The 72,089-nt window shown below is 32.7% G+C and overlaps 1 protein-coding gene across 1 annotated transcript; it reads left to right on the top strand.

Moving 5' to 3' along the window:
* Positions 1-21,368: 21,368 nt before the first annotated feature.
* On the top strand, positions 21,369-22,382 carry LOC120076723 (ethylene-responsive transcription factor CRF6-like). Its single transcript, XM_039030620.2, has one exon. The coding sequence runs from the start codon at positions 21,397-21,399 to the stop codon at positions 22,144-22,146; it is 750 nt and encodes a 249-aa protein (XP_038886548.1). The 5' UTR covers positions 21,369-21,396; the 3' UTR covers positions 22,147-22,382.
* The last annotated feature ends 49,707 nt before the right edge of the window (positions 22,383-72,089 follow it).

The following is a 72,089-nucleotide window of genomic DNA, read 5'->3' as shown; positions in this document are numbered from 1 at the left end:
ATCACTTTGCCTATAAATAGTGGCCTTCGGTGGATCTTAAAATGATATACCCATTGGTGAGAACTTCACACCAAATTCTACTAAAATTTCCCATTGTCCAATTTTATAATTTTAGTTTTTATTTATTTATTATTATTTTATAAAGATATTATTATATTATATTTTTCCATATCGGTATTCCTGTTGTGCTCCTCAATTTCATAACAGGAACTATAATATCCATAAACATGTAGTCTTCCTTATTTTATTCTTTTATATAATTATATAATTTAGGTTATTGATTAAATTCTATGTATATGTTATTTATTTATTTATCTTTAGATTTCAGGCTTCTAGAGATTTTATTTTAATCTCTTAACTTCTATCTATGTTTTATTGGAGCTCTTAAATTTTGAATATATTAAAACAACTATTTAATGATCAATCATTACTTTTTCGAGTGTGAACTTCATTTCATATTTTACCAATTTCAAACGAGTTTTATATTGGAGGTGTACATGGATTGAGTTGTGTCGTGTTAGGTGATTTTATTGGCACAACTGGAAAATTCAGGTTACTCAATTTCCCAACCCAATCAACCTTGTTTAAGAGTGTAACCCAATCAACCTTGTTTAAGAGTGTAACCCAATCCAACCGATCCCTTATATTTTAGGGTTGGTTCGGGTTGGATTCATCAGCGTCCATTTTTCATGTATACTTCATCTACAAGCTAGACACATATCAGAGGGCTCTACTAATTTCTTCAAAATCAACAACCAATTTGAGCATTTAAAAAAGTGTGTATGTGTTTCCATAACAAGTGTATATTTTTCATCAAACAATTAAAAAGAAATTACAGAGAAGAGAAAAGAAAGGAGTGAGTTGAGGGGAGAAGAAGAATACACAAAATACTAAAAAAAGAAAGAAAGAAAATAGAAAAAAAAAAAAAAAAGGACTTTAGGGAAGATTTATTAGCTAGAATATAAGATCTGTCGATTCTAGAGAGAGAAGAGAAAAGAAATAAGTGGGGTGAGGACTGAGAATTTGAGATGGAGATGGAGATTGTGAACCACGTGTTGGGGTTGATGCCCTAAATCTCGTGGGTTCTGTAGTTTATAATTATATTATACAAATAGTTTATTTATTTAATAAAATCTGATACATTTTATTTGATATCTAGTAGCATTAACCCACAAAACTAATAAACAAAAATCCAAGGTTATCTTCTGAAGCTTAAACATTGTGGAGACATACAAGTGGACCATATTTATGTGATAATATGAACGATCTATAGTAGATGGATAAGGCTGGATACCTTATTCTGGTGACACTACGAACACGACCCACTTTGTAGATGTTACAATTGTTGTAAAGTTCTACAAATGATATGATCCTGATTATTCATGTAGACATGTGAGTGGGGATGTTCTAAACAAAAGGGTTTATATAAGACTAGACCATGAAATTGTTGGGGTTCATGTTCTAAATCTCGTAGGGTCCTGTAGTTTGTAAATATATGTAAGAACAAACGCTTTGTGATTTATAATATGGGATATTTTATTCACTTCAATCTATGAAATATAAGATATTTTAGTTGCATTAACCACAAACCAATAAACTAAGATCCATGGTTATCGTTGTAACTCAAGCATGTATGTAGAAACATACAAGTGGATCGTGCTTTAAGTGATAACCTAAATGGTCTGTAGTATATGGATGAAGGAGGGAAACCTTATCTTGGTGACACTACGAGTTTGGCTCACTTTATAGGTGTTACAAATGTTATAAACTGCTACAAATGGTTTGATCCTAATCATTCGTGTATTAGACATGCGAGCGGGGATGCTCTATACAAAGGAGTTTGTATAAGACCGGACCACGAAATGTTTAGTCTTGTTATATAACGTCGTTCATGACAGAGACTTTCATTTCACTAAGATGACCATAGGTAACATGACCTTAATCCTGAGTGAGTTGTGAACTCCTTCCTATGAGGGTGGTCCTTTGATTTACATGGGTGCAAGTGGCTAAATCGCTTACTCAAACGTACCACTTTGAGGATTCGTCTAATTGGGGAGCTGGGAACTCAACTACACAAGACGAAATTCACTCCTTCCCCGAAGTAAAGTAGGGGTAAGTAGATAAATTATTCCATTAAGGGTTGATTCTAGGGCTTGAACAATGTGGCGTCACACCTTCTCAAGGCCCAAAAAGGGATTAGTCATAGTGGGACTATGATGTATTGTTCATTAGAGGAATCAATTGTACTTAAGGAGCTAGATGTAACTACAGGGGTAAAGCGATAAATTGGCCCAGTTATACATATGAGTGATTTGTGAAGGGTCATTGTACTATTGATTGGTTATATCCGATGGACACAGAAATATATTTGTAGTGCGAAGAGTGCAACTATCGGTCTTTAGTGGAGTGCTCGACAATTAAGGGGTGGTGGATATCATGATTAAAGAGTTTAGTCAGTTATTTACGTAGAGTTAGAACTTTAAGCTACAAATATATAAGGTCCCCTTGGTAGCTCAATGACTCCATGTTGAGAATAAGTTTTTAAGTTAGTTTGAAGTGTTCAAATTAATAAGAAGGAATTTTATTATATATGATATAATTAAATTAGTTCAATTATATATGATATAATTGATTTGATGTATTTGATACATTATTTGATTGGAGGAATTAATATAAAGATGATTTATATTAAAAAGCCATAAAGGAGAAAAAGAAATATGGTTTATATGTTGCATATGATGTAATATTAAAACTGTAGGTTATAAATATAATGTAATGAATTAGTTATTATATTTATTTATAATAAATTAATTATGAGATAATTAATTTTCGTTTTCTTCAATAACCACCTTAGTGGGTGGTTTTAGACAAGTTTATGGCAACCAGTTGGATAAAAGATGAAAATAATTTACATTTACATTAACTACATTCCACATAAAAAAGAAGCAAGTTATCAGATAGCTTGTCGAGAGAGTAAACAATTGTATTGAGTTCACTATACGATAGTGCAATTTTACTACATGATTGAGGAATGAGTCTATATGATAGACTGATATCTTTTACACGAATCCTCTGTTTATTCTTGATCTTTTACTCGATTGTTCTTTCTCTTCCTTTCCTCCATCCCTCTATCCAAATTCATACAGAGGTCACACCACCTGAATTCTCACACCGAGAATACCAAGGTAATCGAGTGGTGGTGTCCAGTTCTGATCGAGGATCGAGGATCGAGGATCAAGTTATACTCGATGGCGATCGAGGATCTTCCAGTTCGTGTTGTTTGCTGAGCTTGCTCGTTGCGTTCGTGTTGTTCAATGCTTCGAGTTTGATCGAGGGAATACGTGAAGAAAATGATTCTTCAAAGGCATTGTATTCGATCCTTTGTTTTTAATCAAGAAGCATGCTGTAATTTAGTCCTTAATGCATAACTATTTGGTTTGATTGTAAATGTTCTTGTTCTTTTACAATGGAGTTTGAACGATCTACTTCCATTCACTAGTTCTCTAGATTTAGAGTTTGTTCACTAACTTGTTGTTATTGGTCAATATCTGTGGACCTAAAAATAAGTGCAACTGTGGGTCTATAGGAGAGTGTACCCACAGTTAACGAATATTGATTAACTTGGTTAATGAGTTTAGCCAATTAATCTCATATCGTTGGAGCTTCTGATCTGTAAGTCCATTAGGTCTCGCTGGTAGCTCATAAAGGGTATTAAGGTAAATAAAGTAATTTGAAATGTTCAAATTTACTAAGGAAAAAAATATAATATATGGTGATGCATTATGATATAAAATTTATATTTTAATTAAACTTTATAATGTAAATTTATTTTGAATTCAATTCAAGAAAATTGATTTAATGGGAGAACTAAATATTTTAAGAAGTTCAAATATTAAATTTAGTATGAATAGAATTCATATTAAAACTATAGGTTAAAATTAATGCACATTAGGTGCATATTAAAACTATAGGTAATCTATTTATTTTCATCTTAATTGTAATTAATTTGGGTTGGTCCACAAAATTCTTCTGATAGGATTTATTATTAACCAACCCGATTTTTTGGGTTGGTCCATAAAATTCTTCCAACCTGACCCAACCTGGACCATGTACACCCCTACATTATACAAAGAGTAATTTACGTTGTTTCCATCTTGGTAGACCTATCTTTTGACTAAATCTTTCTTCTTCTTTATGAAATCGTTTAGTATCATAGTCTTATTTAATTGTTAGAATAGAATATAGATACTTTTATAATATAGATACATATGGACAAAGTATTCCCCAAAGTGCAAAAGAAAGAAATACCTAGATACATATATTGCCATCAAAATGAAGAAGTGTGTTCTTTCGGTTAATATTTTGCATATTTAATTCATTTTATCATGATCTTGTTCGATGGCTTACTTGATTATTTTTTATTATTTTTATTTTTATTTTTTTGGGTTGTTTCTTTGATTTTCTTCTATACATATAGGTACATTGCGATGAGATATCTCTATTGATATTAGGGACAGTTGCAAATATAGACATTAGACTCAAAGTATTAATAGATATAAAATGATGTAAAAAAAATTACAAATACGACCAAATTTAAATAGTCTATAAATTTAAATAGTCTATTACTGATAGACCATATTATTGGTAGGAATATATAAATGATAGACCATATCACTAGTAAGCGTTTATCAATGATAGAAGTCTATCGCTCATATACGTGGGAGTCTATCAACGATAGAAGTCTATCGCTGATAGACTTGACTATATTTGTAATTTTTTTTAAAATGATGTTATACACTTGTTTATTATTTCTAAAAATGCTACCAATTTCCATTACCCAAAATTTATATACTAAATTTAAAGAACTAAAATATTTGAACTATTAATAAAAGAACTCATCAAAACAAAGTCAAGTTCAAATAATACAATAAAATGCTTAACATTTTTTTTTACATAAATAAAATAATTAAATATAATAATTTATATTAGAAAAATAACAAAAAGAAATATGTATAGCTCAAGCAACTACTTTCATTTAACCATACACTCATACTCCATCCTAAATTGTTGCTAAAAATCATAAATTTAAAGAGACACTAAAAAAAAAGATTAGATTAAAGATCATATTTAATATGAAAAACTTGAAATATAATTACTGAATATTATTTTTTTTAACTCTACTTTTCTCTTATTTCTATACCCCTCTCCAATTTTATATTTGTGTCTCTTTCAATTCAATATTTTTTCTCTTTCTCATGCAAAGTTTTATCTCTCACGCTAACTTTTAATTACCTTTCCTCAAGTAAATTACTCTTCTCTAAAAAAATATTTAAAAATTTTAATTTTAAAAGGTTTTGTCAATGAACTAATTTTATCAATTAATTTATTTTAAATTACAACTATTAAATTGGTTGAGGAACTATTTTAAAATAGTTCTCTCCATGAATTTTGCTATTAATAAATATTGAATATAAAGGTAGTTGGAAACTAATTCTAAACTTTATAAATTTATATTTAATTATGACTAAAAATGGAATGTCAAGAGTTTGAAAGTTTTGTTATTTTTTAACCCTTTATAAGGGTATAAAAAGTTCGATATTTTGTTTATTACAGGAATAAAATAACTTGTATCTTCTCTTAATTTGTATTTATTCTTCTTTATAAATTCATTATTCTTAAAGTTTATAGATTATAGGGTGATAGTATACAATAGTCTACCACACTATGTTTTTTGTATTAATTAAAGGTAATGTTGCCTATGATTTATATAACATTTTGTTTTAATAAATATGTTTTAGTTTTAATTATCTTACATATTAGTGGGAGAAAGTTATTTATTATTATTATTATTATTTTGTTGAGAATGAGGAGAAAGTTAATTGATAAGTGACAAAAACTAAAGTTGTATGTATTTTTTTATGTTAACTTTTCTTGTTATTAATAACAATCTATCTTTAGTATAATGTTTTAAGAACTATACTAATTTAAAAATGAAGTATATATATATATATGATACAACTATTCAAATTAAATTTTAAAAAAGAACTATCACGAGCGGTGTATGTGCAGAAAATCTAGTAGCAATAAGAGCATATTTTGAAAGCTATAAAAGATGCAATAATAACTTTAAAGATATAGAAAATTCGTAAAAGCTATGAAAAGAATATATATTTTTTTAAATCATTTAAAGGCTTATTGTAGCTTTCATTAAATAAATAATCATAATTACAAATAAATGTTATAATAGATAAATGATAGCCTCATATTTTGCCTACAAAATACTTTTATAGCTTTTCTAAATACTATCTTACATTTTACAAAGATCAAATGGTTAGTTGCATAAATGGAATTCAAGCCCAAAATGATAGAATATGTAGTACAAAGATAAAATAATTGTATATATAGAACAAAAAATGGTAAAAGGCCAAAAACTCATGCCCAACCACCATTTTACACACTACTTCCCATTTTTTTCAAATTGAAAGCTATCACTAATAACTGCTATCAGTTATAGCTTTCAACTTGAGAAATGTATCAATTGCTATCATTGATAGCTGCTATCAGTGATGTTGCTATAAGTTAATATCATTGATAGTTACTATCAGTGGCTATCACTGATAACTACTATCAGTGATAGCTTTCAATTTGAGATGTGTGCTATCAGTTGCTATCATTAATAACTTTAAATTTAAGAAATGTACTATAGTTGCTATCACTGGTAACTTTCAATTTAGGAAATATGCTATAAGTTGTTATCACTAATAACTTTCAATTTAAGAAATATGTTATAAGTTACTATCAGTGATTGCTTTAAATTTAATAAATGTGCTATCAGTTGTTATCCAAAAACATCGATAAATTCCTCTACCAGCAACTCCACCTCTAGTCTATCACTAATAGTGGTTATCAGTGTAGTTGCAGCATCTATCACTTACATTTTTTTTATCAATGATACCCTCTATCAGTGATAGATTATGTCCTAAGTTTAACAAGAAATGATAAATGAGAAACACAAGTAAAAGAAATAGAAACCATAAATCAATAAAATAAACTCATTGAATAAACTCATTAAAATCCATAATTACCTCTTAAGATCGATAAATCTCCTTGTTGATCAATTAATATGAGTGGCTTGTATAGATATTTTGAGTGAAGAGGCTGAAGAGAATGTAGCAATCAATGGACTTGAAGAATGGTACAATGTAGCAATTAGAAAAAAGCTAAACTATAGGGGAAAAAAACAAAGAAGAAAGCTAAATCATAGGAAAAAAAACAAAGAAGAAAGAAGAAAGCTAAACCGTAGAGAAGAAGGAAGGAAGAAAAAAAATAAATGAATAGGAAAAAAAAGAAATTAATGAAAAGGGAGCCAAAAATGCAAGGGGAAAGAAAAGGAAAAAAAAAATTGAATAAGATGGAAACACTTGCAACAGAGAGCAGGATCAGAATTTTCAAAAAAAATTATAGGTTGACTAGTCAATATCTACCATATTTACAAATATTTTAAAGTTGTATTGTATTTTCAAATTGTTTCCAAAATTGTATTATCTGGTATAAATTTCCAAGATCAAATGTGCTATTTAAAGTTTGTCTTTATAGCACTTACAAAATGCTATAAAAAAGTTAAGTATTTCATAGCATGTAAATAATGCTATAAAAAGGTTGGACATTTTATAATGTTTTAAGAATGCTATAAAAAGTCTCGTGCTATTAATAGCGTGGGTTGTCACGACTTTGCATAAAATGCTATAATAAACCTTATAGCATTTTTTTAAGCTATCGTAGACCATTTTTTCTATAGTGTGAATTGACCAATTAATTTTTTAAGGTCCTTGAGCGGAAGTGTGGAGATCGATCCAAAATTTATTTTCACATAATCAGAATTACAGAGTACAAATGTTATGCATAATCATAAATTTATAGCATGCAATCAAAAAGAAAATAAGAGAATTAGGGTGAGAGAACTAACCCTTAAAGAACTATTTTTCACGTTTATCCTCTCTGTCAAAATCACGAACCTGAAGTCCCACAATGGACACCAACACTTGGTTTCCTCTATATTCTTTAGGATGAGAATCCAGAAGTGTGTGGGCTCTGGCTTTTTGGTGAGGGAAAGAATTAAGAGAGATTTGAGAGATTGGGATAGATCCACAATTATAGAACTTTCTTCATAAAACCTCAAGAAGGAAGAAAATAATGAATCATAATTCAACCAACCACTTCCCACTAACACATAGTATAGAGAAAAAAGATGATGGAGTTACAACTCCCTTCATAAAATTATTTTTCAAAAAATAAAATTAATTTTAATTTTATATATATATATATATATATATATATGATAACCACTTTATCATAAAATATATAACCTATAGTTTAATATTGTATGCAATACAATATAGCCTATAGTTTAATTCTCTCAACAATGATATTTAATATAAATTTCATTTATATTAAATTTAATTATATGAATTCAATTCACATAATTAATATTTGAATCATATTCAAATATTTATTTCCTCTCGAATAAACTTTATATTATAATCTATCAAATACATTATAGTAATTATATCATATATAATTAAATTTAAAAAAGTATATCACATATACTTAATTCTCTCAATTAATTTAAACAATTCAAAATTGATTCAAAATTGATTCTCATAAATCCCCGTTGTGCTATAAAGGGGACCTCATAGACCTGTAGCTTGAAGCTCCAACGATACTTGAATAATTAATTTACTCAACATCTCTTAACTGTCGGGCACTCCACTAAAGATCGATAGTTGTACTCTTCGCACTACAGATATATTTTTGTGTCCATTGGATATAATCAATCAACAGTGCAATGACCCTTCACAAATTGCTCGTGAGTACAGCTAGGACAAAAATATCATTTTACCCTGTAATTACATCTAACTCCTTAAGTACCATTGATCCCACTAATGAACAATAAATCATAGTTCAACTATGACTAAACCCTTCTCAGCCCAGGAGAGGGTGTGGTGCCACATTGTTAAAGCCCCTGAATCAGCCCTTAAGAGAGTAATTTATCTACTTTCCCCTACCTCGGGGAAGGACTGAATTCCATCTTGTGTAGCTATGTTCCCAACTCCCAATTAAACGAATCCCCAAAATGGTAGGCTTGTTGAGTCGGCAATCTAGCCACTCTCACCCATACAAATCAAAGAACCGCTTTCATAGGTAGGAGTTCACAACTCACTCAGGATTTAGGTCATGTCACCTATGGTCATCCTAGTGAAATGTAAGTCTCTATTATGAATGGTGTTATATAATGAGACTAGTTATTTTGTGATCTGGTCTTATACAAACTTCTTTGTATAGAATACCCCCGCTCACATGTCTCCACATGAATAATCAGGATCAGATCACTTGTAGCACTTTACAACAATTGTAACATCTACAAAGCAGGTCGTACTCATAGTGTCACCAAGATAAGGTATCCAGCCTTATCCATCTACTATAGACCATTTAGTTTATCACTTAAACATGATCCACCTGTGTGTCTCTACATACATGTTTAAGCTACAAGATAACCTTGGATATTAGTTTATTGGTTTGTGGATTAATGCAACTAAATGTCGAATAAAACATCATATATTTTATTAAATAAATAAGATGTTTGTACAATACATTACAAATTATAGGACCCTACGGGATTTAAGGCATCAACCCCAAAAAATTTAACATGCTAGTGGAGTCTTAATATTAAGAATGTTAAAATAAAAACTAATTTCACAAAGGAATATGGGACTTCGGCGTAGAGATGGGATTGCCTTGTAACCTTAGAGATAAGATACACCATATGACTTAGAAATTTCAAGAAATGATCTAAGATTTAGCTAACCATGGAAATATATGATTAGTTACTTAGATTTCTAAAGAAACTTGAGAATAAAACTAAATAGAAAAAGTTTTTTTTATCTATGTTGGGTCATTGTCGACGTGATATGGTCACATAGCTCAAGGTATAAAGCCTATTGATTGAAACTTGACTATAAATCTCTGTTTCCATCTATTGATTACTTACTATTCTGCACAATACCTATAATCACTTATATTTTCACCAAGTTACCACCAATTTGCATTATTAGCATTGTTTAAGGAAAAAAGTTAAATTGCCTCTAGTCTCTTGGAGTGTAATACTTGGAATAATTACAAGTTTATTACTTATTGGTAGTGTATGCTTGCACGAGACCACCCCCTTTTATATTTTTATCACACATACATATTTAGTCCATTAGTCGCCAACTCCGCATCTACATTGCCCTCTCGATCTACTCCATTTAATCCCGACGTTTAAGCTCTAGAAAAATCTCTGAACAACAACTTGCAAGCCTCTATGGAAAGCCTTAGGTATGAAGGAACTCTTATCAAATAGAACCTACGAGTGGAAGCAAGATCGTTCTAAATTCATTGTGATAGAATTACAAGCATTCACAAACATACAAACAAGTTATGCATTTCAGAACAAATTACGACATGCTTTCATAAATTAAATACAAAGGAACGAGAGACTTACCTTTGAAGAACTCTTCTTCTGTTTTTCTCTCACTCTCGTGAGGAACTGGGACCAGCAATCTCTCGCTGTCGCTGTAATCGTCTACCCAAATCTCTCGCTGTCGCTTAGCACACAAACAATCTTCTCCATGAACAAGCAGCTTCTCGAACACCACCACTTAGTGACCTTGGTATTCTCAGAGTGAGAATCCAAGAGGTGTGGGCTCTATTGGATTTGGTAGAGAGAAGAAGGAAACAATGATTGCACTCAACGACCAAGCAAGTGGGAGAGTATAGAGTCTATCGTATAGACTTGTGCTTGATCGTTTACTAAAGATACACGATCATTTAGGAAATCAGCTTGATCGTTACACGATCGTTTAGTAAATCTCGCTCAAGCGCGCGATCATTCAGTAAAACATTACACTATCGTTTAGTCAAAGGCATGTGTACACGATCGTTTAGACAAACATTTGAAGCTGTCGTGTAATCTCTTATGAGCTAAACGATAGGCAGTGTACTCAAATGATGCGATTCTACAATTCTCTTCAAAAAATGATAACATTTTTCATTTTATCCTTCAGTTACGAAGAACTGAATGAAACCTCTTATTTCATGCACGGTTAAGGAGAAACCACCAACAATTATCTCATAATTGTTTTAATTATAAATAAATGTTATAACCAACTTATCATATTATATTTATAACCTATAGTTTTAATATCACATCATATGCAACATTTAAACCATATTTCTTTTCTCCTTTACTTGATATAAATCATATTTGTATCATTTTCCTCCAATTAATGTATCTCATATATCATGTCAACTATATCATACATAATTGAACAAGTTTAATCATATCATATATAATCAAACTCCCTTTTATCAATTTGAATACTTTAAACTGACCCAAAAACTGATTCTCAACTTAAATCCATTGAGCTACCAAGGGGACCTTATGGACCTATAGCTTGAAGCTCTAACGGTACGTGAATTGCTGACTAAACTCTTTAGCCATGAGATCCACCATCCGTTAACTGTCGGACACTCCACTAAAGATCAACAGTTGTACTCTTCTCACTACAGATATATTTCTGTGTCCATCAGATATAACACCAATCAACAGTATGATAACCTTTCACATATGCTCATAAGTATAGTTGGGCCAATTTATCGTTTTGCTCCTGTGGTTACATCTAACTCCTTAAGTACCACTGATCCCTCTAATGGACAATATATTATAGTCATACTATGAGTGGACATCTCTCGAGCCATGAGAAGGTATGTGGCGCCACATCGTTCAAGCCCCAGAATCAGCCCTTAAGGGAGCAATCTATCTACTTACCCTTGCTTCAGGGAAGGAGTAAATTTAATCTTGCGTAGCTGAGTTCCTAGCTCCCCAATCAGACGAATCCCCAAAGTGCTAGGTTTGAGTCAACAATCTGGCCACTCGCACCCATGCAAATCAAAGGACCACCCTCAAAGGCAAGAATTCCCAACTCATTCAGAATTAAGATCATGTTACCTATGGTCATCCTAGTGAAGTGAAGTCTCTGTCATGAACAGTGTTATATAACGAGACTAAACACTTCGTGTTCCAGTCTTATACAAACTCTTTTGTATAGGACACCCTCGCTTGCATGTCCTCACATGAATGATTATGATCATACCATCTTTAGCACGTCACAACACTTGTAACTATCTATAAAGCGGGCCGCATTCGTAGTGTCACCTGGATAAGGTTTCCCTCCTATATCCATATACTACAGACCATTTTGGTTATCATTTAAGGCATGGTCCACCTATATGTCTCCACATACATGCTTAAGTTACATAAACAATTAGGGATCTTAGTTTATTGGTTTGTGGTAAATACAAATAAAACATCTCATGTTTCATAGACAACAGTGAAGAAAATATCTCATATTATTACATCACAAGCATTTGTTCAATACAAGTGTTTACAAACTACAGGACCCAATGAGAGTTTAAGGCATCATCCCCAACAAGGTGTTACTCCAATCGGTCTCTCTCATTAAATGATGAAATGACACATAAATAAGTGAAGATCTATCGAGGCACCACAACACTATAAGTGAATGTCACAACATTGTGCTTTTGGTCCTGCCCGCTATGAAGCCCTTAGCACTGTCGCGATGCTATAGGCGAATTTCTTCAAAATCGCCAAGACGCTGCATTCCAGCACTGCAACACTATCTTATTTTGTGTTCTTGGGTTAGAGTGTTGAGCATGGCACCATGGAGCATCGTAGCGTGATGTGCAAACTTTTTTCGGCCATTTTTTCATCCCTTATCATGCCCTATATCAAACTTTGACCTTCTTATGAGGTATTTTCATCACTTTCCACTTATATTAGCCTGTTCCAATCCAAAGTCTCGATTCCTACACATTAGACAAAATAAAACATTAGCGTACATGATGACATGCGGAAATGCATGTCATTTTAGGCCTTTTATTTAGAATTATGAGGGCTGTTAAGCAGAATATGCGGCAATTATGTTAGGAATTCATGAGAAAATGAGTTTACATTGATCAGCATGATGAATCTCGGCTAACCCACTATTATGTGTTATTATGCGCTCAATTGTCTATTTTTGTAGCTAACGCAGAAAGTGGACACAAACGCGGAAGCCAGACTACTGCATAGATGACCGCATGCGGAGAAACTCTCCATCGCAAAGGCGAACACATTCGATCAACGCATAGGTGTTGCGGTAATCAGCCGCATGCGTCCATCGCATAGGAGTTGCAATCGTCAAGCGATTGCAGTCATCATGTAGAAGTTGTGGTATTAAGCGAATGCGATCACTATATGATTGCAGCTACACGATAACACATAATAAAGGGATCAACGCAAGGTTGGTGGAATGAACGCATTAGTGCATATCTCGAGAAAATCAAAAGATGATGTTAACATTTTACCTACCACGTTGTTAGCAGTAGAGATTCAGAAAAGGACTAACGCACTGCGAATGTCAGAATCAGAGAAGTCCATTAATGCTTTCAGCGATCCAAGCTCTATATGAAGAAGCCATGAGCAGAATTTCAACTTATCTAGGGTTTTCCCCTGCGATCCAGACTCATGCGTGAGAAGAAAGCTTGAGAGTTCTTCATCTCCTTCCTCCATTCTGAGTGATGACCAGAGCCTTCGAACGGAGTTAGATCTCGAGAAAGTCAGCTCCACCACCCTTCCATGGCACCATCGACAACTTTGATGCACATCCGCTGGAAGCAAGACATTACTTCCAGCTGGTCATTTCATTTCCTCTTCTTTTCTTATATTGTATTGTAGTACATTTTGTGATTAAGGAATTAATACATTTTGTGTTCAATGCATTTCTGTGATTCTTTCGATTCCATCTCCATCTTCTTTACTTAGCATCTTTAACTTTCATTGCATCACTTAGTGAGATTGCTAGAGTATCGCATACTTAATCATGTGGATTAGGGATATAAAGCATGTAGAAAGCCACTGAGAGGTGTGCGTTGCGTGAGTTTGTGAGTAAACCTTATTTGCTTAGTGTAAAGTTGTAGCTACACCTGTCTATAGGGGGATGCAGCGCTTATCTATGAGTAAAGTCAGCAACACTAACTATCCGAGAGGGTAAGTGGTTAGTCGCATTGAGCAATGTAAGCTATTGTTCATTAGAGATAGGAATAATCTTATGTCAGCAAAGTTTATGCGGTTACCTTATCTTATGAGTGCTTAATTCATCATTTAGGCATACTTGAGAGAGTAGTCTAAAATCCAAATCTAAGACTCGAGAGAGCAGATTAGAACGCATAAGCAAGAATGGGGAACTTAGAGATAAGCTCCGTTTGCTATCACACCGCGTATGCACCCTACGGAGAGGATATTGCATGTGTCCAGGAAGTAGGATACGGTGGTATGCGGCCATCACGCTCATGCGGCGAGAGCACGTGAGCGGGTTATGGAGGTTTAGGCAGGCATAGGCTTCCCGACACTATCGTAGATACATCGCATACATCCTAGAGTTAGGCTCAAGTGTGTATAGCATGATCGCATGGCTTGCGCTGACTAAGGTTGCCCTTGCAGTCACTCTTAAGGGTTGCAATGAAGACTTCTCCACATTTTATCTATTTTTCCATCAATTTACTTCCTGTCAATAGTTGTCGTGTCTCTACCTCTCATTCATATTCCCATTGCGTTGTCTGTTAGTTAGGAGTAGGAGTAGTGTTAGCTTAGAAACCCCTCCATCATTCTTTTATTCAACCGCCGTATGCACATTACCGCATACGTCTAGCTATAAGTCCCTGAGTTCGACCTCGGATCACCCGAGAAACTTTCGTTCGCGTTATACTTGGCGTGAGCTCAAGAAAATTTGTGACAGGAACGCATGGTCATCGTATACATTTGTTAACACAAGTCATTCCAATGCATGACCACGGAGCATGATAATCAACGCATACATTAAGGACATGCATCGCATATTGCATCCACGGAATTTTAGTTGTTGAGTAATTGACATCTAATTTTCCATCATCAAGTTTTTGAAAAAAAAAAAGGAAAATTTTGAGAATAACAACTCCACTATCAACGCAATGGAGAAACCCATGTTGATAAGAGTTAAGTTGTGAAAGGCACTTACTCGTAGTTAGATGTCTGCATGACACACGTGGGAGTAAGCCAAAACGAAAGTAAGTCGCCAGGATCAACGCATAAATAAATGACCGCAACTCCGTTGCCTAGTAGGTATGAGTTTAGTATGAGGAAGAGTGTCTTGCTCGTAGTTGTATGTCCGCATGACACACGTGGGGGCAAGCCAAAACGAAGGCGAGACACTTGGATCAGCATAAGGTTAGAAAAAAATAACAATGTCAAAAATATGCAAGGATAAAAATCAGTTAACACCCCAGTGAAAAATTTTTTTTGAAATAAATCATGCCATGTCCTGGAATTTAGTAAAATCCTTTTGAAGGTTAAACTTGCGGTCCCCTAGATTCTAAAAATATTTTAAGAAGAGACTTGAATAAAAATTAAGGAAATTTTGGTGTATAGGATTTGAATGAAGTATCCTTGAGAAATCTAGGAAAAGAGATTGCGGTCAACTTTCTAAAAAAAATATTTAGCTTATACTTGAGGACAAGCATTGTTTAAATTTGGGGGTGTGATAACGGATAGAAATGCACGTTATTACAGTGCTAAGTTATTAAACAATGAAGGTTTCCGTTGATAAAATATGTTAGATTGCATCCAAAAAGCATTAAGTTCATAACATTGCAGTTGCATGTGTTCATCGCATAAAAACAGTTAACTTTTATATTTTTATGCAGAATATGTGTTGACGCAAGGCGGAAAGTGCGATCACAAGAAATCAACGGTCGAGCGTAGTGTTATTGCAAGGCTTTATGGTGATTTGTGCTCGCAAACATCTGCTTAAGAAGGATTGCCACATAGAGCCGGTGCAACTTGGTGGATGCATCTGGGTGAGAAGCATAATTAATCACAATGGGAAAGAAAGCTGATGAAGGTCGAGTCCGAATTAAGTTGCAAGCTGCTAACGGTCTACTGTAGCAAGTACATTCAGATTTTCGGTGACAAATATTCGGCGCATCAGTCAGAGAATTAAAGCCATCCTATCCGTGCAATCATAAGAGAGAAGCCGCCTTTCACCCCGAAGCTCTATAAATATCGAAGGCAACCTTTAGCAAAGGAGTTCGGATAGTGGATAGTTTGGACAGATAGAGAATTTTTCCTTAGATAGAATAGCCTTGTTCATAGTTTTCCTTTTTATTTAGAAGGTGGAGCGAGAGAAGGGAAGAGACGCCGGAAGATCGCTCAGGGCAACTTGAGAGAGAACCCAGAGGCGTGAAAGTAGTGAGAGGGCCGACTCTAGCGAGAGCGAGACTATCTTTTGAACAGAGTAGAAAAGACAGTGTAAAAGCCTTGGGAAGCAAGAGATTGCTACCAGACTCTTTATTCTCATCTTGCATTGTTATTTTGTATTTAAAATCTATATCTATACAATGAAATTTCTTTATCTACATTTGTTTACTCTCTTAAAAGCACGCATGGGTAGCTAAATTTATCGAATGGGTTGAGAAGAACTAAGCTAACTTGACCTAGGATTTTCATTGCATGCGATTATCTTGTTTTATGCTGTGCCCAACACCCCTTTAGAGCTACTCGAGAGAGAGTCTAAAGAAAGAACCTAAGACTTGAGAGAGCTAGGTTAAAATCTAGACTCGAGAGAGCAAAATTAGATCTGCATAAGCAAGAGATAGGGACTTAGAGATAAGCTCTGTTAGCCAACATGCATCGCATACACTCTAGAGATAGGTATGATATTATGTGGTCGCCTTATTTGTTTGTGTGTCATTTCTCATTGTATGGATAAGAATAGAGGCTTATGTGTAGGTCCTATAGACTTATCGCATATATCGCATGCATTCTAGTACTAGAAGTCGTAGCATCTGCGTCGAGAGATGATTTGCTATGTATGTGTATTGCATGATCGCATAACATGAACACATCCTAGGAAGTGTTAGTTGAACCTCTTCTCAACCCCTTCACTGCATACTCATCGCATCTTCCGTATTATCAACTCTTTTCGTAACTCTGCCGCATTCGTTTATTTTATTACCGCATACAACAACCCAAAACAACTATTTGATTTCTTGGTTACCGCAAAGTCTTCTTAAAAATTACCACTGCATACTGTTTTCCCTAGTCCCTGAGTCTGATCCTGGACTTACTAGGAAACTCAGTGGAATTTATACTTGGATTCCACTGAGAAAACTTGTTACTCAACGTATTTCCATCACCTCATTTCATTCCATTATTTCATCTCATAAAATAACGCATCAGTACACAATTAGGCAATAAAACTAACAAAATTTTAAGTTGAATAAACCACTTTTTGGATGATTTTTAACTATTTATTTTAATATGACTTAATTACAAGAAGATATATCAAACTCAACAACGCTTATTACTATTGAATGGTAAGACTAAGAACTTTATTATCTAATTTTTTCCAATTATATTATATTAATTTTATCCTTCATGCAAAATAAATTTGTTCCAAAAGTGCAACAATATTCAGTGCATGCACCACATTTTGCCACACTTAGGTTTTATATCTGATCAATGTGTTGTAAATATAACAGATACTATTCAACAGATAAAAAGATTTAATATTGCTTACATTGATAGGAGATGTGTTCATCGTAGATGCCAATGTGTTCATCGTAGATGCCAACAACAATATGCTGAAGATATTCTGGAGAAACACGTTGACAAAATAACTCATAGTTAATTGATTTGATTCCAGTTTCTTCTAGATACTCAGGAGTTCAAACAGACATCAAATCGAGTTCTTATCATCAATAAGAGTATGATGTACACGACGAATTTTCATTTGTTGTAATCCTACAAGATTTGGATGATGTACTTCATCATCAACAACAATTTGAAGTACATATAACACACACCGTGGGTAGTATGAGAAGACGACCATCAACACATGAATTTTTGTCGAATTGTAATCATAATTTAGACTTTGTATGTACTTTTATTTTAATACTAGTTAATCATTTTTCATATGATGTGTTTTCAATTTTAATACCATAGAAAAAGCTATGTGTTGTATTGTTCTAACAACAACATTAAAAAAAAAAAAAAAAAAAAAAAAAAAAAAAAGTAAACCTAGGAAATGATTATTAAGAAAATAAAAAGAGAGAGGGATAAAATTCGTGGACATGGTTCACAATTCTTGTACATTTGTTTTGAAAGACTTGGATTAATGTGGAACTCTCATGAAATCTCAGAGGAATCCATTTGGATGATGAAGTAAAATGACAAACTCGTGTAACATGTACACAAATTTCTTCAAATACAAAACCATCCTAGACTTCTCGTTAGTTTTTATTTCAACCTTAAATCAAAATTTTCCTTTCTTAACTTCATAATTAAAATTATTTTTTTTTCACAATAACTACATTTTACCCTTATTTGTCATCTAGTTACTTTGAAGAAAAAACAAAATCAATATTACATAATATTCACAAGTATGCTTGATAGGTTGTGTTTCATAAAACAATATTTAGTAATTACATTAAAAAAAATTAGGAAAAAAACTTATCTTTGCATTAATTTTTTTTCCATAAAAGTATAAAATTACAAACATTTATAAAAGAATGTTACCCCATAAAATATTGGTAAATAATATAATAGAGATGTAATGTGGAGTTGGAATCGGAATTGGGAGAAAGTAGATGTTGGGACCCCTACTTGGACATCTCTAGTTGGGTCAATCAAAGAATTGACTATTGGTGAATTTATTAAAGCCATTATTTAAAATATATTTGATTTTAATTTTTTTAAGATTATTTTCAAATATAGAAAAGTGAATCAAAATATTTATGAATAGAACAATATTTCACTTACTATCGTAGAACAGTAATAAACTATGATAAACTACTATCTGTATCTATATTATGATAGATCTGAATAGTAGTCTATCCTGATTTTATTAATATTTATAAATATTTTATGCAAGTCGATTATGAATTTGTCATTTTGTTGTTAAATAGTACAAATAGATGCATTGAATTTATCAAAAGAAACATGCAAGTAATGGCTCATAATGGGAGAGGAAAAAATGTGTGACTAAATTTAATGAGCCATGTCTTTTTCAACCTGCCACTAATTCTCCCTCTCTTATTCTTTTTTTTTTTCCTCTTAAAGTTGCTAAAAAATCTTTGCTTTTTCTAACTCTCTAATAATAAGTTTAAAAGTAAATTCATGTTATTAACAACTTTACCTAATAGGATTAATTAGTTAAATACACTTAGGATGAAATATTTTAATTAAAGTAATTTTTTGCTTGTCTATTCCTATTGACTTTTTTTTTTTTTTTTAATTTCTCCAATCTTATTTTATCTAACGGGTATATTTATTGTATTTTATTTATTACTCTGCTATGTTGTGTCATAGCATTAGTTAGTTTAAGCATTTTAATTTAAGGTATTATTGTAGATGCTATACTCAAGAATTTTATTTGGATTATAATTAAAATTGATAAATGTAATTCAATCATTTCAAATTTCAACTGATACTTAGATGTAAAACAATAAAAGTTTGTTGATTAAGTTTATATTGTTTAAATTATACACTAAAACAACACCTTTAAACATTACCTTGGATCTTTTATTAATGTTTCGAAACTATCTTCGAGTAGAAAACTGTTAGAATTCTGAATGAAATTGTGACTTGGAACAAGTGTGACAATAGCTTGTAACAGTGTGGTGTGTTGGTGTTGGGTGCCAATTTCTAAGTCCAAGTTCTAATTTTTGTCTAATATTTAAACGAATTTTTAATTTAAGTAGTATAGTTTTGAAATTCTTATGAAATGTCAAGAATAATATTTCAAAATTTAAAATAATAGAGATGTTTTTTAAATAAAAAAAATCCAAAAGTACTTTTTTTTTAATTTAATTTTGTTTAATAACTATATATAATTTTAAAATATTTTTTTAATTATTCTAATATAATCTAGAATGAGAATCCATCATCTTACATAAAAAGAGACATACATATCAATTACAATTTAATTATTTTTTTTTCACATTGGAACTCATAATTAAAATAATAATTAAAAAAAAAAACTGTGGAGTTTTCTTACACGTGACTTGCATAAGCACATAAATAACAAAAAAAATATATTTGAAAATGATTTCAATAACTTGAGGACCAAGCTTGCGCATTTACAAGTGAATTTTAACTCTTTTTATTTATTTATTTAAAAAATCTAAATTTAAGGTAACAATTTAATACAAAATTTCCGTTATTTTTTTTTGTTGTTGGTATTTCTAAGGACGTGAAATTAAATGAAAGAGATAGTGGGAGAGGGTCCAATTAATTGGAGGCCAAGGTCAACGAAACGATCGTAGTCAAAAAGTAAATGCCACGTGGCACCATCTGTGCGCTCCTTCTAACATAATATGTCGTTTTCGAATTCCGACCGTCATTCCCTCTAAAATTCAAATAACTCCAAGTTTTCCTTTTTTGTTTTTTTCTCCTCCCATAAAAATAATTTTTCTTTTTTGTTTTCTTTTAAACACTTTCCTTATTGTTATTTCCATTTTAAATTGTCTTCTTTACTTTCTAAAAATATATATATATTTTTAGAATCAATCTTTTAATTTTAAGAGGTCATGCTTATTACTGTTAAGCTAATAATCTCACCCTCGCATAACAATTTTTTTTTTTTAATAATAATCTTTTCTATAATTTTTGAAAATAAGTTACTTTTAGAACTACTTTTTAAAAAATTAATTTCGAAAATTCAAAAATAAAATCGTTATCCATTATTTTTTTGTTTTAATTTTTTAAAATTAAGTTTATAAACCTATTTGTTAAACAATAGATCGAGTGAAAAATAATAATGATAATTTTTTGTAAGAAAATATAATATATGAATATGTTTTCAAAATTTATAGTAAAAATATTAATCGATTAAAAAAATTAAAATAAATAAAGCTAAAGAGCTCAAAATTGAAAAACAATAATATTTTAACCAAATTGAAATATTGAAGGTAGTAAATTCCAATTTTCAAAATAAAAATTAAACTTATTTAACATTTAACATTTATTTTTTTCTGAATGGCAGAGTAGAGTATTTAACGAGGAGGGAATGTGGAGATAATTGGTTTGAAGCAAAAAAGTAATAGCGATTTCATTTTCCTTTTTTAAAATTATCCAAAACTGTACGGAGAGATAATAATAATAATAATAATACCAATAAATCTTAGTTTCCGTTTCTTTTTTTTCCCTTCAAATTTTGCTTTAAAAAATCCTTAAATTCAGTCCTCACTCCACAAATCGCAACAATGTCTTCAACTCAATCTCGTTTCAAGTTCCGTGAACGCCGCTCCGTCACCGGAATGTCTCTTCCGGCCGATTCCACCGCTCCTAGGATCGTCCGCATCTTAGTCACTGACTCCGACGCCACCGATACATCCAGCAGCGACGACGACGACAACGACGCCCAACTCGTGCGCCTCGTCTCTCGCCACATAAACGAGATCCACCTCCACAATTCTACGCACTCGAAGCTGAAGGAAGTTAAACCGATCAAGAAATTCCGCGGCGTACGGCGGCGGCCGTGGGGGAAATTCGCGGCGGAGATTCGTGATCCGAATAAACGCACTAGAATCTGGCTTGGAACCTATGATTCGCCTGAGGAAGCCGCAATCGTCTACGATCAAGCAGCGATTCGATTCCGAGGTCCTGATGCTTTAACTAACATCCTCAAGCCGCCGCAACGGAATCCGCCGCCGGAGGAGATTTATGATTCTTCAATGCAAATCACCGATGACCTCTCCGCCGTATCCGGTGGAGGAATGTGGTTTTCTCCAACTTCGATTCTCAGAGACGACGATTGGAATGCGGCAGCGGCGGAAATGTTAGGAGATGAGATGGAGTTGATGGATTACTATTACCGGCCTCCGAGGATATTTCTGGAGGAAACGAGCTTCCCGGAAATGGCGATGTTTTGCGGCGGTTTTTGCGACGGCGCGGTGGATTTGGACGGAAATTTTGGGTCATGTAAATGGGATGTGGGGACCTATTTTGAATAAAAGGAGAATTCACTTTCTACATTGCATTGACCATTAGGGAGACCGAGTCGACCAACTCGGTGGTGGGTCAAATCGTAATTTTAATTTAATTTCATTGACATGAATATTTTAATGTTTTTAACATTTTAACATTGTGAAAAAAAAAACATTTTGAGGAAGATATATGTAAATTTACTACATCTTATTTAATGTTAAACTAAGAAATAATATATAAATGAAGCACTTGTAAATTCTTTTTAATATGTTGTATTTAAAGTTCGTTTTTTTTTTCTCTAAAAATTTGTGCCTAGATTTTCTATTAATAATAAATATTTATATAATCATTACTCGTTAATACATTTGTTTCTAAAATAAATTCAATTGTAACAAAATAATTACCAAATTGAGCTTTAAATATTTATATCAAAGCATCATTTTGTTTTTTATTTTCTAAAAAGGAGTGATAATATAAATTTGTAATTATATTCTTCAAACAGTAATTATAAAAAAACTGCAACCTTTCATTGTAATTATTGAAGGTATTGTTATCGTATTACAAAATGGGAAATTGATAATTAATTTTAAATTCAATGATAAGAAGATTAGGGAAAATGGAGTTAAGTTATAAAGAATATGCTATTTTCTTTAAGACCATAATTAATTTAAAATATAAAAACAGAGAAAATTAATAAAAATATAAAAATATTCATTATCCATTTTATGATTAAGAGTGTGAATAAAAAAAAAAAGAAATTTGATCAAGTAGATGAAAAAATTATGTAGAAAATAAAAATAAAAAATGATCAAATATATAAACAAAAACATCATAAGATATTGATACCTTTCCTTCATATGATTATTTGAAACGTGTGTGTCCATCATTAATATTGATATTTTAGATTAAACAATTCTTCAAAATACAATCACGACTAATTTCAGTAATTCCTATAATTTAAAGTGTTAAACCAATATTAAATCTAAAATCTTCATGAAGATTGAGAACTAAAAGATGAAGACTAAATTTGTGGTAGAAAATGCATAGAAATTTTTTCAAAACTTTCATATCTTATTTTAAATTTTGATTAAATGTAGAATTATAAAATTTTGGAATTAATTTCAATAAATAAATATGTAACTTAACCTCTTCATATTCCTAACATTTCACATTCTTTTCAATTCAAGTTATTTAAAATGTAAAAAAAGAATCTAAAAATATGAAAAGTATCTGTTATCATTTATTGGATCTTTGTTAACGTGCATTTTTTTAGTAAATTAATTATTATATTGGTTTTTTTCCTCTAATTCTTATTCTAATTATAAGTATTTTATAAAGGAATGGGCTGTATTAATTATTCATTAAGAGAATAAAAAGATCTGAAGGGTAAAGAAAATGGTATTATTGTAATTAACGCAAAATATAAGGGGTCTCAAAGAAAATGATATAATCATAATTTTCTAAACATGAGAAGGATAATATGGTTGGAAAAAAAAAAGAATATAAATATATATATATATATATTTGTAATTTCATTTTTGAAATTCATTGTTAGTGTGTATATCACATTTTCATGTAATGTGATTTGTAGTCGTCGTTTATATGTATCTTTTTGAAATTTAAAATGGTAAAATAGACTAAAAATATTTTTTTAACGATCATTACTTTTTAATATAGTATAAACTAAACCTATTAATTTTTATATTATAATTTATAATCATATAATAAAGAAATATTCTTTAACTTCATTAAATAAATGATAAATTTTTAAATTTTATTATTGATTATTAAATATTAAAATTTTGTGAAACAATATGCTATGCAAGTACTCAATAAAAACATAAATTTGCAATAGATTACTAAGTTTTCGTTTCTTTAACCAAACAAAAAAAAAAAAAAAAAAAAAAAAAGCAATACATTGATAATAAAAGGAAAAAAAAAAAATTGTAGCTATACATTCGTATTTTCTCAAATAAATTTGCTCACATAATAATTGGTAGGCAAAAACTCTTATTCAACCTCATCAAAGTTGAGTTGTAAGTGTACATCACAAATCTAGAAATCGAGATATTTAGATAGGACGTCATGAATCATCATTTACAACTTAAATGTACGCTCATCTTTAAAAAGCCTTAAAGATTAAAATGTCTTTAAGGACAATGCAGTGAGAAAACAAAAATAAAAAAAAGATAAAGTTCTTTGTGTTGATGAAAAATGATAATCAAGAAGAATCATTTTTATAGTAGAAGAAGGTGAAAATTACAAAACTTTCTAAATTCTAAATCTTTTAAATTTGATTTTTAATTTAATTAATGGAATAAATTTCTTAGAGGAGTGTTTTGTTATTGATATTAATTTGGCAAATGAGTTAATAATAATAATAAGAATTTAAAAACTAACTCCCGCATATATATATATATATATATATATTGGCTTTTATAGTACGTTTGTGCACCAAGAAAAATTAGGGGCGTTCATGGTTCGGTTCGATTCGGTTTGGAGTTCAAATCGAATCGAACTGCAAATTTAAAAAAATATATTTTTCTAAAATCGAGCCGAGCCTAACGACGTATAAGTGTTTGGGTTCGGTTCGGTTTCACGATTTTTCTGTTTTTTGTTTTTTTTTTAATTTTTATATTTTTTTATATTTTCTAAATTATAAACAGTCCGATTCGATTTAGTTTCACGTTTTTTTTTAATTTTATTTTTTATTTTTTCAATAGTCTCTAGTGAAATATGATGTTTAAAAGTACATTATAAAATTTTTTCAAGGTATATTGTAACAATTTTTATAGTTTTGAGTCGTTTGAAAACACAAATTTAGATTTCCGATCAAATTCTAAAGCAAAATAAGGGCTTGTTTGGATTGATTAAAAAAATGTTATTACAAAGAGTAGCTTTTATTTAAACTCTATTTTCTGTTTTATTTTTAAAATTAAGCTTATTTCATTCATATTTCTTAGAATAATTTACATATTTTTTAAGTATGATGGTTAAATTCTTAACCAAATTTCGAAAACAAAAACAACTTTTCGAAAATGCTATTTTTTTTTTTTTTTCAAAATTTGGCTTAGTTTTCTAAACCATTGGTGAAAGTAGATAACAAAGGAAGAAATTTAGAGGTGGGATAGTGTTCTAGGTTTAATTTAAAAAAAAAAAAAAAAAAAAAAACAAAACGGTTACCAATCAGGACCTAAACAATTTTTTTTTTCAAAATTAAACAGTTAAAAAGTTAAAATAAAAATAACCAAAATCTATTAAAAACTACCCCTTTAAAAATTGAAAGTTAAGGTTCCGTTTAGATTGGCTTAAGAAAAAAGTGTTTTTCAAAGGACTCATTTTTATTTAAACACTTTTGACAAAAATTGTCGAAAATACATTTCAAAAGATATCTTGAGTGATTTTCAAAAACTCCAATATTTTTCAAAATGACTTATTTTTTAACTTAAATACTTAAAAATACATTGCAAACACATCCTAAACCATGCTAGATTATCAGCCACAGGCTCCAAGTAAGATTTCTAAAGTGAGAAATGATCGTAGAATATAAATAATTGTTCAGAAGCCTCTTTTCAAGGTTCAAACAGAAATTTAAATAGATGTCTGATTGGATTCTTCGAATTCTTTAGAAAGAGTTGTTTGATTTCACACGGTCGAATAATTCTATAAAACAAATTTGAAACTACATCCAAAACATCAATGATTAAAAAAAAGTGACTTAGTAAGCTCCATAATTGGTAAAAATAAAAAAGGTAAAAAGATTCAAAGACATTGAAAGAACAAGAAATCAGTAGTTTTAAAAAGTTTTAGGTTACACAATTATTAATTTAATTAAATTGAAAAATTGAAGCATAATTTTGAGTTGGGGAAAAATGGAGTGCTCATTTTGCGGCTGTATATGATTTTCCTTGTCCATGTTCGCACGCCTAAAACTTCCCTAACGATACTCAAATTTGTCGTTTTCCTTTTTCCATATTTTCTTTTCTTTTATTATTATTGTTATCATCATTGGTCAAGAGATGCTCGATACAACCTCCAAAGCCCATAGATAGGTCCAAGTCTTACAGGTAGACCTTTTGGTTCCTATTAGATAATCTTATTAAATTTATCTTTACTCATGAGCTTAAATTTTTGGGTCAGTTGGTGATTTAAGATGGTATCAAAGCAGATTAGTTCAGAATGTCATATGTTCAAACTCCTGCAACGTTGTTTCCTCCGCAATTAATATTGATTTTCACTTGTTTGGGTCTTCTTCATATTTCAAGTCCACAAGTGAAGAAAAGTGTTAGACTTTATAATTAAATTTGTCTTCACCGACTAGCTTAAATTTTTTGTCAATCGGTGATTTAAGATGGTATCAAAATAGGTGATCCAAGGAGATCCTTTGTTCAAGCCTTGTAATGTTATTTCCTCCACATTTAATATTCATTTCTACTTGTTTGACTTTTTTTCATATTTCAAGCCCACAAGTGAGAGAGAGTGTTAAGTTATATATAATTAAATCTATATTCACCTATCAGCTTAAGCTTTTGGGCTAATTGATGATTTAAGAATTAAGAACCATCTATTCAAGCCAAAGAATATATATGAATAAGAAAATAACTAGGTCAAGTTCGATCGTAAGATATGCAGCTTCGAGAATCTATAACCACTTTGAAATCATCAATATTATAATTACAGGCAATGTAAAAAAAAGACATCATAAATAATCTTATTCGACAATCTCCAAGGACAGAAGTAATGTCCAAAGGAGAGACTTAACCTTACTATTTGTACTTAGCTGGATAATACAGTATTAATTTAGTCATTCGAGTGTCACTATAAGAAAATTGCTCTTTCCTGACAATATTTCTCTCAACATATTTCAGATTTTTTTTCAACGAATTTTTGCATTGGAAAAAGTCTCTTTTCTTGTAGTGGTGGTATGTTCAGCAACACACTCATAGGAGTAACTCTCATATAGGATAGCTAAGAGAATGAGACCAAATTAAAAAGTGATCGAGTTTTTTTGCATCAATATTATTATTACTATTATAATATAAATATTATTGTTATTACTTCACATTTCAGATTTCAATTATTTCTATATCCAATTCTGTACACATTGTGTATGTCCCACATCATGATACAAAAGATTTTGCGAAGCATTATGGATAAGATATTTGTGTAAAAAATATCCTAAAAGTTTCAAAATTATCCTTAATTTAAAAAAAAAGAGTTATAAAATACTATTATCATTAGTTTTGGAATGAAACCGTTAATATTTTGTGTCAAAAATATCCCTAAACTTTCAAAAATCTCAAAATACTATTATCAGGTTTATTACTTTTCTTTTTCCCTTATAGAGGAAATAAAGTAATGAGATGGTATACTATATGTATCTGTATACTCGAGCTGCTTCTAACAACCTATGCATTTTGTTATCATTTCGAATTAGACGGAGGCTTGTGGGATTGAGTGAGAGGGTGGGGATGGCTATATTTCTGGGAGCAAACTCTAGGCGAATATGGAATGCATGGATACAAGTTATGCCTTGGAATGAAAGACAATTCCGAATTAGCTTTGTCTACGAACAAAATTTTGTATATTAGGTTGTTGAAGTAAACGGAGCGAAGACCAGAGCCCAAAGCAAAGTGGTGCGCTTAAGACCGGAGTTTCTCTAACGCTTAATAGGATTCGCACCATAAAAAAAATACTAAATAAGCCGTACAGAGCCTGAGCCTATTCTCATCAGCCTAAGAAGAATCGACCCATCGAGTTTCCCTTACTTGATCGAACAACCCAAACTTCAGTTATTTCAACTACATCAAATGATCTTTCAAATTGGTCAAGACTCTCCAGTTTATGGCAGCCTCCCGATCCGAGAGGGACGCGACGCGAGATGATGATGGGTCAACCGCGACTAGCGCAGCTGGTGGAACTGCTGCCACTTCCTTTTTTCGTTGCTTCAAAGGCGTCTTATTATTCCCTTCCTTCATTTATGCAAATAAAGCAGCCGAAGAATGGGAATGCTACACACATGTCGAAACTTCAAATCGATTAAGGAGATAGGTGGGCTGAAGCAGATTAAGGAGAGAGCGATATTCAAAGCGAGATAGTAGGAGAGAGAGAGATGTTGAATGAGATCTTAAGAGAGAGCGAGATTCAAAGCGAGAATTTAGGAGAGAACAAGATTCAAAGCGAGAATGTTGGAGAGAGCGAGATTTAGTTTATATTGACTAATCTGACTAACATTGAACTTAGTAAAATGAAATGGTTGAATAATTGAAAAATGAGATTATTTAGGAATACACGTTGAATGCTAAGATTACGCATTGAGTTTCTGGTAGTAGATCCATAATAAAAAAAGTGTTTGTGATTGTTCAAGAAGAAATGAATGCTAGTAATCATTAATGGAAAAATAACAATAATAACAGAGAGAGCGAGATATTGAGCGAGAGCGAGAGTGAGAGAGTGAGATCTTAGGAGAGAGCGAGATTGAGAGAGCGAGATCTTAGGAGAGAGTGAGAGTCTTCACTTTATTTGAACTTTCCATAGAAATATATATAAAAAAAGAGAAAAAAGAGCTAATAATCATACTATAATTGAATAATCATTAGACAATAAATTGAATATATTAGATTATTATACTATAATTGAATAATCATTAGACAATAAATTGAATATATTAGATTATTATACTATAATTGAATAATCATTAGACAACAAATTGAATATATTAGATTATCATACTATAATTGAATAATCATTAGACAATAAATTGAATAAATTGAATATATTAGATTATTATACTATAAATTGAATATATTAGATTATTATAATGTAAAACTTTATTGATTACCAAAAAAAAAAAAAAAAATGAATATATAGTAGATTATTATAAAAAAATTGAATATACAATAAATTATAATAAAAAAAATTGAATATACAATAAAATGAATATATAATAAAAAAAATTATTTATTATTCAATCCCTAACTATCTAGAGCCCGTCTTAGTAACGAAGGACACTTCCTTCGATTATGTCCTAACTGGTTACAAAATCCACATCATTGTCGAGTGGCTGGTTTTGTCCAATCCATCTCGTTGTGATAATGTGAACTTTTCGGTCTACGAGGTCTTCTCAACAACGATGGATCAGGATGTAAGACGGGCATATTAGAGTGCGTGATCCAGTAATCTTCATGTTACAGGTTGAAATTGAGGAGAGTAACATTCAACATACATTGACAATTTGTAGTAGTCCTCAATAAAATCTTCGTAGTTTATGTTAAAATGTGAGCAAACGACCATAAAATGCGAGCATGGAATGTCGAATGCTTGCCACTTGTTACATGAACAGTACTGCTCAGTATGATGGCTTGTTCGAGATCACTAAGTATGAAACACCTGAGAGAAATTGTAACACACGAAGAGGTATGTTTAATTTTAGATCAACATGCTGGTATAATTATAGCAGTGAACAACCCAGCAAATGGTTGGACGGGACCAAAATGTCACTATCGTTTCTGCTTACGACATATTGTCAGCAACTTTAATAAAAAATATAAATTTAATTCATTGAAAAATTATGTTTATCGTGTCGGGTGTCAATTTCAAATTCGAAAGTTCAACAAAGAAATTGAAGATATCAAAGAAATAAATCGGAGCTGTCTGAGTTTTTTTGACAACATTAGTTTAGAGCAATGGACTCAAGCACATGATGGAGGATTCAGATCTGGGTGGATGATGACAAATTTATCAGAGTGCATAAATGAAGTCCTCAAAGGAGCTCGAATGTTGCCTATAAATGCTCTTGCTCAGATAACATTCTTCAAATACGTGAACTATTTCGAGAAAAGAAGAGAAGAAATAAGGGATGCATTGGAGCGTGAGTTTTTCGAGAAAAGAAGATAACATTCTTCAAATGCGTGAGTTTTTTACATTATTCTTTACCCTCACACTTTTCTCTACTATTCAATTATAGTCAATTTTAATTTTTTTTTTTTTCAGATCATGGCTTTAAACCCAGGACCTGTTGATCTTGATGTTTTATACGACCAGTCCATTCATCGATCATATGTTGTATGGCGAGATCGTACTACTGGAGAAATATCTTACAGACGTCGAGAGGCAGTTCTCCAGTGCACTATCCCGCTCCACCCTCGAATACTACCGCTACTGCGTATATCTGGATTCTATGAGGTTGCCAGATTAGGATTTATTCAGTTAGACTGACATCTAATCACAGCCTTGGTCGAAAGATGGAGGCCCGAGACGCATACATTCCATATGTCTGTTGGAGAGTGCACTATCACTCTACAAGACATAGAAGTGTTATTGGGGTTACCTGTTGACGGTGAGCCGGTCACCAGAGTGATGTACGATGACTGATTAGAAGTTTGTCAACTGTACCTCGGTGCGATCCCACTTGCCGATAAGATTAAAGGATCGAGGTTAAGTTTAATATGGTTAGGAACACAATTTCGTGAGCTCACAGATGATGTGGACGAGAAAATTGTCATAAGATATGTGTGAGCATATATACTACAAATGATGGATGGAAGTCTGTTTTCAGATAAATCAAGTCATTTTGTTCACTTGATGTTCCTGCCACTGTTAGCTAACCTCCATGATGCGGGGCGGTATTCGTGGGGTGGAGCATGCTTGACATGATTGTATAGACAACTATGCAAAGCAACAAGACCTGAGGTTCGAGAGATAGCTGAGCCTCTCATATTTTTGCAACTATGGGCTTGGGAGCAATTTCCAACAATGGTTCTCGACTATGTTGTTTTAATTCAATTTAATTTTTATATCACTGATCTAGTTAATTTAAATTCTAAATTATCAATTTAAAAATTTAGGTGGAGAGACAAATTTTGTGTGACTAGGACAGCTACACATGTAATCAACCAATATAGATACATGTTTGATCTGCTTCAACATGAACAGGTACATTACACTAAACCTAATTGATTATTTTATTCACATTTTTATTGTATTTGTCTTTAATATTCTCTAATATAATATTTTGTGTTTCTTGTTATTTGGGAGTCATATAAAATTATTATGCATACTTTGCCTAATTTTACGAATGGTCAAAACATATGGCGGACGACGAGTCCTCTCATATGTTTTCACATTGGTGAGTGGCATCTTCCTGACAGGGTGATGAGACAATTCGGTTTTTAGCAGGATGTCCCATCACTTTGTAATACTGAACCTGTACTACAAGATATTGACTTAAGGACTGGAGATTGGTCCGAAAAAGTTGCACATTTGATAGTGCGATGGCACTATCGTACAAGGTTTATTGTAGTGGTGGTTTCTTTTAAACAGTTTGACACAGATGTCACTCTAGAATATATTTATTGATATAATAATATCACAAGGCGCTACGTCACTCATCCGGGAGTAGCTGTGGGTCATCTGGTAAATGAATGAATATTATCTAATTATTTTTAATTTAAATTTATTTTAAATATTGTCTAATTGTTTTATAATTCACAGAGATCGAACAAAAGTAGACTCCGTGAGGTTTCGAATGATCCGAACCAGGTTTTTGCTATATGTAGTGACAGCCAAAGCTATATGGAGGAAATTCATTATATGTACGATATACCTATTGTTCATCCATAAACTCCTAGACGTAGAGGACCTGTTCGGGAAGAGGATGAGTTTGATGAGGTTGCACATAATGTGGAAGAGTTGCCCCCTATGATGCAGACAATGATGCAGACAATGAGTCAAACTGATTACGTTAGTCCGATGATGATGATGCCAGCATTTGGTTCAGGATATTATGACTCAGAGGCTCGTCCTTCGTCTTCATACGTGCATGGACATGGACGGGGTCGTGGAGAGCATAATAAATATTTATATTATGAAGCGCCTGCAGAGGTACCAGAGCAACATCAAGAAGAACCCGAGCAACCTCAAGTTCGAAGTCGACAACGACAACCAGCTCGAAATCGACGATGTCCGCCTTGTGGGATACATTGATTTTTGTAATTATTTTTATATAAATGAGATATTTAATTTACATTTTTTTATGAGTTATTATTTTTTTAATTTATTCTTTTTAGAGTTTAAATAAAATAATAAAATATTTTTAGAAATTGTTTTTATAAAATGGAAAATAAAAAAAAGAAAGGAAGAAAGAAAGAAGAAGGTGGAATGTGTAATAATTAAAAAAGGAAAAAAAGGAAAATTTGTACGGTATTCTCGCTCTCGCTCTCGCTCACGCTCAAAATCTCGTTCTCACTCTTGCTCAAAATCTCGCTCTCACTCAAACTCTCGCTCTCGCTCTCAAAATCTCGCTCTCTCTCATAATATCGCTCTCGAATTTGATTGGGAAGTTCAGTGACAAAAAGAAGGAGATTCATTAGCTCGTTATTTAGTCAGACTTGCTGAGATGACAGAATCCGTAAAAATTATTCAACAAGCTTTGGAAGGAATTCCAGGGGGACCTTATGAAAATTTAGAAATACGATCTTTTGATAGAGGAAGATATCCGGAATGATAATTAAACAGACTCAATAATAATGTTAGGAAGGGCAAGGTCGATGGTTCAAAGTTCGACATACAAATGAAAGGAAGGTCGAGGGTTCAAAATTCAACCTTTAAAAAAAAACAATATTTTTACAAATAGTTTGAAAACAACAATATTTTCCTAAATAGTTTCTAAAAGGACAATATCCTTTTAATTTTCCCCCTCAACCTCCTATAAAAAATTAACGGAATCCTAACAGCAGAAACTAAAATAACAATTTGTTTAAAGTTGAGGGACGAAAATAAATGTTTTTGAAAATATAGGCACCAAAATAGAATAAGATTCAATGTTCAGTGACCCAAATAGGACATAAACCAATTTTATTAATATCTTCTTACTTATCTACCCTCTTTTTTCTCCACACTCTTCTTCAATATCGTCTCAATCCCGTTTGTTAACTGTTTGACATTTGTTTATCTCAAATAAATAAAAATGTTCACTATAGTTAAAATATATAGATTATAACAAGAAAAAGAATAATAATAGCTATATATATATATATATATATATATATATATTCTATATTTGACTATTTATCATTTGGTTATATTAGGAATTTCGTAAGATGTTGTAATATTGTATGTTTTAACTTAAAGTCATGTGTTCGTAAGTTTTCTTTGTTTTGTTTTGTTTTGTTTTTTTTAAGAAAATTAATGTAAAAATTGGATAAATAGGAGAAAATTAAAATGAACATATTAAAAAAACTGAGGACATTTACATAAATTTTTTAAAGTTGATTCTTTTTGGACTCAATAAGAGTTCAAATAAATTGATCACTTTATTACCATTTGGAGCATTTGAAACCAAAATTTTTAATTGTAGAGTTGTTTTTGTAATATGGTATTATCAGTTTTTTTCATATACTAATAATAAAGGTTTTTTTTATAACTTTTTTTTCACTTTATAGGTATTTTTTATACTTTTGAAACTTCAAGTGTAATTTTGAAATAACATAAATAATGATTTCCATCCAAAACTAATCGTAAGGGTACTTTTTAACTTTTTTTTTTTTTTTTTTTTGTTGAAAGTTTAAGAGTTTGAAACTTTTGAAAGTTCAGAGGTTATTTTTATACAAAATGCAAAGTTCAATTGTGCATTATTTTAAAAGAATTTGGCCTAAATAATATAAAAGAATATATACACTTGTTATTAAATAATTCACTCTATTTAAGTAAAGTACATAACTATAATGATGATTGTGTTTTGGTTTAATTTTTCAAGTATTCAATTTCGGAAAAAAAAAAAGGCCATCTTGAAAAAAGTTGGAGTGCTTGATAACTATTCAAAATACTTTTGAAAAAAAAAAATATATGTTTATGAAATAAGTTGGTGAAACATTTGAAATCAATTCTTAGAAAAATAATTTTTGAGTGTTTAATGGATAATATCTTCCTAATTTGTATAATACATAAAAGTACCAAGATACCTTCAATAGTCCTATTCATCACTTCCACCAATATGGTTGCCGACAGCTACCGCTGCCCTTCGCCGACAACCTATTCTAGTAGCCACCCACCAACTCTAATGACCACCTTATTGGGATTTATGCCTAAATTTCGTAGTCTGTAAATTTGTAAACAAATTATTGAATAAATAAAGTATTCTGTATTTGAAATAAATAAAGTGTTATTTGTTATTTGCATAATCAAAATCCAATAAACTAGATCAAAAGTTATTTAATGTAACTTGAACAGTATATGATTGACATACAAGTGGATCGTATTCGATTAATAACCTAAAGGGTCTATAGTGAAGGAATCGAATTCCTCGCAGAAGCGTGTGAATGTCGTGCATTTGACAATCAATTTGAAAAATACAAAATACAGAGAAGAAAAATAATAGAGATAAACATCAATACAAACATGCTTCTTAGAGATAGAGAAGAACAAGAGGAACTTATCCTTGAAGACTCTTCTTCATGGTGATTCCTCTCCAAGTTACAAACAACCACAGACTAGATCTCCCTCCAAACTTAACGTACAACAAAACCTTTCCCACAAACATAGTAGATCACCTTGTAAAGATACCATCAAAAGGACTTCTTTGTTAATCTCTGGCAAGAAACAAAAGATTGTGGAATCTTTCCGATCTTTGATTTTGGGAGAGGGAAGGGAATTACAGAGAATTCTTGAGAGAGAGATGGAGTGTCATGTGATTTTTTTATTTTCTATAACTCTTACAGAACTAACATATACTCTGCAGATTTCCTCTGTGAGATAGATGAAGAAGGGGAGTTATAACTCCCTTCTTCCAACGCATAATAACTCCCTTATTATTATTATTATTATTAATTTAACATATATATTAAATATCATTTAATACATATAAAATAAATTAATAATATTAATTAATTAATATCATATATTTAATTTAATTTGAATCATATTCAAATGATATCTTCTCATACATAACCTATAGTTTTAATATGAATCTAATTGATATTAATTTTAATCTATAGTATTTATATGAATCACATTTATATAATTAATATTTGAATCTTATTCACATATATTACTCTCATATATTATATAGTATTAGTTATAAATATTTATAATTAACTATATATTTATAATGTATCAATATACATTATATCAATTTGAATATTATTCAAACATTTATCTCTCTTATACATAGTATTAATTATGAATCATATTCATAATTAAGTATGTATTATAATGTAACAAAATGCATTATACTTTATATTAATCACATCGATATAAATTTTTTCTTAAATAATTTGAACACTTCAAATTATTCCAAAACCTTTTATTCCTTGTTTTATCCTTAATGAGCTGCCAATGGGACATAATGGACCTATAGATTAGAAGCTCCAACGATACAAGATTAATTAATTAAACACTTTAATTAATTAACAAATATTCATTTAACTGTCAGTCACTCCACTAAAGATGAACAAATACACTCTTCATACTATAAATATATTTTTGTATCCATAGATATAACCAATCAACAGGAAGTCGACCCTTCGCGAATCACTCATAATTATAGTTGAGTCAAATTATCGTTTTACCCCTATAGTTACATATAACTTATTAAATACCACAAATCTCTTTAATGAACAATTAGTTATAGTCTAACTATAATGTCACACCCTCTCACATATTACCCTTTAGACCTGAAAGAGAGTGTGATGATAACAGTTACCAACCCTTTATGTGGCACTTACTGCCTAGCTGACCTGTTTAGGAAACCTGAACATCATAAATAACAATCAAGAACTAATAGAACTTCGAACATTAAGACAATCTTAGGGTACCATTCATAGCAACTTATAATATGTACATATAGAAGTAAGGTTTAGTGGGTCCCACACACTTAGAACTAGTCCCTAGTATGCAACACATATGTATAAATATTTATAAAGTAACCACCTAAGTTTCCTTCAACTAATCTTTAAGTGGCAGAGCAGCAACACAGTTAACCTCTAGGGAGATGATCGCTACCTGGAAAAGAAAACATTTGAAAACGAGTGAGCTACTAGCCCAATGAGTGACTAAATTTAAACTTAGCATAAATCTCATGCTTAAACTGGAAACTGGTAACGGAAAATTTAAACTAAATACTGGCCAAGAAAACATGTGTGCATAACATAAGAACATAACATTTTTGAAAACATAATTGATCTGATCCTCAGTTAAGAGAGAAAACCCTTTTGTTCAACTCTCAACCATATCCTAAGCTAAGGTGCGGACCCTTTTGCCATCACCTTACAACTAATGTTCATGTTTGGGAGAGACCCTTTTGCTCAGCCCTTTATATTGATCTTCATTTGAGGGAGATACCCTTTTGCTCAGCCCTCCATCCTAAAACCTTTACACTTATCATACGTGCACGTATAGCTAACCTGGATCCTGACGTTAAGGATCATAACTAAAACTAAGCTTAGATACCTTCTCGTAGTACTTCAGTATTGAGCTGTTCATACATTATAAGAAAATACTTTCATAGAAAGATTCATTGAAAACATTGTGTCATAGAACATAGCATTCATGAGAACTATGTTTCTAATGCATGCCCATATACATTAAAAGCTTCATTAACTAAAATCATACCTTATATATTTATAAACTAGCATGCGTTAAGCTCATTATAACTTCTAAATAAATATTTCCATCACAAGCTTACTGAGTTCATGGTATCATAGAACATAACAACTATCACATGCTTCATATAACTAAGTACATCACTACTTTAAACATATTTTAGAAACTCTCCTTAAACACTAGCATGCATTAGCATCCTTCCTAGACTTGGTTTGCTTGGAAAACTTGCTTCAGAGTAAGCTTGCACAAGAATAAAATTTTAACTAAAACATTGAAAACATTTATAAAACGTTTATAGTCACTCATAGCCTTGGTCAATCCTCCTAGGGTCGATAAGCTTCTCCTATTTGTGTCAACCCTATGAACATAACAACATACTTTAACTACTAACTATGGTCTCCCTTTTTTAGACTAACTTCCAAAATTAAGCTCATATTCTTCTTGGCTCACTATTCTTACCTTCCAACACATACCTCACTAGGTGTTGAACACTTAGAAAACTTCTTAGAAGTTAAGCTTGGCTAGGCGGCAGTCTCACACATCATTACCGCATACCATGCACTAAACGCATAGCCTAGGCATTCCTTCAGCCACATATCAATACACAGAAGCCCCTATGTGTCCAAGTCTTCAGCACACGCCCGCACACCTCATTGCATGGCCCAACGCATAGTTTAACCCTTGCGCCAATCACATAACCTAAGCGTCCAACTTGCTGCATATCAACACAAACTTTTTCCTTGGTGTCTAAGTTACCTATGGTCACCTACACAACTCCACATCCAACCTCACATAGGCTGGCGTTCATCTTAGCTCGTGCTCACATGCTAACCATCGAGCTACCTGCTTATTCATCCTAAGCAGCTATCTACTTGTTCATTATTTCCAGATGCAACTTATAATTTAAATAACTTAATTTCCATATTTTTCCTCAAGAAATTTACTTCTAAAAACTTGTTCATGATCTTTCTAATAAGCTTACGTTAAAATTTGAGCTCAAGATTCTTCGTGGTTTGGACAGAAACTTCAAATCTTTAACACTGGCCCAGACTTACCCAAAACTCAACCTTTCTGCAAATTCTTCAATCTCTAGCTCAATTCCTTTGGGATTTCCTTCCGGAAGCCGTATCTCATCAACTAGACTTACTCAGCTTTCAAGTGGCTTTGAAATCACTCCATTTGCACGAGTAGAATGCCCAAAAAATCCTTCTGAATTTAGACCTTGCTATTTATACTAAAATCTGCATGCTCAACTTAAGTCTTAGGCTACCACCTCCACCTTAAAAGGAATTTAATTAATCTAATCTCAACAGCTGGCCATCTTAACCAATGATTAAGCTGGAAGCTTCCCTTTAAATCCTCAACGTATAGCCTTTGTCATCAGCATCCTTCAACACATAGCTTACCTTTGAGCCAACACATATCTCCTATGGATGCACACTTCTAGACCAATGCATGCCTTATCTATCGTCTTGCTTCATGACCGACACCTTAGCTTCCCCTTGCTCACACTGCTCTCTTAGCCAACACCTCATCATGCCTATTGCCCAAGGGATTACCTTACTGCATTCGCCACCTCACTTACTAACCTCTTAAGGCTTTGTCATTGCATGACCATCACCAACGCATGGCAAGCTCTTGGCCATCGCACATAAACTAGCCAAGACTTACAACATCATGTCAACGCTTAGACAACACCTTCATGCCAACGCTCGGTCACACCAACGTCCATACCTTGCTTTGCCAAGCGCAACATCCCATCACTTGTTGTCATGCTTAGCCGCGCATCACTTGCCAGCTCATGCACGCCCATCCTTGGCGCAACCTCACTTGACAGCGTCTCACCTCACATGTCCTACTCCCATGCTCATCATCGCACACTTGACGCCCCCAACGCCTAAGGCTCTCATGCTCCCGCACGCACACCCTTGTGCATCTAACCTCCCATAGGGCTTTGACCAATGCATTGCCTATGCTAGCGCATGGCAATCACTTCAGCCAATCACTTAACTTCATGGTCTTACACCCATCTTGGCCTTAACTAACCTCTACAAATCTTGGCTACTATACACCCGACACTCCATAGTCCAACGCATCATGGCCTTAACACATAACTCTCCATTTAGGCAAATTTTCACTTATAAGGCCAAACACTTAGTCTAAAAGTCACCATCTTCCTACATGCCTATTATGCACTCTACTAGCTTCCATGGAGCATGGCTTCTGTCCACAAGGCCTTATGCACCTACGCATTAACTCTCCTAACGCAAGGCCTATTTTGGCTTCCATACTTAGTCAACTTTTTCCTTGCTTAGGTCTCAATACCTTGAACATTTTCCCTTATTTTCCCTTAACATGCTTTTCCTACTAACATATTATCAACTTTTTTACTTAATCTTGATCAACATGTTGATTACTTACTAATTATCACACTTAAGTAGGGAAACTGAGGTTCGGAGTTTACATATAAACTAGACCCCTTTTTGGCCAGTGAGAGGGTGAAGACCCTCATTGCTCATGTTGGGTTTTATATCCTAAAAACTCGTAGTTTGTAAAATAATAAACATTTTCTATAATCAATATACTTATTATTGATCTCATAAATTGTATGAAAGTCTAAATCCAATAAACTAAGACCCATGACTATTGTATGAGTACTTGAACTTTATGTGGAGGCATAAGAGTGAATCGGGTTCGAGTAAATAGTCAAAATGATCTATGGTACATGAATGAGGTTGAGTACCTTAATCTTGTAACACCATTGGATGCGGCCTACTCTGTAGTTGTTACAAAGAGTTGTAAAATGCTACATACGATGTGATCCTAATTTGTACATGTTATGACATGAGGAGTGGGGGCGTCCTATGCAATGAGTTTACATAAGATCATGACTAAGAAATAAGTCACTCTTACTTTATTACGTTGTTTACTGTTTAGGACTGACTACTTCACATAGATGACCTAGGTAACTCGATCTTAATCTTGAGCTAACTATGAACACCTGTTTATTCGGGATTTCCCTTAGATTTGCATATTGAGGGTTGGCTCAACAGCGCTGGCTCAATAAGACTCCCATTTCAGGGGTAAGATTGGATAGATAGTTGGGGACATAGGGTGAAAGACAAAATTCACACCTACCCGACTTAGGGATAGGAGAAAGGTTGTTCTCTCAAGTACTGAATCCAAGTCTTGAACAAGGGGCCCCACCCTCTCACTGGGCTGAGAGAGTCTAGTTTAGTGATTGGATCACAAACCAGTTGTTCATTAGAGGATTAGTAGGGACTTGAGGAATAAGACGTAATCTCGAGAGTAAAACAGATATTTGACTCAGTCGTTATTACGAACAACCTGTGAAGGGCCGACTTGCTGATTATGGTTAAATCATGTGGACATAATATATCTACAGTAAGAGGAGTGCAACTATGAGCTTTAATGGAGTGACCCATTAGTTAACGAATGGAGATTAATTGGCTAAACCCATTAGTTAACGAATGGAGATTAATTTGGTCTAATGAGTTTAGCCAATTAATCTCGGATCGTTGGAGCCCATGATCTGTAGGTCCGTGAGGTCCCCCTACTAGCTCGTAACGGACTAGCTCTAGAATAGCGTGATAAGTTAATTTGAAACGTTCAAATTAGAATTAAGGAATTTAGTAATTATATGAGATATAATTATGAATTAAACGAAATAGGAAAATTTATATATTTAAATATGATTTAAATATATAAAGATGGATATGTGTTAAAATTAATTTAATATTTGATATTAAATTAATTAAGTTTTATTTAATAATTAATTTATGAAATTAATTAAATTTTTATTTTTAAAATCAAAAAAGATTTTATAAAATCAAATTTTGATTTTTAGATAAAATTGGAAAATTGGAAAACCAAAAACACACAAAATGGAAAAAAAGAGTTTTTCCATTATCCATCACCTAAGTAGCTCACACATGAAGCATTATCATTACCCTGTCTTCTCCAAGCATGAGCTACAACTCATGCAACTCTTCTCTTTGCATGTTGATCTGCAATATAATGAGGAGATTAGAGTGAAAATCGGGCATGCAATTCATAGAGAATTTTAGAGAAAATTTGGTTTGAAGAAAGGTTCTTCAACAAGGTTGCTGCAGTGAGCATTTCTCCTTCTACCCTTGATTGAAGCTTGTTTTAAGTCCTATAACTCAATCTAGAGCACCAAGAGAATAGTAGGGAAGATCTTGAGGTGGTCTACAACAAGATTTGGAGAAGATAACAGTTGGTGAAGGAGCTTTGAAGAAGTTCTACAAGAGGTATGTCTTGAAACTCATTTTTTTCTGCAAAAGCATGCTTTATATTTTGTCAAAAATAGTGAATTTCTAGATGATCCTTGTGCTTACGCTACTATTGATACAATCCCACAATTGGTATCAGAGCATCAAATAAGCATTCAATTTGGTTTAATTTTGCTTTGGTGGATGTTTTATATGAGAAATATGAAACTGATGCACTAATATGGTTTTCTGAGTTTTGGTTGTTTAATTATCTTTAATTTCTCATTCAAATTTATAATTGGCTCTTGCTTGATGAGCTTTAATTTATTCCCAAGAGTCTATAGTTTATTTGAAGTCATTAGAGTTGAAATTAAGCTGTAAATCAGAAACAAGGAAAGAGGCCGAGTTGCAGTTCCAGAAAATTAGCCTCTGTTCTTATCGTCACTGAGGTTCCAGTTGCTAAACGATCGTCTAGCTTCAGACGCTACACGATGTGAAGAAAAGCTAGACGATCATATAGGAAAGGGCACTAATCGTTGTGATGTGTTGAATGCTAGACGATCGTGTACTTGCGGGAGCTAAACGATGCGTTCAATTTGCTATACGATAGCATTAAGCAATCGTTTAGCTTTGGCGTGGGAACTAAATGATAAGTTGAATTTACTGTACAATGGTACTATGCAATCGTTTAGCAACGATGCGCTTTAAGCAATGCGATGAAGTGCTATGCGATAACGCTGAGCGATCATTTGGATGTGGAGCTAAGTGATCGTTTAGCTAGTTCGATTAAGCTTCGAATGGTTCTTGGCTAGTCCGGTTCAGACTTGGCTGGTCCAGTTCAGACGGTTCAGGTCTGGTTCAAGCTACTTGAATTCGTTTTGAAGCGGTTCGAGCGATCCGGGAGCAGTTCAGAAGCTGTTTTGTAATAATTAGGTTTTGTTTGCTTGTTTTTGCCAAAACTAAAAACCTTATCAGTCTGTGTTTAATTATTTATGCATTCGATGTATGTTATCATTAAATAAATCTTGTATATGCATGTAGTATACCATTTAGATTTAAAATCCCACCATAGGAAGCATGTTACATGCATTGAAAGTATGTTATAATTGTTATAATATATAGTATGCATTTTAGGGTTCTTGTATTTAATATAAATGTATATTAAATTTGAATGCCTCATGTATGTTGTGGATGAATAGCATGTCTAAAGTTTTATAAGTTGTTATAAAATTGGGCTAGACATTTAAAATCCATAAACAACAACTACATGCTCACGTAGGTTGACCACCTATTTTAATTGTTAAAACTTATAAAACTTAGGTTACAAACTCAACCGGTATATAATCCTGTCTAAGGCTAAGGGTACTTAAGTTGGCAGGTTACAGAACACCTCCTACATGAGAATTATGGCCGAATTATTGAGCGTTGGTAACTGGTTTTATGAGCATACATGAGTGATGTGAGGTAATAAAATGGTTTATCACCTAGACATCATAGGTTAAAATCCAATTATAAGAGTTATACTTGGATAAACCACAGAGAATTAGGTTTGTTTTATTAGCCGAAAAGAACCTAAGTATAGATCTACCCGAAATAGAACACTTCAGTAGTAGTTTAATAACTTATATATGATAGAGTTATTAAAAAACTTCAGTGGGAGATTAATAACATATATGATACATTATTTTTAGCTCTCACATCTCTAAGAGTTCACAATCTAGATTTAAGTGGTACTTCATGTCACCCTGGAAGTGACCTCCCTACGGAAAGTATTTTTAGCTTAAATCTAGATTTCGGTGAATAAGAGGAAGTTGTTCAAACATAAGTCTATTATACGATAAACAGATTTCAACTACCATGTCTCCACATAGTTTACACCGTGAGATTCATATGACGCTTCGTGTCACCCTGGAAGTGGCCTCCCTACGGAGAGTGTTTTGTATGAGTCAATATCAAGGTAAACAGAGGAAGTAGTTCATAGTAAGTGGGTGAAGGATATGTGTCAATATATCCTACAGTCTCCTCAATTAGTCTGAACCGTGAGATTTCTATGTTGCGCCTCCTAGTTAACTTTAAGCGGCCCTTTGCTAGTCGTTTAACGACGACTATCCCGGTTGTAACATAGGAATTTGAACGACCCAAGCTTCAGTAAAATGAATAGGATTTTATAGTTCCGTCTTGGATATTGTCTTCTAGTTTAGAGGCAAGTTTATACCGTTCTATAAGATCTGAAAATGGCGGGTCACACTTACAAGAATTACTAAGTTGTTAGTAAATATCTTGACCGAAAACGATAACTAAACGACTATAAGAATAAGAGTTATTCTGGGGATAGTGTTTGGTCAAGATTGTTTGTTTTAGTGAAGGAGTATCTGACTACCCCAAGGTAGCATAAATTCTAACTCACTAAAATATCGTTGCAAATAAATAATGGTTATGGGTACATTATTACTTTTTGCTAAACCTTGATTTTGGACTTAGTTACAATTTGCTAATTAGAATTTGTTTGAATTTTATCAGCATGTCGAATTCTAGAATATGAATTGCCGATATTATTAACAGTAAAATCAAACCAACAAACAAATTACTAGCGGTTGATTACACCAACAGAGTTTTAACAAAGGATTGTTCTCTATTCCCAACTCATCTAAAATTATGAATTATGTAGATGAGAATGTTGAATTCGAACAACAAGATAAATATGATTTACTTGTTATCGAAGCATGTTTAGTGGAAAACGATAAAATCTAGATAGTTGATTCAAGTCCTGCTAATCATGTATGTAGTATCTCATAGGAAACAAGTTCCTGGAGACAGTTGACAAAAGGTGAAACAATCTTTAAGGTAGAGACTGGGGAGATTGTTTCAGGCAAAACAGTGGGAGGTATGAAGTTATTTATAGGAGATAAATACATTTATTTGAAAAATGTATATTATATTCCTTTTATGAAAAAGGATCTAATATCTGTCTCTTGTTTGCTAGAAAAAAATTATAAAGTTTATTTCGAAAATGGTGAAGTGTTCATCAAAATGGAAAATAAACAAATTTGCTCTGCAAAATTAGAAAATAACTTGTACATGTTAAAACCAACTAAGGTCAAAGTTGTGTTAAACATAGAGATGTTTAAAACTGCTGGGACTCATAAGAAGAGGAAGATTTCTCCAAATGCCTATCTTTGGCATTTGAGACTAGGTCACATAAATCTCAATAGGATTGAGAGATTGGTTAAGAACGGTCATCTAAATAAGTTGGAAGACAGTTCATTACCACCATGTGAGTCTTGTCTTGAGGGTAAAATGACAAAAAGATATTTTTCTAGAAAAGGTCTTAGAGCCAAAGAACCCCTAGAGCTGATTCACTCAGACCTTTGTGGGCCTCTAAATGTTAGAGCAAGAGGAGGATATGAATTTCATTTGTTTTATAGATGATTATTCCCAGTATGGGCATGTTTACCTAATGCGCCAAAAGTCTAAAACATTTGAAAAGTTCAAAGTGTATAAGGCTAAGGTTGAAAACCAATTAGGTAAAAAGATTAAAACACTTTGATCAGATCGAGGTGTGAGTATATGAACATAGAATTTCAGAACTATTTGATAGAACATGGAATTCAGTCTTAACTCACAGCCCCTGGCACACCTTAGCAGAATGTTGTGGCAGAAAGAAGAAATAGAATCTTGTTGGACATGGTTCGTTCCATGATGAGTTATGCTCAGTTACCAAATTCTTTTTGGGGACACGCAGTTGGGACTGTGGTGTATATTTTGAACATAGTTCCCTCGAAAAGCGTTTATGAAATGCCTTACAAGCTCTAGATGGGACGTAAAGGAAATTTACGTCACTTCAGGATTTGGGGTTATCCAGCACATGTGTTGGTGCAAAATCCTAAAAAGCTGGAACACCATTCAAAAGTATGTCTATTTGTAGGTTACCTAGAAGAAACAAAAGGTGGTTTCTTTTATGATCCTCAGGAAGATAAAGTGTTTGTATCAACAAATGCAACCTTCCCAGAGGAAGATTATATAAAGAACCATCAATCTTGCAGTAAGCTAGTAATAGAAGAAATGTCCAGAGAAACGACAAATGCTTCAATAAGAGTTGTTCATAGAGTAGGTTTGTCAACAAGAGTTGTTGATGAAACTGATACTTCACATCTTTCTTAAGAGTTGAGAATGCCTCGTTGTAGTGGGAGGGTTGTGCAACAGCCTGACCAATACATAGGTTTAATTGAAACTCAAGTCATCATACCAGATGATGGTTTAGAGGATCCATTGTCTTTTAATCAAGCAATGAACAATGTGGACAAAGTCCAATGGATTAAAGCCATGGACCTTGAAATGAAAGTATTTCAATTCTATCTGGGATCTTGTAGATTAATCGAAAGGGGTAAAACCCATCGGTTGAAAATGGATCTATAAGAGAAAATGAGACCAAGCTGGTAAGGTATAGACCTACAAAGCTAAACTAGTGACAAAAGGGTTTACCAAAGAGTGAGGTTAGATTTTGAAGAAATCTTCTCTCCAGTTGCCATGATAAAGTCTATTAGAATACTCTTATCCATAGCCACATTTTATGATTATGAAATATGGAAAATGGATGTCAAGACAGCTTTTCTGAATGGCTATCTTGAAGAGAGTATCTGTATGCCTCAACCAGAAGGATTTATATAGTAGGGTCAAGAGCAAAAGGTTTGCAAGCTTAATCGATCCATTTATGGATTAAAACAAGCTTCTAGATCCTGGAATATGAGATTTGGCGCTGTGATCAAATCTTATGGCTTTGAACAAAATATTGACGAACCCTATGTCTGCAAGAAAATCGTCAACAAAACTGTCGCTTTTCTGGTGTTGTATGTGGATGATACTCTACTCATTGGGAAAGAGGTAGAATATCTAGCTGACATTAAGAGATGGTTGGCTTCACAATTCCAAATGAAAGATTTGGAAGAAGCACAGTATGTTCTTGGAATCAAAATAGTTCAGAATCGCAAGAATAAAACATTAGCTTTATCTCAAGCATCTTATATAGAAAAGGTATTGTCTAGGTATAAAATGCAAAATTCCAAGAAAGCATCTTTACCTTTCAGGCATGGAATTCACCTGTCTAAGGAACAAAGTCCTAAGACACCTCAAGAAGTTGAGAAGATGAATCGAATTCCATATGCATCTGCAGTTGGGAGTTTGATGTATGCAATGTTGTGTACTCGTCCCGATATATGCTATGCCGTAGGAATTGTCAGCAGATTTCAATCCAATCCTGGTAATGACCATCGGATTGCTGTTAAAAATATTCTCAAGTATCTTCGAAGAACGAGAGATTATATGCTCGTGTATGCTCCTAAGGATCTGATCCTTACTGGATACACTGATTCTAACTTTAAACCAATATTGATTCGAGGAAATCAACTTTGGGGTTAGTATTCACTCTGAACGAAGGAGCAGTTGTGTAGAGGAGCATCAAGCAGAGTTGTATTGCGGACTCCACAATGGAAGCTGAGTATGTAGCTGCAAGCGAAGCAGCAAAAGAAGCATTATGGCTCAGAAAGTTCTTGACAGATCTGGAAGTAGTTCCTAATATGCACCTACTAGTCACTCTCTATTGTGACAACAGTGGAGCAGTTGCAAATTCAAAAGAACCACGAAGCCATAAAAGGGAAAAACATATCGAACGAAAGTACCATCTCATTAGGGAGATTGTATACAGAGGAGATGTCATTGTCACTCAGATTGCTTCCCAAGACAACTTAGTTGATCCATTTACGAAGGCCCTCTTGGCTAAAGTGTTTAAGGGTCACCTAGTAGGACTATGTCTACGAGTTTTGTATCACTAGGGCAAGTGGGAGAATTTATGGGTATTGTAATGCCCTAGTTTATTGTATTTGCACTTTTTATTCCTTATTCTCTCCATGTAAACTCAACATTTTATATATTTGTATATATTGATCCACTGAGGTGTTAGTCCAAGTGGGAGTATTGTTGGGTTTTATGTCCTAAAAACTCGTAGTTTGTAAAATCATTTTCTATAATCAATATACTTGTTATTGATCTCATAAATTGTATGAAAGTCTAAATCCAATAAACTAAGACCCATGACTATTGTATGAGTACTTGAACTTTATGTGGAGATATAAGAGCGGATAGGGTTCAAGTAAATAGCCAAAATGATCTATGGTACATGAATGAGGTTGGGTACCTTATTCTTGTAACACCATTGGATGCAGCCTACTCTGTAGTTGTTACAAAGAGTTGAAAGTGCTACATACGATGTGATCCTAATTGATACATGTTATGACATGAGCAGTAGGGGCGTCCTATGCAATGAGTTTGCATAAGATCAGGACCAAGAAATAAGTCACTCTTACTTTATTACGTTGTTTACTGTTTTAGACCGACTATTTCACCTAGATGACCTAGGTAACTCAATCTTAATCCTGAGCTAACTATGAACTCCTGTTTATTCGGGATTGCCCTTAGATTTGCATAGTTGAGGGTTAGCTCAACAACGCCGGCTCAATAAGACTCCCATTTTAGGGGTAAGATTGGATAGATAGTTCGGGACATAGGGTGCAAGACAAAGTTCACACCTACCCGATTTAGGGATAGGAGAAAGTTTGTTCTCTCAAGAATTGAATCCAGGTCTTGAACAAATGAATCCAGGTTTCATTAGAGGATTAGTAGGGACTTGAGGAATAAGACATAATCTCGGGGGCAAAATAAATATTTGACCCAGCCATTATTACGAACAACCTGTGAAGGGTCGACTTGCTGATTATGGTTAAATTATGTGGACATAATATATCTATAGTGAGGTGAGTGCAGCTATGGGCTTTAGTGGAGTGACCTATTAGTTAACGAATGGAGATTAATTTGGTTGAATGAGTTTAGCCAATTAATCTTGGATCGTTGGAGCCCATGATTTACAGGTCTGCGAGGTCCCCCTATTAGCTCGTAACGGACAAACTCTAGAATAACGTGGTAAGTTAATTTGAAACGTTCAAATTAGAATTAAGGAATTTAGTAATTATATGAGATATAATTATATGTTTAATTTTAGAATTAAACGGAATAGGAGAATTTATATATTTAAATATGATTTAAATATATAAAGATGAATATGTGTTAAAATTAATTTAATATTTGATATTAAATTAATTAAGTTTTATTTAATAATTAATTTATGAAATTAATTAAATTTTCATTTTTAAAATCAAAATAGATTTTATAAAATCAAAATTTGATTTTTAGAAAATATTGAAAAATTGGAAAACCAAAAACATACAAAATGGAAAAAAGATTTTTTCCATTATGCATCACTTAAGTAGCTCACACATGAAGCATTATCATTGCCTTGTCTTCTCCAAGTATGAGCTGCAACTCATGCAACTCTTCTCTTTGCATGCTGATCTGCAATATAATGAGGAGATTGGAGTGAAAATCGTGCATGCAATTCATAGAGAATTTTAGAGAAAATTCGGTTTGAAGAAAGGTTTTTCAACAAGGTTGCTGCAGTGAGCATTTCTTCTTCTACCCTTGATTCAAGCTTGTTTTGAGTCCAAAACTCAATCTAGAGCACCAAGAGAATAGTGGGGAAGATCTTGAGGTTGTCTACAACAAGATTTAGAGAAGATAGCAGCTGGTGAAGGAGCTTTGAAGAAGTTCTACAAGAGGTATGTCTTGAAACTCATTTTTTTTCTGCAAAAGCATGCTCTATATTTTGCCAAAATCAGTGAATTTGAATGCTTAGATGATCCTTGTGCTTCCGCTGCTGTCGATACAATCCTACAGCTCAAGACTTGAAATTAGCCTTTAAGGGAGCAATTCATCTACTTACCCTAAAACCGGGAAGGAGTGAATTCCATCTTACATAGCTATGTTCCCAACTCCCTCCTCCACAAATCTTCAAAATGGTAGGCATATTGAGTCGAAGAATCTGGCCACTCTCACCCTTATAGATCAAAGAATTTCCCTCCTAGACAGCAGTTCACAACTCATAAAGGATTAAGGTCGAGTCATCTATTATCATTCTATTAAAATGTTAATCTCTTTAAGTAACTGTGTTATAAAGAGAGGTTGATCATTTCAATGTCTGGTCTTATACAAACTCTTTGTATAGGATACCCCACTCACATGTCTCCACATGAACGATTAGGATCAAATCATTTGTAACACTACAACTCTTGTAACAATCACAAAGTGGGTCGTATTTTCAGTGTCACCAAGATAAGGCACCCAACCTTATCCATATACTGCATACCATTTAGGTTATAACTTAAACATGATTTACCTATATATCAACCACATACATGTTTAAGTCATATAAAATAATCCTGGATCTTAGTTTATTAGATTGAGTTAATGCGCATATAAAATCTCTTATTTTATTAATAACAAATTGTTCATACAAGTTTACAAGCTATGAGAATCATTGAGATTTGGGACACCAATCCCAACAATCTTCCATTTATCCTAAAGATAGAGGGGTGTACAATACAAATAAAGTACACAATACAATAAACTAGGATATATACTATACCTAGTAACATCTTTTACTTGTCCTAGATAATGTGACATATATCCTATAGACCTAGGCTTTCTAGATGACCCTCGAATACTTTAGCCATGAGAGCTTTTGTGAACGATCAACAACATTGTGCTCCGAAGCTATCTTCGTGACTATCACAACACCTCTTTACACAATCTCCTAGATCAAATGATATTTCCTTTAAATGTGTTTGCCTCTTTTATGAATTTTAGGATCCTTTGAATTTGTCACAGCACCACTCTTATCACAATGAGATATGATGGGTAAAGACATATGTGAAATAACTTCCAAATCAATAAGGAACTTTCTCAGCCAAACAACTTTCTTAGCAACTTCACAAGTAGCTATGCATTCAACTTCCACTATAGAGTCTGCGATGCATCCTTGCTTGATGCTCTGCCACACTATAGTTCCTCCGTTAAGAGTGAACATTGATCCTAATGTAAATTTCCTAGAATCCTTATTAGTTTGAAAATCAGAGTTCGTTTATCCTGTAAGGATCAAACACTTAGCTCTATACACAAACATATAGCCCTTCGTTCTCCGTAGATACTTGAGGATTGTTTTGACCACTGTCTAGTGATCTAATCCTGTATTGGATTAATATCTACTGATAATCCCTATTGCATAGCAAATGTCAGGCTTTGTACACAACATGACTTACATAAGACTGCCCACAGTTGACGTATAGGGAATCCATTCTCATTTTCTCAACCTCTCGAGGAGTTTTAGGACACTATTCCTTAAACAATAAAATCATGCCAAATCCTGAAGTGGTGATATCTTGGGCTTTAATCCATTCATCTTTGTATTAATTGAAGTATAGGGAATCCAATCCTGATCCAAACAAAATTGAAGTATATAGACTACATTTTTAGATTCATGGCTTTAATCCATTCATCTTTGTCAACATTTTTCATTACTTCCTTATAATACAATGGATCCTCAACCCTATCATCAGATATGATATCTTGGGCTTTTGTTAAACCCATGTAGCAAACAAGTGGGCTCATAACTTTCCCATTATGTTGAGGAATTCTTAACTCTTGAGATGGATGTATTTGACTAGATGACCCAACATAAAAAACTCTTGTTGATGTACTAGCCTCTTCAACAACTTTTGTTGATGTCTCAGTAGTTTCATTGGAAATTTCATTTATTACCATTTTTATTTGTGATTTGTGGTCTCTCATGTGGTCTTCTTAAAAAAAAAAGTAGCATTTTTAGATACAAATACTTTATTCTCTTTTGGATCGAAGAAGTACTCACCTCTAGTTTCCTTGGGGTAGCCTACAAATAGGTATACTTTTGAATGAGGTTCCAACTTCTTTGGATTTGAAATTAGCACATGTGCTGAACATCTCCAAATCCTGAAGTGGTGCAAACTACCTTGACAACCTCTCCATAGCTTAAAAGGTATTTCAGAAAACATTTTTTGATGGAACATTATTCAAAATGTAAACTGCAGTCTCCACTGCATATCCCCAAAACGAGTCAGGAAACTGAACATAGCACATCATAGATCGGACCATGTCCAACAAGGTTCTATTTCTCCTTTATGATACACCATTTTGTTAAGGTGTACTAGGTGCTGAGAGTTGCGATGTTATTAAAGGAACTCTTACTCAAGAGTACCTACGAGTGGAAGCGGATCTTTCCAATTCATTGTGACAGAATTAACGCATATACATTCAAACATACTTTCATAATACTAAAGGGATCAAGAAATCATTACAGATGAAGATTTCTCGAGTCTGGAGCCCAACCGTCTACCTCGAATAGTCACCACTCGAACAAAAGGAATCGGAGAAGATAACACCACTTAGAGCCCTCAGTATTCTTGGAGTGAGAATCCAAAGTGTGGGCTTTGTTCGGATTTGGTAGAGAGAAGAAGGAAGAGCGACCGTACACAACGATCAAGCAAGTGGGAGAAGAGGTCGTCTATCGCATAGACAGGATACTTGATCGTTTAGGTGAAGTATACGATCTTGTAGTAAAAGTAAACAATTGTTTATACGATCGTGTAGGAAAAAGTAAACGATCGTCTAAACGATCTTGCAAGAAATGGGTGAGCGATCGTCCAAAACGATCGTGTAGGAAAAACTAAATATCGTCTATACGATCGTTTAGTAAATACCGGGAGCTAAACGATTTCTTAGGAAAAAGGTAAACAATCATTTAGATAATAGCGCACGATGGTGTAATCAGTATGCGATCACTTAGCAATATCGTATATGTAAGTGATCGTGCAATCCTATCGTATAGGCACTGATTTTCTAAACGATGACACTATATTTTTCACAATACCCGCACACCCCGAGATAAACATACCGTCTGCTATTTATAATGCACTCGTCCGTTATTTTAAACGAAGAGGGCCCTTCCCATTTCCTCTTAAAACCGTCTAATTAATGTGAACTTATCACATTCATAAATTATAAATTAATATCAAATATTAATTATAATATTTTTCCTCTACTAGATATAAATCATATTTATATCCAATTTCCTCCAAATTAATGTATCTCATACATAAAGTTAATTATATCATATTTAATTAACTCGTTCAATTATATCATATATAATCGAACTCCCTCTTGTCAATTTGAACACTTCAAATTGACCCAAAAATTGACTCCAACTTGTATCCAAGCTACCAAGGGGACCTTATGGACCTATGGCTCGAAGATCCAATGGTACGTGAATAGCTGACTAAACTTTTTAGTCACGATATCCACCATCCATTAACTACCAGGCATTCCACCGAAGTTGAACTCTTCTTGCCATAGATGTATTTCTATGTCCATTGGATATAACCAATCATCAGTCCGATGACCCTTCACAGATGCTCGTAAGTACAGTTGGGCCAAATTACTGTTTTGCCCCTGTAGTTACATCTCACTCCTTAAGTACCACTGATTCCTCTAATGAGCAATACAACATAGTCCAACTATGTGTGAACACCTCTCGGGCCAGGAGAAGGTGTGTGGCGCCACATCGTTCAAGCCTAGGAATCAGCCCTTAAGGGAGCTATCTATCTACTTAACCTTGCCTCAGGGAAGGAGTGAATTCCATCTTGTGTAGCTGAGTTCCCAGCTCCCAAATTAGATGAATTCCCAAAATGGTAGGTTTGAGTCGGCGTTATGGCCACTCGCACCCATGAAAATCAAAGGACCGCCCACAATGGCAAGAGTTCCCAACTCACTCAGGATTGAGGTCATGTTACCTATGGTAATCCTAGTGAAGTGAAGTCTCAGTCATGAACAGTGTTATATAACAAGACGTTAACACTTCGTGGTCAGGTCTTATACAAACTCTTTGTATAGGACGCCCCCGCTCGCATGTCTCTCACACGAATGATCAGAATCATATCATCTGTGACAAGTCACAACACTTGTGACCATTCCACAAAACGAACTGCATCCGTAGCGTTATCAGAATAAGGTTTCCTTCCTATATCCATATACTACAGACCATTTTGGTTATCACTTAAGACATGATTCACTTGTATGTCACCACATACTTACAGACCATTTTGGTTATCACTTAAGACATGATTCACTTGTATGTCACCACATACATGCTTAAGTTACATATAGGTAACCAAGGATTTTAAGTTTATTGGTTTGTGGTAAAATGAAAAACATCTAAATGTGCAAAGTCAAGTAGTGAAGTAAATATCATTTATATTATACATCACAAGTGTTCGTACAAAGTTGTTTATAAACTACTGGACACGAGACTTTAGGGCACAAACCCCAACAGTTATTTCATGTTCTATCATATAGTGCTAGAATCTTAAGTCCATATACTTTCCACCTTGATCAGATCGAAGTTTTTTTTATCCTTAAACACCAGTCTAGCCTTAGCCTTATACTCCTTGAACTTTTCAAGAGCTTTAGACTTATGTTACATTAGGTAAAGATACCCATACCTTGAATAATAATCTATGAAAGAGATGAAATTGTACCTTTCTCTTGCTTTCACATTTATCTGATTATAAAGATCTGAATGTATAAGCTCTAAGGGCTCTTTGGCTCTATAACCTTTTCTAGTAAAAAGTCGTTTTGTCATCTTACCTTCAAGGCATAATTCACATACTGGTAAAGATTTTTCTTCTAAACCATTTAAAAGCCCACTCTTAACCAATCTGTTAATTCTATTGAGATTAATGTGACCTAACCTTAGATGTCAAAGGTGGGTGTTTTCTTTAGGAAAAGTTTTTTGTCTTTTAGTTATTGTTACTGTTCTGAACATTTCAGTATTTTAAGATAGCTTTCGTAACTAACGGTCTTAGTACATACAAGTTACTTTCTATTGAAGCAGAAACAATCTTAATTCCATTTTAAAAAATAAACACTTTATTTTTTAAAAAAGGAAAGAGAATACATATGTTCAATCAAACAAGAAATTGAAATTAAATTCCTTTTACTTTTAGGAACAACATATACTAGATGCGATAACATATATTGTGTCTTGTTAAAAAATAACTTGAGTCTGCTTATGGCAGTAGGAGAAATGACCTCTCCAATATCAATTTGAAGAGTCATCTCTCCAGCTTCCAGCTTCCTCCAAGAAATAATTCTCTGAGATGATGAACAGATGTGATTAGTGGCCCCTGAATCAATTATCTAGGAAGAATCAAATCATATTTATTGTTGTTGAAATTATTTCTTTTATGAAAAACAGTGGGATTAACTTTAATCCCCTTACCAAAAACTCCAAATTTTATCCCAAAGGTCAAACCATTGTGATAAACTTCAGTAGAGTTGGCAACATTTGCTTCCCTTTTTTGTCCTTTGACGTTCAATAAGGACTAGAGTTCATTTAAGGAGCTAATATTACTGGTTTCGTCAATTAGAACCCATTCTATTTGAATTTTGAGGACTTTCGTGTAAACAATTCTTGCAATGATTGCATGATCTCAAGTGTAGTGACCATGCTCGTGCATGCGATGCATGTTAGCAAAAGAGCTTATCTCTGAGTCTCTATCTCTCACTTATGCAGATCTAATCTTGCTTTCTCAAGTCTAGATTCTAACCTAGCTCTCTCAAATCTTAGGTTCTTTCTTTAGACTCTCTCTCGAGTAGCTCTAAAGGGGTGATGGACGCAGCATAAGACAAGATGATCGCATGCAATGAAGATCTTAGGTCATGCTAGCTAACTGCTTCTCAACCCTTTCACAAGTTTAGTTACTCATGCGTAATGTAAAGAGAGTGAACAGATGTAGAAATGCAGGTTCCATTCTATAAATGAAATCGAAATATAGAATGATAATGGAAAATAAAGATAAGGAGACTGGTAGCAATTTCTTGCTTCCCAAGGCTTTTACACTATTTTTCTCTACTCTGCTCAAAGAATATTCTTGCTTTCGCACGAGTCGACCCTCTCTTTGTTTTCCATGCTCCCTGGCACTCTCTCGAGCTGACAAGGACGATCTTCCGACGTCTTCTCTCTTCTCTCACCTCCACCTTCTAAGTATAAGAAAACTATGAACAAAGGCTAACTATCTTCTATGTGGTGAACTCGCGATATGGCTCAGCTGGAATAGAACCGAACCAAACTCCTTGAATGAAGGTGGCCTTCGGTATTTATAGAGCTTCAGGGTGAAGAGCTTTTTCTCTCAAATGATTGCACTGATGGGATGTCATTAATTCTATGTCTGATGCTCCGAATATTTGACACCAAAAAGTTGAGTGTACTTGCTACAGTGTGTCGTTAACGGCTTGTCAACTAAATTTGGATTCGAACATCATCAGCTTTCCGTCCCATGATGATATATTAAGCTTTCACCTTGATGCGTCGGCTCTATGCGGCCATCTTCTTGAGCAGATTTTCACAAATGCATATGATCGTATAGCCTTGCTGTCGCAATCTCTTAATGCACTCGGACACTAAATTCTTTGGATTGCAATTCCGCCTTGCGCTAACACATTTTCCTGCACAAAATACATAAGTTAGCTGCTTTAATGCGATGGACGCATGCGATCGCAATGTTCTAAACTTAATGCTTTTGGACGTAATTTTATATATTTTTACTGTCGCAATCCTTCATTGTTTATATCTTTGCGCTGTAATAACGTGCATTTCTGCCTGTTATCATTAACCAATATGTAAACCTGGGCGTTATTATTAGCCTTTGTCCATGTTTCATAAGCATCATGATTACTTCGTGTTGCATCAAGTGTTGAGATTAGAGGTCATTCCTCAGTCAAGCCAAATTTTAGGTTGGCGACCACGGAAATAGTTTCAAGTAAAATTTTCCATATTGTGTAATATTCTTTGGTCAACTTTATAGTGGCTAACATTGAAAGAAGTTTACTTGACATATTGTTGAAACAAAACAAATTGATCTACATTGGATTTTTATGTTATTCTTTTAAATCCTATCAAGTTTAACAAAAATGTTATGAACCCCTTTTTTACATCTAATTTTACAATGATGTTTCAATGATATAGGATAAAGCCATCGTAGGGTGGTCAATCACCCCTTTATTGAACTAAGACATTCTCAACCAATTATTACACCAGAATAACTCTTATTCCTATAATAATTAGTCATCATTAGTTTCGTCAAAAAATCATTAACTTGCTTAACATTTTTTCATAAGTGTGACCTTTCATTTTAGACCCTAGAGTTCTGCCCTAATGAGCCTACTGAAGGAAAAACCAATCTGGACAAAAACTAAAGCGATTTATCCATTTTGGAGTTCACCCTGATATTGATCTAATGCACAAACCATCCGAAAGGGGACGCTCCCAGGGTGCCTTGAGGTCGTACAAAAAGATCTTATTGGAATGTGTGCCCTAAAGCCTTGGAGTTATATGTTATTTGAAATAATGGTTGATTATTTTATATATGCAGTGATTTATTATAGAAAGATCCAAGATTATTTTATGTAACTTAAACATGTATGTGGTTGACATATAAATGGATCATGTTTAAGTAATAACCTAAATGGTCTATAGTATATTGGTAAGGTTGAGTACCTTATCCAGGTGATACTACGGTTACGACCCGCTTTGTAATTGTTACATAATAGTTGTAAAGTATTACAAACGATTTGATTCTAATCGTTCATGTGGAGACATGTGAGTGAGAGTATCCTATATAAAGAGTTTGTATAAGAGCAGACCGCGAAATGATTAGTCTCTCTTTATAACACTATTGATTGAAGAGATTAACATTTCATAGGATGATCATAGGTGACTCGACCTTAATCCTGAGTGAGTTGTGAACTCTTATCTATAAGAGCAGTTCTTTGATCTGCATGGGTGATAGTGGCCAGATTTACTGACTCAATAAGCCTACCATTTTGGGGATTTTCGAGTAGGGAACTGGGAACGTAGCTATACAAGATGGAATTCACTCCTTCCCATTTTTAGGGTAAGTAGATGAATTACTCCCTTAAGTACTGACTCCAAGTCTTGAACAATAGAGCTCTTCCCTCTCTCCGACCCGAGAGAGTTTTGTTTATGGTAGGACCATAAACAAGTTGTTCATTAGAGGATCAGTGATAATTTGATCAAGCGGTAATTACGAGTGATTCGTGAAGGGTCAACTTACTGTTGATTGGTTATATCCACAGACACAAAAATATATCTACAGTGCAAAGAGTGCAATTGTGAGTCTTTAGTGGAGTGACTTATAGTTAATGAATGTTGATTAGTTTAATCAAAGAGTTTAATTAATTAATTTCATATCATTAGAGCTTCTAATCTGTAGCTCTATAAGGTCCCCTTGCTAGCTCACGAAGGGTAAAAAGAAGAATAAATTAATTTTGGATTAATTTGAATTGTTCAAATTAAATAAGGGAACTAATTGTATAAGATACAATTAAAATAATTTATATAGATACATTATAATATAAAGTTAATTTTGAATAAGATTCAAAATTATACTTTATTATATGAGGGAAATAAATATTTGAATAAGATTCAAATATTATTTATATGAATGAATATAAAACTATAGGATAAAATTAATATGAATGAGATTTATATTAAAACTATAGGTTAATTTAATATGAATAAGATTCATATTAAAACTATAGATTTTATGAGAAATATATGTATTTAAATATGATTCAAATTTTTTTACATGAATAACATTCATGTAGAAAATAAATATGAATGATATTCATATTTAAATTATAGGTTGTGAGAGAAGCTTATATTTGAATATGATTCAAATATAACTTAAGTTAAACATGTGATATTTAATTATTGATTAACTAATTAATTAATTAAGTTATATATTAAATGAGATTTAATATATAGATTAAATAAATTTGAGTAAGACGTACACATGGGAGTTATAACTCTGTGAAATAACTCCTCTCTCTTTCTAGCTTAATCGTGGAATCACACTGAAGATAGAAGTTGTTCATTTGGAAGAATACACCAATCTGTCACACAAGAAATCTCTCTCTTAAGAAGAACTTTACAGAAAATTCATTTTAGAAGTTGTTCTTCCCTTTTCCAAAAGTAAGATCCCAACATCTCGATTCTTGCCGAAGAATAGCAAGGTTTTCAACTAGTGGTGTCCTTGTTTGTGGCTATTCATGAGACCGTAGAGAATAAATCTTAGAAGAAAGTCTTCAAAGAGTTCGTGTAGAGGAGAACATTAAAGAAGGTCTTCAAGGGTACGTTTTCTTCCATGTACAACATGCTTATTAATTTTTGTTTACATGTTTTCTCTGTTTTTCTCAATTTCTAAAACAAATTTTGAAAGCACAAGTGTTCACAAGGAATTCAATTCCTTCAATTGATATCAGAGCCAAATCTTGTTTTTTATTTATTTATTTATTTTAGATGGAAAACAGAGAAGAGGTGGGTAGCATTCTTTGGATTTGATGTATGAGTTTGCAAAATAGGTAATTTTAAATTTTGACATTTAGATTACAATTTTGCATTGATGAGATCAGTGTAAGGACTCGTTGTTTTTGACATTTTATCAAGGTAATCAAGTCTGTAAGTCCGAATCGTTTGTGGTAAAGTGTTTGTTGTGTAGGTTCTCGAAAAACAGAGGCAGAAATCGCAAAAACGGAGAAGAACAGAGCAGTGTTCCATAGAAATTTGTAGGCGGTCATTCACCTTGTGTTGGGCGACCACATATGCTGCATTGGGCGATCACATACTTTTGGCTGGGCGATTGCGTACATTGCGAGGAGCGATCATGCAGACATCGTTGAGTGACCGTCCATGTTGTTTTAGGCGACCATGCAAGTAGGATTGGGCGATTGCCTGTGTTGAGTTGAGCGATCAAGTGTTGATGCACTGAAGTTGCTGTGCATTGGTACGTTGGACATGACTACGATGATGCACTGGAGGGAGCTGTGCATGGGGTTTTCTTTTGTTTTTGCAATTTATTAATTTTTTTTCTTAAGGGGCACAAAAATTTGGTCTATTTTTACTATTAATTTTTACATATGATGTATGATTAATTAATTTTAATTATATGTTGCATAAGGTATGACATTTAGTTTAAAATCCAACCTTAGTATAAACATATTTAAGAATCATTTTTAATATAAGTGTTATATCATATGGTTGCATGATATAATAAGCATGTACATGCATTATATTTAATATGAATGTTATATTATATAGTTGCATGTTTTAATAAACATATCATGCATGGTTTTTAGTATAAGTGATATATGCTAGCATGCTTATTGTTTAATGAAAAGGCATGATCATGCATCATATTTAAATATAAATGTTATATTTAAAGTTTAAGTTAATTCCTAATGTATGTACATGCATGATTATACTATATAGTTTGCATGATTATAATATAAGAGTTATATTATATATTTTAATGTTTGATGAAAAACATGCCTACTATCTAATTTTCTTTAACGTTAATATTAGAGTTATATTATGTATGTTGTTAATGAATGTGATATGCATGAAATATTATTTTATTAATTAATTTATAATTTTTATATTCAATTAATTAATAATATCGTGAGATATGGTTGAATTGCATGCTAGCTTAATGCGATTAGGATAAGGTTAATTAATTTGTATTAAATGGTAAAAAATTGTTTTAATTAATCTTCAAATTTTATCTAATAAGATTAGACTTAAAATAAATCTTTTCTTTTTTCTTTTAATAAGATTAAAATGAGAAAATAAAAGATTAAATTTATAAAACATTTGTCTATAAGGGACCTTTGTGTCTAGTATTGAGATATTTAAGCTGACAGAAACAGAATACTCCTACATGTGAATCGACCTGAAAGGTGAATCAGTCAAATGTTTTATAAGCATACAATAGATGATTAGAATTTATTAAAGAGTAATAAATGATAATCATACGTTGTAAACTATCCAATATAAGAGTTATATTGGACAAATTTAACAAGACTTAGATAAATTTTTTAGCCTGATTTACCTAAATAATGAATCCTCAATTGTAAAGTACTTAGTGGCAAGAAAAATGATGTATATGATATGTCTGATTCTCTTACACTCTCGGGTAATTTACACCATAAGATTCATGCTTGGCCTCGGGGTGTATTCGATGTGTCCCCCAACGGATGGTGTTTTTATGGGTCAATATCAAGGTGAATTAAATAAAGTATTTATATTAAGTGGGCGAGAGACGTGTGTCAACACATTCCGCGGTTGAAATGCATCCAAAAAGTGCATTTTCTGGCTTAGAATTTAGTTAGTTTTATGCATCATTTGAGATTTTTTATGCTTTTATTGTTTGATTATAAGAAATCGAGCAATTGGATGAGAACAAGCAATTTTGGAAGATTAATGACCAAAATACCTATAAGAAGGTCAAAGTTTTGACATAGGGTAATGATCAAAGGAGAAAAAGGAAAGAAAATGCGGAATTCGGAGGCAGGGTAGCGTTGAACAAGCGTTGCAACGCTGCCCTGTGACACTGCAAGGCAGAAAGCTCATGGAAATAGGGCAGCGTCGCAACACTGAGCAGTATTGCAATGCTACGATTAGAAGAGGCGCGCTACGGATGATTTAACGTCGGCATTGCAACGTTACATTGGAGCGTTGCAATGCTGCGACTGCTATCTATATAAGTAGTTTATTGTTAAACAGATTCGAGGAGGCCGGTTAGAGGCCAATGGAGGCACTTTTAGGGCTATTTTGATAGCATAAAGCAATATTTTGGTGAGGCCTCCCTAGGGAGTGTAATTCTGGACAAAGGCGGCATCTCGAAGTTTCAAAGGATCAAAGATTTGAAGAGATTGTTGGATTGTGATTCCAAATTTGAGGACGAGAGTCAAGAATAAGGCTTGTAATTTCTTCCCTCTTTTATTTCCTGTCCTTTGTGTTTGGAAACCTCACGAATGGTCTATGTTTGTGTTGTAACTATGAGTGACTGATTTGTGTTTCTAGGGTGTTGATTTAGTTTTATGGATTGTGAAAACTGGATTAGTTGCTTCTTGGATTGAATTTAAGCATACTTATTTTAGCACATTTGTTCTTAATGTTTTTGATTAACGGATCACTAATTGAATGTTCTTTACTTAATGTTTGTCTCGAGATAGAAGGTGTTGAGTTGGATCTAGCATGTTAAACTATAATCGAGTATGCACGAGAGTGATAGGAGATTAATAAAGATGGTTGACGGAGGAACTTAATGTTATGGCTAGTCAAGTGATAGAAGAGATTGGGGTTGGTTAGTCATTAGAAAGGGTTGAGTTCGAGAGAGGATACCTGGATCAAAGATTCCAAGATCTATAATTTGCATGAATTAATCTAAGGTCAAAGTAAGTAATTTGGTTAATCCGTTTAATGAAATCATACTCTAGAACATGTCTTTGTCTAGATTCACTCCAGTTTTATCTTTTCTTGCTTTTTAGGATTAGATTAGTTAGGTTTTCATCATAGTCCGGTCCCCTAAATAAAATTAAAAGAATCTTTGAATAGCTAAAAGAGTAAACCAATTCCTCAGAGGATGATACTCGGTCTCTTGACCATTTTACTATATTATAATTTGACGCGTGCGCTCGTGCTCACCATCAGCGGTCTCCATCATTAGTTGACAACGTGAGATTCATGCTTGGTCTCGAGGCGCCTTCGATGCGTCCCCCTATGAATGGTGTTTGCATGAGTCAATATCAAGGTTAACTCTTGAAAAAGATAAGGTTATAATTTTTGTTCTCAACATTGTTCTTCCCTACGATGGACTTGTTAAGGGTAAAGATTATAAATTCCCAAATGCTGGTTACACTTACGAGAATTCATTAAGGTGGTTAGTGAAATTCTGACCAAAATTATGAAAACTAAATATTATAGGAATAAGAGTTATTCTTGTGTAATATTTGGTTGAGAATGTCTCAATCCAGTGAAGGAGTAACTGACTGCCCTATGGTGGCTTTTATTCTAAATCAATGGAGTATCATAGCAATAGAAAATTTAAATTAACATGAATGAGATTCATATTAAATCTATTGGGTTCATTTTTAATTTCTATACTGAATTAGAATGGGTAAAAAAATTGCATATAGTCAAATAACATGTTTTATATAGTTTAAGGTTATGCCAATTTCTCTTAGTTGTTTCAATTTTTAATTACCAATATAAGTCAAAAGGTTTGATAAATACGTTACATGGAAAAGATCATCAACACTTAAGGACGGTGTAATTTTTAAATTTGTCTTTATTTGGGAAATGTTCTAAAAAAGGGTCGTTGCCAATTTATGAAGTGTCATGAATTATCTTTGAAGTGATAGCTTACTTTTATAATCTAGATAACATATGATGTGTCTGGATTATAAGATAAAGACATGACAAAAACATATTGTATGTTGGAGTCATGGGAAGCAAAATGATCTCCAAAGTTAAGTATTATCTGAGTCCAAGAAAGATTTCTTTGACGAGAGCCAATAAGGAAAATGTTTCCAAATTAGTTTAGGATGTCGCATGATGAGGAATTTTAGAAATACCTCCAAAGATGAAGAAAAATAAGAATAAGTAAATTTGATTTACTAAGTTCTTGGTGGAGAATAAAGATTCACTATCAGAATTTTTCTTCATTACGATTAGATTGTATTTCTTGACAAATACTTAAATTAGTAGAATAATTCTACTAGCTGGCAACGAAAAGCTCATCTCAGTTAAAGTGCGGAAGACATAAAAATCTTGTTTATTTATGTTGAATATGATGCTTTTATCACTATAACAGAAATTCAATTTCTCCTGATTTTATTACTAAATAATTCATAGAGTATGAATGGTTTTAGTGATAAGGCATATTTTCAAAAGTTGTTTGAAAATATGTTTAGTTTTAAGTAAATACATTTTTCAGTGTGTTAAAAGATAATACATCTAAATACTAAACTGAGAGAGTATAAGAGTTAATGAATCTAGAAAAAAAAAAAAAAAAGACAAATTCTATACTCCTAAAGAGATACTTGTCTTTGGCATTTAAGTGATTGTTACGGGTAATTCTCCAAGAGTTAGAGTTAAAATTACGATTACTTGTTAAAAATATTGCTTGCAAGCGTGTCATTAAATATTTTTAGATGAGGCTACCTTACCAAAGAATCTATTGGACTTTCTCTTTTTCACCTAGATAGTCTTGTGACTGAAAGAGTAAGCCTGACTTCATAAATAAGTCATTAATATGATTGATGAGTATTTATGAATGAGAGTATCTTAATCTAATGCAGCTTAAGTCTTATTTTCTTTGAAATGTTCAACAGATCATTTAGGCAAATCTATTATGACATTATGATTAGTACAAAAAATTTATTGTACTGTGCCTAATTGATAGAGATGAGATAAGATCTCAACTTCTTGCTTTAGGTACAATTTGGATGAAATTGTATTTTAACAAGAGAAATTTGGTATTATAAAACTTAGTACATGTTAAGTACTTTGTGAAATATAAACATTACATTGGTGCCAGACTCATTAAGGACATGCAATAAAGATGACAATTTTGAACATTATTTCCTCCGAAAGATATTTGAGAAACAATTTTGGATTATGAAAGTTTTGTAAAATTGGTTTACGACATTTCTACATTTGAGTAAGTTGAGACACTTGTGAAAACAACCTCTTGGTGAAATAAATGTTCGAAAGTACCTAAATGTAGGTAGTCCTTAAGGAGTTTATTCAATGACCTTTTGTACAATCCAAACTAGAATAACGAATTTGTATGACAAATGTTGATTTTATTTGGAAAGTCAAAATTAAAGGTCGTGGACTTGAAAACGGGTCAACTGGTGTTGATTAACTTATTCTAAGTAAGACTACTTAAGAGTTAACAAGTGTTGTTAACCATTTATTTTGATTTGAATGTTCATTTCTAATTTTCAACTAGAAAAGTCTTCATCGTAGTGGGAGAGTTATGAGATAACTCAACTTTTACAAAAGACTTACTTGAAGTTTATATTGTCATATTAGATGACAAGATGAAAACTTATAAACCTCAAAGTAGTGGTAGAGTTATGAGATGACTCAACCTCTGCTATGACTTATTGGAGTCAAAGTTGTCATAATGGATGACAAGAATTGAAGGTAGTTGACAAAAAGAAATTATATCAAAGTCATAAATTTTGAGATAAAGTAGTGTACTTAATCTCAACCATTTTTGAAGATTTTCATTGATGGGGTCAAGCCCAAAGGATATGAATGGATTTACAAAAAGAAACTTGAAAGTGTAGAACTTGGAGATAGAGATATTCAAAGTAAGACTCTTGGTATTAGGTAAGAACCAACGTTGGAATTGTTTGATGAAAATGGACTATGGGTCAATTTTCTAACTAGTTTCTATACTAGAGTCTTTATGCATTATTTGATTCATTGTTGCATACGAAATATGTAAAATTGAATAACTTCTTTTATGAAAATGAGTTCAATGTATCTACAAAAATTCAAGCAATGAATTGAAAAAATTTTGCAAAATTGTGATGTTCATTTGAGAAATAAATTTCACAATTAGAATCTTTGAGAATAAAGGCTTGATATAGTGTCATAACCCATGACTTTGAACGATGGCAATGACAAGAAAATGAAAATTAGGTATTTATCTGTTTTATGTTGATAATTACTCATTGTGAATGCAGTAAAATCACTATGAAAATTTAATTACTTAACCAATTTCAAATAGTTGATTTGAAATAATTGTGTATATTAAAAGTCCACATAAAGATGTTAAGGACATGATATTAAGTTTGTCTCATTCATTTCACATTTACAAAATTGTTGTTTAATGTTCAATGTGATAGCTTCAGATGGAATGGTAGTGCACCACTCTATAATGAAGTTGATATGTCTAAAGGAAAAATTTCCCAAGACACTTCAAGCGTTGAGGGATGTAAATGTTACATGAGACTTAATTAACATTTAATATACAATTGGTTAGTTAAATCAATTAAATCAATGGTATGACCATTGAATTTAAAATTAAAACTTATAAATAATGAGAAGTTGGTGTGTAAAGTTTAAGATTTGATCTTTTACAAGATACATTATTTTATACAGGATTTAGAGAAATCCAAGTTTTATCCTAAGTGGTGTGATTTGGACTACAAGACAATATTTTTGCTTGTGAAACAATATTTGCATAATCATCCTTAAATATTTGAAAGTTGTTTCAGATATAAATTAGTCTATCCACTTTATGAGATAATGTGGTGCAAGGACTAAGTCTGAGGATAGTTGTAAACACCAACTTGTAGGAATAAAACATAATGAGAGAAACATCTTGCTGGTGACCAGATGGTTTTAGTTGACATAACATTTTGAATTATATAAAAGTATTCTCTAGGCTAAAGTGTGAGAAGACCTCCTAGAATGTCTAGGACTACGAGACATGTCTGTAGTGCGCTAGGACAAGTAGGAGAGCATGTTGGATATAAAGTACGCCCTAGGATACATGTCTCACGGGCTTTAATGCAACTGGGAGATTGTTGAGATGTATGTCCTAAATCCTCATAATTATATGTTATTTCAAATAAGAGTTGATTATTTTATATATGTAATAATCCATTAAAAAAAGATCCAAGGTTATTTAATGTAACTTAAACATGTATGTGATTGACATACAGGTGGATCATGTTGAAGTAATAATTTAAATGGTTTGTAGTATATGGATAAGGTTGGATACCTTATCCTTGTGACACTATGGATATGATTCACTTTGTAATTGTTACAATAGTTGTAAAATGTTACAGACGATTTGATCCTGATCATTCATGTGGAGCCATGCGAGTGTGGGTATCCTATACAAAGAGTTTGTATAAGACCGAACTGCAAAATGATTATTCTCTCTTTATAACACCGTAGATTGAAGAGATTAACATTTCATAGGATGACCATAGGTGACTCTACCTTAGTCTTGAGTGAGTTGTGAACTTCTGTCTATGAGGGTAGTCTTTTGATCTATATGGATGAGAATGGCCAGATTGGCCGACTCAATAAAGCTACCATGCTGGGGATTTGTCAGAGTAGAGAGTTGGGAACATAGCTACACAAGATGGAATTCACTTCTTCTCGTCTTTAGGGTAAGTAGGTGAATTGCTCCCTTATGTATTGACTCCAAGTCTTGAATAATGGGGTTACTCATTCTTATTGGCCTGGGAGGGTTTTGTTTATAGTAGGACCATAAATAGGTTGTTTATTAAAGGATTAGTGAGACTTAATGAATTAGATGTAATTATAGGGATAAAACGGTAATTTGACCCAATTGTAATTACAAGTGATTTGTGAAGGATTAACTTATTGTTGATTCGATATATCCTTGGACACATAAATATATCTACAATGCAAAGAGCTTAGTTGTGAGTCTTTAGTGGGGTGACTTGCATTTAATGAACGTTGATTAATTTATTCAAAAAGTTTAATTAATTAATCTCGCATTATTGGAGCTTCTAATCTATAGATTTATAAGGTCCCATTGCTAGCTCACTAAGGGTAAAAATAAGAATCAATTTTTTTTTATTAATTTGAATCGTTCAAATAAAATAAGGGAATTAATTGTATAAGATACAATTAATATAATGTATATAGTACATTATAATATAAAGTTAGTTTTGAATAATATTCAAAATTATACTTTATTATGTGAAAGAAATAAATATTTGAATAAGATTCAAATATTATTTATATGAATGATATTCATATAAAACTATAGGATAAAATTAATATGAATGAGATTCATATTGAAACTATATGTTGATTTAATATGAATGAGATTCATATCAAAGCTACAGGTTTCATGAGAGATATATGTATTTGAAAAAGATTCAAATATTATTTGTATGAATAAGATTCATATAGAAAACAAATAAAAATGACATTCATATTTGAACTATAGGTTATGAGATAGGATTATCTTTGAATATGATTCAAATATAACTTGGGTTAAATATGTGATATTCAATTTATTGATTAATTAATTAATTGATTAATTTTTTTTAAAAGACCAATTACTTAATTATTTAAATTATCTATTAAATGAGATTTAATATATAAATTAAATAAATTTGAGAATTTGCACATGGTAGTTATAACTTTTCTGTGTAATAACTCCCCTCTCTCTTTGGATTAATCATGGAATCCCATTGAAGATAGAAGTTGTTCTTTTGGAACAAGAAATCTCTCGCTCAAGAAGAACTTTACAAAAAATTCTTGAAGTTGTTATTCTCTTCTCTAAAAGTAAGATTCCACCATCTTGATTCTTGTCAGAGAATAGCAAGGTTTCCAAGTGGTGGTATACTTATTTGTGGCTGTTCGTGAGATTGTGGAGAAGGAATTCTAAAAGAAAGTCTTGAAGGAGTTCGTGCAAAGGAAAGCATTGAAGGTCTTCAAAGGTATGTTTTCTTCCATGTACAACATGCTCATTAATTTATGTTTATCCTATTTTGTATGTTTTCTTTGTTTTTTCTCGATTTTCAACTTCTTGAGATGTCTTAGGACACTGTTCCTCAGACAAAGCTACTGTGTGCCTGATAGGTAATAAGTCTTTCTTGAAGTTTTGCATTGAATACCTAACAAGCATCTTGTCAATATAGGATACTTGAGACAAAGTTAGTGTTTTGTTATTACGATCTCTAAAGATCTGAATACCCAGAACAAACTACACCTTTCCTAAATCTTTCAGTAGTTCTACATCATTCAAAATGAGTAGGATATCATGTACATATAACACTAAGAAAACTATTGAATTAATGATGATTTTCTTGTAAACACAAGGTTCATCAACGTTTTGATCAAAGCCATAAGATTTGATTGCAGAATCAAATCTTATATTCCAAGATTGAGAAGCTTGTTTCAGTCCATAAATGAACCATTAAGCTTGCAAACCTTTTGTTCTTGACCTTGGGTTATGAATCCCTCTAGTTATTGCAAATAAATAGTCTCCTCAAGATTAGCATTCAGAAAAGAAGTCTTAACGCCCATTTGTCAGATTTCATAGTTATAATATACGACATTGGACAAGAGTATCTGGATAAACTTGAACATGGCAATAGTTGAGAAAGCCTCCACATAGTCAACTCCCTCAACTTGGATATAACCCTTTGCCATTAGTTTAGACTTGAAGGTTTGCACCTTACCATTTGCACCCTTTTTTCTCTTATAGATCTACTTGCAACCCATAGGTTTTACTGCATCAAGCTGGTTTACAAGATCCCAGATTGAATTGAAGTTTATAGATTCCATTTTGAGATTCATAGCTTTGATCCATTCATCTTTATCTACATCCTCCATTACGTTCTTATATGACTATGGATTCTTAACATCACCATCAGATATGACGGTTAGGGTTTCTATTAAACCCATATAACAAACAAGTGGGTTTGAAATCCTCCCACTACGTCGAGGTTCCCTTTACAGTTGAGGTGGATGTGACTTACTAATGAATCGACATCAATAACTCTTGTTAATGTATCTGGGTCTGCAACAACTCTTGTTAAAGGTTCAGTAGTTTTGTTGAAAAGTTCATTCAATACTAATTTACTGTGCGATTTGTGCTCCATGAAGTTACCCTTTTCTAAAAATGTAGCGTTTCTTGACAAAAACACTTTATTATCTTCTGGATCATAGAAGTAACCAACTCACTTGCCTTTGGGGTTATTGGGTATTATGCCCTAAAACTTGTAAATAGTAAATGTTATTAATTGACGTCATCAATAAAGAGTTATGGATGTTCATTCAATAAATGTTATTACTTGTATTGTTGTCTATTTTTTCTTAATAACCCTAAATCCAATAAATTAACATCCAAGGCTGTCTTATGAGTCTTGAACTGTATGTGGAGACATATAATGATCAATGTTCAAGATATAGCCTAAAGGGTCTATAGTAAAGAGATAAGGTTGGGTACCTTATCCTAGTAACACTATGGATATGACCCACTTTGTATTTGATACAAATGCAATGATTCAACGCGTTCGTGTAGGTGACACGTTAATGGGGGTATCCTATACAATGAGTTTTCATTCGGACGACTTAGGCAACTTAGTCTTAATCCTGAGTATATTATGAACTCCTATTCATGAGAGATTGTCCTTTGATTTGTATAGATGAGGGTGGCAAGATCGCTGACCCAATATGGCTACCATTTTGGGGATAAGATCGAGTAGAATGTTGGGAATATAATAATACAAGATAGAATTCACTCCTTCCCACCTTAAGCGTAAGTAGACGAGTGTTCCCTTAAATAGTGTCTCCGGGACTTGAACAAAGGGTCCTACCCTTTCGTTGGCCTGAGAGAGATTTCTATTTATTGGTTGGACCATAAATAGGTTGTTCATTAGAGGAGCTCTAGTACTCAAGGAGTCAGAGGTAACCCAAAAGTAAAACGATAATTTGACCCAATTGGAGTTACGAACACTCGTGAAGGACTAATTTGCTGGTATTGGTCCATATTCATGGACATAGAAATATATCTATAGTGAGAAAAGTGCACCTGTGGGTCTTTAGTGGAATATACCCACAGTTAATGAATATTGATTAATTTGGTTAATGAGTTTAGCCAATTATTTCATATCGTTGGAGCTTCTGATCTACAGATCAACCAGGTCCCATAATTAGCTCATTAGAGGATACTTAAGAGGAAAATTTTGAACTGTTCAAATTAATTTGGGGAAACTATATATTAATGTGATTAATATCTAATTAATTATGGATATGATCTAGAATTAAATTGGAAAGTAATACTTGAATAAAATTCAAATTAACTAATTCAAATGAATTAGATTTACAAAAAATTAATTAATAGAGAGATTTTGCACATATACATGGGATGTCTATGATAATTAAATATATACATTAAATTGGGTTTAATGTATGTAGTTATTTAATTATTGTGTAAATTAAAATTAAATAAGAGTTATTTAATTTGGCTAATTAATTAAATAAATGTTATTTAATCAAATAGGCTAATTAATTAAATAAGTGTTATTTAATTAATTATAGAAAAGGAAAATATTAGAAAAAAGGTTTGGTCATTCTCTATATAAAGATCTCCTTATGGCTTATTAGGAAGACATTGAAACACATAATACAATACACAATAACATAGTGTTATTGTGCAGAATTTTTCCCAAAGCCATAAAGAAAATCCTCTTTATTCTCCAAAACTTTTTTCTTCTCTCCCTTTCCCAATAGTTAGATACCACCTATCCTTCTATTTGAATCCCAGAGAATAACAAGGTTACTCTCATGGTAGTGTTTGAGATTTTTCAAGAAATTATCCATGATCAAAATCATTGGAGATTCGTTCGTTGGAACTAGGAGAGGATTATTCGTGACATTTAGGAATCTACAAAGGTAAGAATCGTTCTAATATTTTCCTTAATGCATGCTAACTTACATGTTTATATTCTATTTTAATTCAATGACTATGTTTACGTAAAAATCAGATTGCGGGAAGCAAGACATTCTAACAAAATGCTTTCGCTACGGGATTCAATCCCCCTTCAATTGGTATTAGAGCCAATTTTTTTGCATCTTTGTTCTTCGTATTTTTCAAAACAAAATCATTTAGAGGTGTGCTTTCATATTATGCATTATGAATGTTTTAATGTTGGTTTTCAAAATTAGATGTTTTTTATTTTAGCACTAGATTACTTTTTAATTTGATTAAATTGTAAGGGCCCTTTGTATTTTTAGGCAATTTAATTCTTCTTCAAGTCTGTAAGTTCGTGACGATCGATGGAGTAATGGTTTTTGAAGAGATCGGAAAGAAACAGAGGTGCTCGGGGCAAGTTCGAAGCTGAAAACATGCAGAACATGAGTGTTCTGTCAATCAACGTCCCAATGCTGCTATCATAGTGTTGCAACGCTGAAAGGCAGAAGCATTAAGTTGCGGTCGTAGCATTGTAATTTTGCCCTCAGCGTTGCAATGCTTTGAGGATTGACGAGAACCAGGCGGCACGCACGAGACCTTTGGCTGCAGCTTTGTTTAACCTAATTCCTATTGCATTTTAATTTATTATTAATTAATTAAATTAATATAATAGTTATATTAATTTAATAAATTAACTTTGCTTTAGGGTGCCAAAATCAGTCCAATTTTTGCTGTTTAGTTTAGTTAGGCATTGAATGTATGTTTTAAATTATTTTTTTGAATTCATATAACATATTTTATGTCATATAGATTTAAAAATACACTCCTTAGGATAAACATGCATCACAATAAAATATAAATGGTTGTATTTTATAGATGCATGATTGAATTAGCATGCTCATGCATCATAATATAAGCGTTATGTTAGTGATATATGATTAACCTAAGCATATCCATGCATCATACTATATATTAAAATTGGTCTAATAAATAGTGGAATGATGTATGAATGTTTGAAGTTTTTATAGTTTAAACAATTCATTAATTTATAAAGAGTTATAGTATTAAATGAATAGATTAAAATCTATAATCTAAATTGCATGCAAATATAGGTCTAAATTATTTTAAATTATTTAAAATTGAATTATGTTATTTCTAATGGGTTTAGGAATAGGTTAATATTTTTAATTTGTTTTAATAGGATTAAAATGAATTTCAGTAAAAGATTAATTTTATAAAATAATTGCGCATAAGGGACCTTTGTCTAAGGAAGATTCGGTCTAGAAGGGGGTATTGAAGCTGACGAAAAATGGAACACCTCCACCTGGGAACCGACCTGGAAGGTGAATTGGACAAATATTTTATAAACATGCAATAAATGCTTGATTTTATTAAAAGAGTCTAATAAATAAAATCAGGTTTTGTTAAATTATTCAATATAAATGTTATATTGAACAAATGTAAAGGACTTAGATAAATTCATTAGTCGGGTTTTAACTAAGTATAATAAAATCCTAATAAAATATTAGAATACTTTAGTGAAAGGAAGTTGGTATATATGATATATCAAAATTTCAGCTCTCACATCCCTGAGAGTTCACACTGTTAGATCCATGCTCGACTTTTTGTCGCCCTGGGCGCAATCTCCCTTCGGAAAGTGTTTGCATGGGTCCAATAACAAGGTGAATGGGGAAAGTGTACATAGTAAGTGGGAGAGGGACGCTTGTCAATGTATCTTATGGTATCCTCCATTAGGTTGCATCGTGAGATTCCTATGGTCTGCTTGCATGTCAT

The sequence above is a fragment of the Benincasa hispida genome, chromosome 4 (assembly GCF_027475165.1).
Source record: "Benincasa hispida cultivar pf3 chromosome 4, pf3_genome.v1.1, whole genome shotgun sequence".
In the NCBI taxonomy this organism is placed as follows: Eukaryota; Viridiplantae; Streptophyta; class Magnoliopsida; order Cucurbitales; family Cucurbitaceae; genus Benincasa; species Benincasa hispida.
The sequence above is the reverse complement of the archived record's forward strand: the minus strand, read 5'-3'. Positions and strand labels throughout refer to the sequence as shown.

Excerpts from the sequence above, each read along its gene's own strand:
- LOC120076723 (XM_039030620.2), top strand. The coding sequence starts at position 21,397 with ATGTCTTCAACTCAATCTCGTTTCAAGTTCCGTGAACGCCGCTCCGTC.